Here is a 60,948-nt window from a genome sequence, read left to right as displayed (position 1 = left end):
AGGATTACTTTTTCATATTGTTACGATGGCTTGGGAAAAACAATCGTCATAGCTTTTTAAGGTTGTCATACCTCTTGACGATTTCTTGATTTTTTTAAGCAGATTGTTGTATTATTCAGGTGAAAAAAATATTCTTATACATATTTTAGTTTTACTTAGGGAAAATTCAAACAATTACATTTTTTTTAATCTCTCCATACGTTATACAGTTTCATTTTGAACAATAAAACAATTTTTTTTCTTTCGATTCATGCATTCAAGATTAGTATTTCAATAAGATTGATAGAACAATTCCCTAATTTGTAATTTTAATTACATTCTTAACAAGATCTTATTTCATACAGTACGAAAAAACCACATTTTCTATTTTCGCACACTCCATAAGAGCTTTTTTTATAGGATAATTTTACTTTAATGTGATAAATATTATGATTTTATTGACAGGTTTTACACATCTGAGCTTGTAATTTATATATGTACATTTTAATACTTACTGTAGCTAAAAAAAATAAATGTAGTTTGGTTTGTTCTTAAATATCTTGTACGATTGTTTCATTACAAAAAACTTTAGATTGCAATAAATGACTAAAACTTTTAATTTGCTACTCAACATAATTTAATATTGTTAAATAAATTTCTACCTGCAGAGAAAATACTGAAACATTTAACGATAGCTTTTTAGAGTGTCAGAAAACTGAGTGGATTTTTGAAGATTTTGCACCAAAAATTTGTTTATTTAAAGTAAGGCCCGATTTTTATTCATAATTTAGGATGTGGTTCAATTTTTTTTTTTAGTCTTACAATTTCTTGAATCGCTGAATGATGTCGGTGGGTCAGCGCAAGAAATAGTCTTCAGAGTAGAAGACATGAAAGAGCTTTTTTAAATCAAGAGGAAAAAAGGGTTTCTTTGAGTAAATTTTTTTTCCTTTAACTTCAAGTTGGCAATAGAAGTATGTATGTTTATATGAAAATAATAATTAAGCATTACTTAATAACACTGTGGTCAATCTCTATGTAACATAGGTCACTTACTGGCCACGTTGTTGAATAATTAATACAACATTTATTAATAATAGAAAAGCGTATTACCACATCATACGGAGTATGTACGATCTACTATATCAATACAAATTATTGCTTTATTTATGTGATTATACGCCAGAAAGCACTCCGCTTTTACTCTGCATTTCTCAATAGCTTCCAATGACTTGTTAATCGAAAATTTTAATTTTTTTATACAAATTTCTATATTAAAAAAAAAAATCTAAGCTTATTGTTTCACATAATTTCTTTTATTAGAGGGTATAATGTTACCAATAAACAAATTTTCAGTGCAAAATTTGGGAAGAATTCACACAATTATCTAACACTTTAAATCGCTACCGAGAAACATATTACTGCTTTCTCAGCAATAAAAAAAATCGAAAAAATATTCAAATAAGCGTTTAAAAGTACATATAAATTAAAACGTTAGACTAGTTAAATTTTTTGAGGAAAGCATAGTATTTATTTTATTAAAATAAAATTATTATTTGATGAAAAAAAAAATTAAAGATCTAAACACTTTATGGAAAGAAAAAAAATAAAAATTAAGCAATTCGAGCTCTATAAAATAAAATTATTTCGAAAATTAAATTGATATTACAAATAAGGAAATTGTTGTATCAATTTTAATAATATGTAAAGTTTGCATGAATTTATCAGAGCCACTGGTGCAATTTAGATTGTAGGATTTGATATAATTTTAATATCTATGTGCTCACAGCATAAAAATATTAAGCACCCATTTTTTTGATTGAAAAAATTTTATTGTAGAAATTTACTGGTAATAATTGTTGAGGAAATTATAAAAACGAAAGAAAATTTTTTGGGCCTTTGGCTATTTTCTCTTGTAAACTGGATGTTTATAATTTTTGGGAAGTTTGAAACCATTTAAATTTTATTCATAACCTTAAAAATCATTTGTTTGGTATCATAAAATTATTGCTATCGTTAAATGTTTCAGTATTTTCTCTGCAGGTAGAAATTTATTTAACAATATTAAATTATGTTGAGTAGCAAATTAAAAGTTTTAGTCATTTATTGCAATCTAAAGTTTTTTGTAATGAAACAATCGTACAAGATATTTAAGAACAAACCAAACTACATTTATTTTTTTTAGCTACAGTAAGTATTAAAATGTACATATATAAATTACAAGCTCAGATGTGTAAAACCTGTCAATAAAATCATAATATTCATCACATTAAAGTAAAATTATCCTATAAAAAAAGCTCTTATGGAGTGTGCGAAAATAGAAAATGTGGTTTTTTCGTACTGTATGAAATAAGATCTTGTTAAGAATGTAATTAAAATTACAAATTAGGGAATTGTTCTATCAATCTTATTGAAATACTAATCTTGAATGCATGAATCGAAAGAAAAAAAATTGTTTTATTGTTCAAAATGAAACTGTATAACGTATGGAGAGATTAAAAAAAATGTAATTGTTTGAATTTTCCCTAAGTAAAACTAAAATATGTATAAGAATATTTTTTTCACCTGAATAATACAACAATCTGCTTAAAAAAATCAAGAAATCGTCAAGAGGTATGACAACCTTAAAAAGCTATGACGATTGTTTTTCCCAAGCCATCGTAACAATATGAAAAAGTAATCCTTCTGAGTCCTGAATCATTGACATCGGTCAAAAAGTCTGAGATCAAACACATGCAAGCATACGAATACGCACATAAAGATTTATATAATCTACCAAGTATTTAGTTAGTTATCAATGTAACTATCATTCAAATTATTACCTTTAAAATTATGAATTAGCCTTGCCAGCTATAACTATTAACGTAATAAATTATTTAATAGTCAGTTGTTGCGTAGGATTCTATGTACGTGACACAGTATTAAAAATAAAATTTTTTTAACGTGTCCGAAAAAAAAGTGTTGACAATATTCATAAATTAAAATGAAAGTTGTAATAAGAAATTTAAATAGAATACTGAATTATATTAAAGAAAAAAAAATCCAAAGGCAATCAGAATTGAACCCCAAATCGCCAAAATATACCGTCGAAGGCATAAGCCCTAGCCATCTCAGCTATTCAAGCTTCGGACCTTTTATAACCTAAAGTCACATATGTTCATTGATACCCTCCGGAGCTTGGCCTACAGTTCATAGCGATTATGATAAGTAAAAATAATAATTTATATTTAAGGTGCTTATAGCCATACTATCAACCTCAAAAAATATTTCAAGCTAAATATTTTTTCAACGTACTTTGATACGCAGTACTAAACGAAAATCCAAAGTATATAAGAAGAACTAAAAAATAAATGCCTTGAAAGTCTGAGCTTCCAATTGCGTAAACATTTATTTGTATGATTTAATTTTCGAAAAATAATATGGCTAGCCTCTCTTATACTTTCATATGTTATAGAGAATTGTAAATTAAAACAGGTTTTTTTATTTTACAAATATTAGATGTGAAATCTTTTTTTCTTCTCTATTTCCCCTTAATTTCTAAGACCTTATTTAAGAAGTTAGTAAGTATATAGCGAGAAAGACTCGTCGCTTTTTTTCGCTATGATTTACGCGGGTATATATAGTTATATAGCTGTAGTCGGCATTTCCATGCACCACACACCACTCCTCTCTCCGTAGGCACATATTCAGTATACCCCTTCCACGCGTCTCCAAAGTATGTGCCTACATGCCCATTTCCACGCGAATCCGTAGGCACACACTCGGTATAAGTACCCCCACGCTTCTCAAATAAAAAAAAAAATATGTGTGCCTGGTTCGACCGCTTGGCCGCGACGGGGCGCTCGAAACAGTGGCCAAAAGTGAACTCGCGCCGTAGCATTGCAGTCAGCAATCTCTGGTGCCGTGCGAAAAGCACTGTTGGGATTATGCCTTTACCACGTGACCTCAGTATATATATGACTAATGTAGAGGGAAAATAACACAGGTCTTATGGGTGGAATCTTGTTTTAATTTTTTTTCGCACTTAATAAGATATTGAGCTTAAAAAGGTTGTTAATTCCATGTTACTCACATTACAAGAGTTACGTAGTTATTTTTTTCGTTTGGTGAATTCGTTCATGAAGGTTGAAACAGCGTTTTGAACGTATACGGAGTGCCGTTTAACCCTACTTTGAGCTGTTTGTTTACCTCTGAGCATCAGCAGCAGTAGCAACAGCTGAAACAGCTGAAACTAACAGCTCAAAGTAGGGTTAAACGGCACTCCGTATACGTTCTAAACGCTGTTTCAACCTTCATAAACATTTTTCCCAAAGGAAAAAAATAACTACGTAACTCTCATTATGTCAGTAACATGGAATTAACAACCTTTTTAAGCTCAATATCTTTTTAAGTGCGAAAAAAAAATAAAAACAAGATTCATCCCATTAGACCTGTGTTATTTCTCCTCTATATTAGTCATATATATACTGAGGTCACGTGGTAGAGGCATAATGCCAATAGGGCTCGACAGTGTCGATACGTCGCCCGCTTTCAAATCTAGTACGATTGTACACCGACCATTTCACTTGTTCTTGACGTCCCTAATGTTATTAGTTTGAACAATCACCCTGTATGTACCATTGGATTGTCATTATAATTTATAATAATCCAATAGCAACAGCTTAATAATATAATCTGAAAGGAAAAAAATTTTCATTCTGTAAGTTTTTGCTCGTCTCAATTAATACATAAATTACGTTAAATGTTAATAAATAGGTAATTTTACGAAAACCGAAATATTTCAAAGGCTAAAACAAAAATTTCGAAGGGCTTTTATATTTTATCTAACATTTTAGGGAATTGATTGCGACCATAACGTATTGCAATTTCTTGGGCCCCATTGGAAACAAATTTTCTTATAGTAGGTAATGTTGTGGGTACAGCGTTGGGGGCTCTTATAGAATCGAGATTGTGACGCGCCAAGTAAAATTAAACTTAGCCCTTGCACTTAGAGCATAGAGGTATAGTCTTAAGCGTTACGGACTTTTTTTTTTTTTTTTTTTATGTATTATTTAGCTGCATATTAGTAACAAAAAAAAATTAATGGTATTGACTAACATTTTAAACTTGGTGTTAAGACCAATAAATTGTAATGGACAAATTTATTATTGATACAGATTGATTTAATGCTTGAAAATTTTTGTATGAATAAATTACAATTTTGTAGCACATTTTTAAAACTATGCAACTAAAATTTGAGTTCAATTTTTCTCATGTCCTAAAAATACTATCAACGTCAATTTGTGATTGATCCTTTCGAGGCTCACCAATAATACTCGAAAAAACTTTTGGATATTTAGAAAAATCGATACATAATGGGATTTAAATTATAAAGGTTTTATCGCAAATAACTTAAACTCATAATTCTTGTAAAATAATTTATTCGTAGAAAAATAGTTTTTATTCTTATACATACTACAAGACATTGAACTCAACGAATTTGTGATTTAACAAAAGTTTTTACAGTATAACGTCGCCTCTTATACGAAGTTTCGAACGAATGGTAAATATATTCGTCACATCGCCGTGTTTGAGACAGTAGTCGTGCAATTTCATAAAGTAAGTCACAGCGTTTGATCCAGTATTGCTTAGTATTTTACATGTATTGCTTAAATTAATGACTTTTACTTCGACAGCCCTTAGATACGTAGTTTTGTTGTCTTCATCATCGAACCAAAGATCGAACAAATCTTTAAAAGTTTTCGAGGCACTAGACTTGGCTCCTTCCAAGATGCGACATATGTCAATCAAAGGAACGCCATTTTCGTTGATAATCCTAAGGTAACGTGTTTTATTTCCTTCGTTGTCGAACCAAAGTTCGCACAATTTCTTAAATGCATTTGGAGTTTGTAGGCCAGAGCCACTTAGAATTTTTGACATATCGGATAAGTTCACTCCTTCGTTGTTCAACATTTTTAAACATAACTTTTTCTTTTTGTGTTTACTAAACCAAAGATCATACAGTTCTTCAAAGATATTCACTGTATTCGATTTTGTTCTTTTTAGAAAGTCAAAAATTGTCAGTAAACTAATATCATATTTCTCACACGTCAACAGGTAATCTGATTTATTTCCTTTTTCATCGAAAAATAGTTGTAGCACAGCTTGAAAAGTGTCGGAATTTTGTTCTGTTCTATGGAAAAAATCAAATATGTTCGTTGCACTGATTCCATGCCCTTCCATGGCTTTCAAATATTCTGTTTTTTCCCCTCTATCGTCGAACCACATCTTGTATAAAGTTAAAAAATCATGCACCATATTTTGACGAGTTTTTCTTAAAACTTTAGACAATTTAACTAAAGTTATACCATTTTTAAGAAGAGTTTCCACATAAATGGTTTTTTCCCCTTTTTCATCGAACCAAAGATCATACAAATTCTTAAAGTTTTCCACAGACTTTGTACCTTTATTAAAAACTATAGTAAAAATGTCTAATATTCTAAGACCATTTTGTTTTAATGTTTGCAAATAAACTGATTCATTTCCATATTCGTTGAACAAAAAATCGTACAAATCTTTGTACGACTTGACAACATTGGAAGACGAATGGAAAGCATAACAAAAAATTTTAAAGCTGATATTATGCTTTTGTAAAGTGGTGATGTACTTTGTAGGATTCCCTTCTTTGTCAAACAAAAGATTGTAAAAATGAGATATTGCGTTAACATTATTTGATGTGGCTTTTGTCGCTAAACTCAGGAATCTGCTCATTTGTATACCTGCGTCCGTCCATGTTTTTAGTCGCGTCGGGTTACTCGCACCGAATTCGTGTGATAGAAATTGTTGCAAATCATCAAGAATGAGCGAATGATTTTTGGTCGAATGCATTAAAATTTTAAAAATGTCTTTTAAATCGACTCCAGTTTTTTCAAAAACTCTTAAATTTTCTTTCTTATTACCTTTTGCATCGAAAAACATTTTACACAATGTTGTTACTACTTTGAGGTAATGCGGAACTTTGCCATATGAAACCTTGACAAGATCTGCCAGTGGAACGTTATTTTTTTCTAAAATTGTTACATAACGAGATTTGTCTCCCATATCATCAAATAAAAGACCATATAGTTCTACAAATTTTTTAGGAGCATCATTTCCTGATCTTCTTAAAATTTTAGATAAAATGGAAAAATTGATATCATGGCTTTCTAGTGTAGTCCAACGAAATGTCTTATTTCCCTCTTCATCAAATAGGAGGTAAAAAAATTTTTTGAACGTTTGAGCCGAGTGATGTCGTGTACCAAACAAAATCATAGATAATGTTAATAATTCTATATTATGTTTTTCTAAAGTCTTCAAATAAATTGTTTTGTTCCCCTCTTCATCCAAAAACAGTTCATATAATTTTTTAAAATTCTCAGCAGCTGCTCGTCCAGAATAACTCAACATATTACAAATAATGGCCATAGTAATACCGTTTTTTTGCAACATTTTCACGTACCGCGTTTTATTTCCCATTTCATTGATGATTATTTCGTAGAATTCTTTGTAAGACCTGACAGCTTTACATCCACTGCTTTGCACAATGTCAAGAAAATATTTTAATTCAATACCGCATAAAACATTTAAATATTTCGTTTTGCGACCTTCTTCGTCAAACCATAAATCATAAAGTGCTTTATAACTTTTTGCTGCATGGACTCCTGATCCCTTTATAATTTGATTCACAGTTGTTAAATCAATTTTACTTTCTGCCAAAGAATTTAAATACTTCGTTTTATTCCCGTACTCATCAAACCAAAGATTGTACAAGTTTAAAAAAGCTTGTCTGGACTTATAGCTACTACCTGATATACAAACCGAAACTGTCCCCAATGATATTCCTTCCTTTTTTAAGGTTTTGAAAATTATTGTTTCGTCTCCATTCTCGTCAAACCATAAATTAAATAAGCTTATAAAACTTTCTTTGATATGTTTTTTTGATTCAAATAAAATATTTGACATTGTACCAAGTTTGACTGAATGTTTTTTTAATGTTTTTAAGTAAAAAGATGCGTCTCCGTTTTCGTCAAATAAAATATCGCACAAATCGATGAAACCATTTTTCTCATATCCTGATAAAATTTTACTAATATTAGACAACTGAATTCCATGTGATTCAAGAGATTTGAGTTGTTTTGATTTATTTCCATTTTCATCAAACCAAACATTATATAAGCCTATAAATTTGTCTTTAATGTTACGAAAGTTAATATTGTGTAACGGAGTACTTAACATAGACAAGTCAATATCATGTTTTTGTAGAGTTAACAAATATTTTGTTTTGTTGCCTTCCTCGTCAAAAAACATATAGTATAAATTTTTAAAAGCTTCCACACAATGAGTACCTGCTTGATATAAAATAGAATTAAACATGCTTATGCTTATTCTTTCACGTTTCAAATTTTCTAAATATTTGGTCACATTTCCACTTGCATCAAAAAATAGATGGTAAAATTGTTTAAAAGAAGTATCTATATTTATTTTAGAACCTGCTAACAAAATGCTCATTTGATGTAAGTTGATTGAATTTTTTTCAAACGCCTGTAGAAAAATGGTTTTATTACCTTCTTTGTCAAAGCAACTGTCGTATAAACGTTTTAAAGCAATTACAGCATTGGAATTCGACTTCTTTAGCATGTTTGATATGGTACGCAGTTTAATTCCTTCTTTTTTATAAACATATAAATAATGTTTACCTTCTCCATAAGTTATGTATTTAAGGAGTTTATTGAATGCATATACGTTTTGAAATTTTTGATTTTCTACTAAAACTTTGGTAAATCTAGTTAATTCTTCAATATTCTGATGGTCGTTGTATGAGCAAGTTGATCTACCCGAATTAATGTCATCAAGAATTTGGCACATCGTTTTTTTTGTGATCGAACCAAATTTGTGAGACTCTAACCATCTTAATACTAGCTCCTCCAACTCTTCATAATTGTAAGGAACGTCGGATTTATTGACACTTCTTTTTACCATTTTGCATAATTTTTTATTTTCTAATTGGTCACTTGCAAATACCAATTTATTCAAAAACTCATCTTTTATTTTTTTATCTTTAAAGGACATTTTTTTCAGCTCTGGAGTAAATTCTAATAAATCTATTAATTTATTTTTGGATGTTAATCGGTGAAGATGGGACATTGAAAAAGACGAACAATAGTTCAAAAAATTAGAATCTTCGAGACTTTGTATTTTCTCTAGTTTAAAAGGAAATGTTTTTGTTGCTGTACCATGGAACTTGTTTCTTTCGCTGATAGTAAAACTATGATTTGTAAATGCAATAAAATTATTTATCTTAACATCATCATGTTCTTTTTTTTCAGCCGCGAAAATATTGAATAGTCTGTTTGGAATAGAGTCAGTCTTTTGTCGTTTGCTAGGAAACAAACCCTCAGTACAATTACTATCATCGATTGCTTTTATATAAGTAATTGCATTGTCACAACAAATAGCAATTACACTAGATTCTCTGTTACTTTGGTAATTAACAAATGATATTTTTTCATGCAAAAACATATCATGTACAATAGAAGTGAGTAAATGATATTCGTAAAGAAGCTTACTTTCAAAATTTCTCACATCCATGGAGCTGCATAAAATATTTTTCTGTAATTCTGCACAAGGAAATTGAACTTGCTTTATTTCATTATTAACAACACTTTTTAACTTCTCTCTGTTGGGTTGTCTAACTACAAGAATAAATTTTTTCACAAACAATTTTTTCATCTTGTCTTCAAATTTTTCTGGAAAGTTACTTTCTTTAATAACTTTTTGCATAGCTGATGTCAACTCTAAGTATTCTAGAATATGATTTTTTATTTCCTTTTCTTTTGAAAGGTGATAAAATTCATGGTTATTTGTATCATTGTATACAAGTAAAAAGTCCTTTAAGATATCACATTTTTCGAAAATATTTTTTGATTTTACCATAAAAGGCATGTCTACTGATTTTGGTGCAAGTGTTTTATGATTAGTCAGATCCAAGTCAAGATTTGTATAAATTATCAAATATTTTAGATGATCCAATGAATCATTTTTAGCCTTTGCCACTGAATATTGGACAAAACTGTTAAAGTATTGGTTGGTAGAAAATATTGTGTTTTTTGTAGAAAACAAGTTGACATGATTAATTTTTTTATCCATAAAGTAATTGTCTTCATAAATGACTTTTATGCAAATAGATTCATTTTCATAGCGAATGGCGATATCGTTAAACTTATTAATAATACAATGATTATATAATACTGACAATGAAGGATATTTGTCTTCATGTATGACTTTTCTGATGCAACACAAAGTCGTCAAGTCTAATTTGTATTTTAAGTTCATCAAGTGATTACAAAAGTGATCTGTGTATCTTTTAATTAGACAAGAATCGCCCTTTGAGTTACCTTTTTTTCCTGTGACTTCATTGTGTAAATCGTCAAGATCTTCAACAGCTGATTTTGACTCTGTACCATCAGTGGAATCAAATTTTTTTGACCAACCTTCATTTATCTGATAATTTGACTCAGGCAACTCCGTACACAATTTTTTTGATGTTTTGTTTTCATTGAAGTAAGAGCGTTTTCTTTTTTTGCCTGAATTCATCGTTTTTTAAAGTGTTGATGAATTAACGAAAATGTTTCAATTTTTTCTATTTCTTGAATACAACATTTTATGTTACTCCTGTCATTGTTGTTAATGAATCAAAACCCTGTAAAAAACTGGTAATTAGTTAATGAACACGAGAAACTTTGCTGTTTAAAAATATACTATCCTCAAAACAGATTTTATGGGTTTGTCACAGCATTCGAAAATTTGAAATACGAATAAATTTATAGAACATGCCAACATCATCAAAGTACTTAGCTGTGAGTTCTTACTTTTATTCTTACTATACTTTTTGCACGAATAAGCAAGAAATATTAATTCCGCTAAACACAGCACAATACGTACGTTTTTGTTTAGGTGCATTAGGGGCATGGAACACGCATAGGACGCGGCCCAAGCTTGGCTGCCACGCCGCCCACCTTGGCCGCAGCTTGACACCTGACTTGAGATTCGTTCACCTTACAATCCAGGGACGGTCGGGGACAGTGTGGGCGAGTCGGAGACGAAAGTGAACAAGTGCTCTTCTCCGATCGTCCCCGATCGTCCCTGACCGTACGCGATGCGCAGTTGTACACGTTAGGTTAGGTTAATGCTGTATGTAAACAATAGTTTGTAAATAAAGAAGTGCAAATGCAAACAAGTTTGTTTACTTTTTGCATTAACCTAACCTAACGTGTACAACTCCGCATCGCGTACGGTCAGGGACGATCGCGGACGATCGGAGAAGAGCACTTGTTCACTTTCGTCTCCGACTCGCCCACACTGTCCCTGACCGTCCCTGGATTGTAAGGTGAACAAATCTTTGGCCTCCAGCCCTCCAGTGGGGTTGTAATACGGCGCTAACTTGGGTGCAGCTTAGCCTGACTTGGCATGACTTTCCATCAGTAATCGCCCACTTCCGTCTGCAGATCAGTATGATATACAGAGCCGTCTATATATAAGTATACGAATAAAAGTATATGCGCGCGTGCAGCACACACATGACTATATGCAAACTGATTTGCTTGTGTATATCCAATACCAGTGCAGACAAAAGTGGGCGATTACTGGGCGAAAGTCGTGCCAAGTCAGGCCAAGCTGCGCCTAAGTCAGCGCCGTATTACAAACCCACCTGCGGCCAGGCTTGGTTGCTTGATTTAGACCATGCGTTTAAGCTCGGCTGCCCACTTTCAATTCTACTCGAGATGTGCTCCGGTCATGCATTTTTTTTTATCGTGTTAACACTTCCACCCGATCGGAAATTTAACTAGGCTGCCTCGGTAGTTAGAGGGGGCCTAGGTAGGCCCAAGGTATAGGTTTTGTAACGGTGGAACTGGTAGGGACTAGGTAGGAAGCCTATAGCTAGGTATCTTCCATGTTCCATCTCACGCTTTCTTATGCTGTAGCTGTAGCTACAATATATAGATACAACTGATGCGAATGACAGCATGACAGCCATTTCGGAGCAGTGTGTGTGTGATAATTAACTGACATGTTAAGGGTTCTTTGCATTTTTATTGAAAAGTTTTTTTAATTTTCTGTTGTAAAATAAATGAGACTGTGAAACGATCGTAGTCATTAAGTAAGAAAAGGGTCTTAACATATAGTGCTTTAAAACGTGCAATTGCAAAGGAGGAAGAAAAAGATATACATGGCTCCAATATTCGTGCAAATTATGATGGGTTATTAAGTTATTGGGTCAAAATCAAAATGCTGAGGACTAAAACATTTAAAATATTCTCACAGTTCTATTAAATTAACACTATTTTTTCCCTAGTGTATTTTTTCACTTTGCAAAAATAATTTTTCTAATAAAAAAGTTATCATTGTTGTGAGACATTATACTATTTATAATTCTCCTAGTCTAAGAATTCATTTCATGAAGTACAGTATGGGTACGTTTTTTTAGTAGTCGGTCGGTCGATCAGTCGGTCCACTTTCTTAAGAAAGTACACCTATATTTACTATGTATACAGATATAGAGGGTACGTTTTTTTTGTAGTCGGTCGGTCCAATTTCTCTAGAATGTACATCTGTATACGTAGTAAATATAGGTATACTTTCATGAGAAAATGGACCGACCGACCGACCGACTAAAAAAATATACCCTATATCCTATATTACGCACACCTAGTGAGCGAGGTTAAGGAACAGAGCAGAACATATACTTAAAGCATTTTCAGTGGGGGTATGCTAAAAATATGAGGCTCTTTTACCGTCAAGCTTGAATCAGATGGCGCCAGGGTACGTCGCGGCTGTCATGGCCGTCTCACTCACACAACATTACTTTTCAGTATTGTATGTATACAGGAAATTAAAGTGTAGTGGTAAAGCGCAATATTTGAAATTTTGAAATGAATAAGGAAGACAAGAAAGAATATTATGGGAGCTTAAAAGTTTCAGAATTGAAGAAGCTTTTAAAAGGGAAAGGAGCAAGAGTCAGTGCAAGAAAAGCAGAACTCGTGGACAGGTAAGTGTACATTTTAGTTTATATTTAAAAGGCTATTTATGTATTTGTTTACTAATGATTAGTCTCCCAATTGCTTCGAGCCACTTTTTTTTATCACACTATCAGAAGGAAATTTAAATTTCACTTTCTTATCGCAGGATATTACACTGCACTTCATTTTTCCTACTATCTTTAAACGTAAATGCAAACAAAAATTGTCTGCAAACAACAGCAATCATTTACAAAGGTTGTGTCTTCTGCTTTGCTCATCACACAGATAGGCTCACGGACACAATACACAACTGTAAATTTGACGGTGTGTAAGTGCAACGGCCATGACAGCCGCGACGTGCCCTGGCGCCATCTGATTCAAGCTTGACGGTAAAAGAGCCTCATACTCTAGAGAGGTCGCTCCGAGCATGACACGCAGCGCCGCCCTCGGTGTCAGAATCGCGCAATATCGTACCCCCGTATGATTAAATCGTAACACTGTCGCTTATAGGAGAAAGTATTATTTATTGAATAAGACGTACATACTGCTATCGCGTTAACATCAGCACCCTAAAAAATGGATATGATTATCCAAACAGGCTTTAGAAGTATAAGTTGCAACATAGTTTTTAATAATGAAACGCTGAAAAAAGCTAAAAAATTAGTAGAGAGTGGGCACGTTGCCTACGTACAGGAATATGTAAATAAAGGAGTCGGTCATCTGATCAATTGCTATGTTGTGAGACAAACATCTGTCAGCTTAAGGTGGTTCTTCACCTAACCCATTTACTTAAACTTACAGGGAAATTTGGAGGGATTGTTATTAAAGTTATAAGGCATCTTTCTTTAAAATTTCAAGTCCCTTTATCAGGCAAATTTTTGAAAACAAGTCAGTCAAAAAATGCACTTTTAACATGTGTTCTTATGTAGGTTACTTTTCCATACTACGATATCATGTAATATCTCGTAAAGTAGACTTAAGATCGTAATAGAAAAAGTTTATAGTGAAAGAAGAACTTTTCAGCTTTCTAATAATATAACAAAAGTTTGGGCTAATCAGGGAAATAGTATACGATATTTAATCGTAAACGAAATGTTTGCCGTGTAAACTGCGGCAACGTCTGCTTGAGTAGGAGCGTACATGCCATTTTCAGAACCTTGCGTCAAAAAAAAATTTTTTTACAACTATTACTCTGACTTTATTAGCTTGTTTATTTGTATGTAAATGCAATGATATTATAGTCAAGTGCCAGTACAACATATTTTATGTTGCAAATAATACGCTAATCGAAAATTAGAAAATCACAGGGTCCCGTGTCGCTTTGATACGGCACCATCGTGAAGAACCACCTTAAATCCATACAAAGTAGAATTACCTGTAAGTACATTATTGCCTATGCTTGACAAATGTAGGTTATGGTAACATATACACAAACTGCCATCAGGACTGTAAAATTTTCATGATAATTTTACTTATAATCAATAATAATAATAAAAAAAATTCCGTAGGTTAGGTACGAACTTTTGTCTCCTAACTGCCCTAATCCACAGCTCCTTCTGTTTTGTTTCATGGGGTCTACTTGGGAATTTATACAGCACCACCCCCTGCTTTTCTTTCTTGTTGCAATTAACAACGCAACACTGTCTCGTACGCATTTCGTTACTTTGTAAACGTAAACACTGATTCAGATTATACAGCTAGCGGCAGCCTAAGTCGACTGCTTGGAGTTCTTGCTCTCACGTATACAACATTACAGATAAGTATGTGTGTTGTGTACTATATGACAGATAATATTTAATAACCCATTATTTAAAATTTCGGGCGATTTGAAGTGCCTAGAAAAATTATTTATCCGTATTATAGACCCGGTTTGGCTAAATAACATTTTTTTTCCGCCTTCGATTTCTCAACTAATTACTTTAAATGAAATAATATCTTTTCTCATATAAGACAACGCTTACTGTACGATTCATGGGGGTACGGGTTCGCCAACTTTGCTCACCTACAGCGCTGCAGTCGTTTTTTTTATCCCCTCCAACCTGATGCACGGAGCGAAAAGCGCCAAGCTAAGCCGCGTTACATCACGCCATCTGCCTCTATACTTTTGCCTCGCTACGCAGCAGACGAGAAAATAATTGTAACGTAAAAGGTGCACCAAAGTGTAAATACAAACTCTAACATTTCTCAAAATATAGTTCACGATAAGTTGTATTACTTATTACGTCACTGGATTCATTTGTCGAAAACTACGAAAAAAATTTGAAAAATGCACATGTCAAATTACTTTAAATAGTAATCCCGGAAACTCTGTTAAACCAGAAGCATTATTAATTAACTTAAAAAATAGGGGAGGACTCATCCATGCAAATACTCTTTTTTACAAACTCTTTGATAAAATAGAAAAATATTTTAGAGAAGCCATAAATAATCAGCTTGTCAATGTTTACGAATATGTTGTTGAAAATCTTTTGCGCAATTATAAGTTACAGTTTCCTTGTAAACTACACAAAGAGGATGCAATATCCAAATCTATCTATTATTACACTAGCATAAGAATGAGACAGTACATTAACATTCAAAATAAGGATGTTTTAAAAGAAAGTAGAGAGAAAAAAAATTATCGAAATTGGTTTCAACCTAGTTTTTAATTCATTAATTTATTGCCTCCATTGTATCTTATTCTACGTATTAGTAGTAGATTGTAAAATTTGTAAATAAATAGAGTTACGATTATATGGTATAGTTTTTATATCTATATATATTGTGCCTTTCTTACTCATACGCCATCTGACGAGTGTGATCGGTACTGCCACAAAACTACAACCGGTTGGAGGTGGTACAGCTTAAACGCATGGTCTCAATCAAGCAACCAAGCCTGGCCGCAGGATCCGTACCATATAACTATTTTTCTGTACATCGGCCTATGTTATAACATAGGCCTGTGAAGCAAAAAAAAGTTATATGGTACGGCCCCAGGTGGGTTTGTAATACGGCGCTGACTTAAGCGCAGCTTGGCCTGACTTGGCACGACTTTCGCCCAGTAATCGCCCACTTTTGTCTGCACTGGTATTGGATATACACAAGCAAATCAGTTTGTATATAGTCATGTGTGTGCTGCACGCGCGCATATACTTTATTTGTATACTTATATATAGACGGCTCTGTATATTATACTGATCTGCAGACGGAAGTGGGCGATTACTGGGGGAAAGTCATGCCAAGTCAGGCCAAGCTGCACCCAAGTTAGCGCCGTATTACAACCCCACTGGAGGGCTGGAGGCCAAGTCAGGTGTCAAGCTGCGGCCAAGGTGGGCGGCATGGCAGCCAAGCTTGGGCCCAGTCTTCGCCCACTTTCAATTTCTACTTGGTATTTACCATAAGGTTAGGTTAGGCTACAGAAGAGAGCTGTCAGATGTAGCTAGGGCTTCCTATGCGTGTTCCATGCCCCTAATGCACCTAAACAAAAACATACTTATTGTGCTGTGTTTAGCGGAATTAATATTTCTTGCTTATTCGTGCAAAAAGTATAGTAAGAATAAAAGTAAGAACTCACAGCTAAGTACTTTGATGATGTTGGCATGTTCTATAAATTTATTCGTATTTCAAATTTTCGAATGCTGTGACAAACCCATAAAATCTGTATTGAGAATAGTATATTTTTAAACAGCAAAGTTTCTCGTGTTCATTAACTAATTACCAGTTTTTTACAGGGTTTTGATTCATCAACAAAAATGACGGGAGTAACATAAAATGTTGTATTCAAGAAATAGAAAAAATTGAAACATTTTCGTTAATTCATCAACACTTTAAAAAACGATGAATTCAAGCAAAAAAAGAAAACGCTCTCACTTCAATGAAAACAAAACATCAAAAAAATTGTGTACGGAGTTGCCTGAGTCAAATTATCAGATAAATGAAGGTTGGTCAAAAAAATTTGATTCCACTGATGGTATAGAGTCAAAATCAGCTGTTGAAGATCTTGACGATTTACACAATGAAGTCACAGGAAAAAAAGGTAACTCAAAGGGCGATTCTTGTCTAATTAAAAGATACACAGATCACTTTTGTAATCACTTGATAAACTTAAAATACAAATTAGACTTGACGACGTTGTGTTGCATCAGAAAAGTCATACATGAAGACAAATATCCTTCATTGTCAGTATTATATAATCATTGTATTATTAATAAGTTTAACGATATCGCCATTCGCTATGAAAATGAATCTATTTGTATAAAAGTCATTTATGAAGACAATTACTTTATGGATAGAAAAATTAATCATGTCAACTTGTTTTCTACAAAAAACACAATATTTTCTATCAACCAATACTTTAACAGTTTTGTCCAATATTCAGTGGCAAAGGCTAAAAATGATTCATTGGATCATCTAAAATATTTGATAATTCACACAAATCTTGACTTGGATCTGACTAATCATAAAACACTTGCACCAAAATCAGTAGACATGCCTTTTATGGTAAAATCAAAAAATATTTTCGAAAAATGTGATATCTTAAAGGACTTTTTACTTGTATACAATGATACAAGTAACCATGAATTTTATCACCTTTCAAAAGAAAAGGAAATAAAAAATCATATTCTAGAATACTTGGAGTTGACATCAGCTATGCGAAAAGTTATTAAAGAAAGTAACTTTCCAGAAAAATTTGAAGACAAGATGAAAAAACTGTTTGTGAAAAAATTTATTCTTGTAGTTAGACAACCCAACAGAGAGAAGTTAAAAAGTGTTGTTAATAATGAAATAAAGCAAGTTCAATTTACTTGTGCAGAATTACAGAAAAATATTTTATGCAGCTCCATGGATGTGAGAAATTTTGAAAGTAATCTTCTTTACGAATATCATTTACTCACTTCTATTGTACATGATATGTTTTTGCATGAAAAAATATCATTTGTTAATTACCAAAGTAACAGAGAATCTAGTGTAATTGCTATTTGTTGTGACAATGCAATAACTTATATAAAAGCAATCGATGATAGTAATTGTACTGAGGGTTTGTTTCCTAGTAAACGACAAAAGAGTGACTCTATCACAAATAGGCTATTAAATATTTTTGCGGCTGAAAAAAGAGAACATGATGATGTAAAGATAAATAATTTCATTGCGTTTACAAATCATAGTCTCAATATTGATGGAAGAAACAAGTTACATGATACTACAACAAAAACTTATCCTTTCAAACTGGAAAAAATTCAAAATTTCGAAAATTGGAATTCTTTCAACTATCTTTCAAAGCACAGTCTCTACCGATTAACATCCGAAAGCAATGTAAAATTAATAGGCTCACTAGATTTTACTCCGAAGTTTAAAAAAATGTCCTTTGAAGATAAAAAAATAAAAGAAGAGTTTTTGAATAAATTGGTATATGCAAGTGACCAATTGGAAAATAAAAAATTATGCAAAATGGTAAAAAAAAGTGTCAATAAATCCGACGTTCCTTACAATTATGAAGAGTTGGAGGAGCTAGTATTGAGATGGTTAGAGTCTCACAAATTTGGTTCGATCACAAAAAAAACTATGTGCCAAATTCTTGATGACATTAAATCGGGTGGATCAACTTACTCATACAACGACCATCAAAATATTGAAGAATTAACTAGATTTACCAAAGTTTTAGTAGAAAATCAAAAATTTCAAAACGTATACGCATTCAATAAACTCCTTAAATACATAACTTATGGAGAAGGTAAATATATATTAGACGTCTTTAGAAAGGAAGGAATTAAACTTACTACAGTATCGCACATGATAAGGAAATCAAATTCCAATGCTGTTATTGCTTTGAAACGTTTGTACAACATTTGCTTTGACAAAGAAGGCAATAAAACCATTTTTTTGGATGCATTTGAAAAAAATTCAATTGGTTTACATAAAATAAGCATTATCCTAGCAGATGCTAAAGAAAATATAGATACTGCTTTCAAAAATTTTTACCATCTCTTGTTTGATGCAAGTGGAAATGTAACTAAATACTTAAAAACCTTGAAACGCGAAAGAATAAGCATACGTATGTTTAATTCTATTTTGTTTAGAACGGGCAACAATTGTGTGGAAGCCTTTAAAACTTTATACCATATGTTTTTTGACGAGGAAGGCAATAAAACAAAATATTTGTTAACTCTACAAAAACATGACATTGACTTGTCTATTTTAAGCACTACGTTACACAATATTAACTTTCGCAACATTAAAGACAAATTTATAGGCTTATATAATGTTTGGTTTGATGAAAATGGAAATAAAACAAAGCAGCTAAAAGCTTTTGAATCACACGGAGTTGAGCTGTGCAATATCAGTAGTATGATATCAGAAAATGGAAAAAATGGTTTTAACGACTTGTACGATATTTTATTTGACGAAAATGGAGACGCATCTATTTACTTAAAAACATTAAAAAAACACTCAGTTCAATTAGGTACAATGTCAAGTATTTTATTTGGATCAAAAAAACATATCAAAGAAAGTTTTATAAGCTTATTTAATCTGTGGTTTGACAAGAATGGGGACGAAACAATGATTCTCAAAACCTTAAAAAAAGAAGGAATATCATTAGGGACATTATCAGTATTTATAGTCGGCAGTAGCCATAAGTCAAAACAAGCTTTTTTAAACTTGTACAATCTTTGTTTTGATGAGTACGGGAATAAAACGAAGTATTTAAATTCTTTGGCAGAAAGTAAAATTGATTTGAAAACTGTGAATCAAATTATAAAGGGATCAGGAGTCCATGCAGCAAAAAGTTATAAAGCACTTTATGATTTATGGTTTGACGAAGAAGGTCGCAAAACGAAATATTTAAATGTTTTATGCGGCATTAAATTAGAATATTTTCTTGACATTGTGCAAGGCAGTGGATGTAAAGCTGCCAGATCTTACAAAGAATTTTATGAAATAATCATCAATGAAATGGGAAATAAAACGCGGTACGTGAAAATGTTGCAAAAAAACGGTATTAGTATGGTCATTATTCGTAATATGTTGTATTCATCTGGACCTCTAGCTGCTGAGAATTTTAAAAAATTATATGAACTGTTTTTGGATGACGAGGGAAACAAAACAATTTATTTGAATACTTTAGAAAAACATAATATAGAATTATTAACATTATCTACGATTTTGTTTGGTACACGACATCACTCGGCTCAAACGTTCAAAAAAATTTTTTACCTCCTATTTGATGAAGAGGGAAATAAGACATTTCGTTGGACTACACTAGAAAGCCATGATATCAATTTTTCCATTTTATCTAAAATTTTAAGAAGATCAGGAAATGATGCTCCTAAAAAATTTGTAGAACTTTATAGTCTCTTATTTGATGATCAGGGAAACAAATCTCGTTATGTGACAATTTTGGAGAAAAACAATGTTTCACTTGCAAATCTTGTTAAAGTTTCATATGGAAAATTTTCGCATTACCTCAAAGTAGTAACAACATTGTGTAAAATGTTTTTCGATGATAAAGGTAATAAGAAAGAAAATTTAAGAATTTTTGAAAAAACTGGAGTCGATTTAAAAGACATTTTTAAAATTTTAATGCATTCGACCAAAAATCATTCGCTCATTCTTGATGATTTGCAACAATTTCTATCACACGAATTCGGTGCGAGTAACCCGACGCGACTAAAAACATGGACGGACGCAGGTATACAAATGAGCAGATTCCTGAGTTTAGCGACGAAAGCTGCAGCAAAGAATGTTAACGCAATATCTCATTTTTACAATCTTTTGTTTGACAAAGAAGGGAATCCTACAAAGTACATCACCACTTTACAAAAGCATAATATCAGCTTTAAAATTTTTTGTAATGCTTTCCATTCGTCTTCCAATGTTGTCAAGTCGTACAAAGATTTGTACGATTTTTTGTTCAACGAATATGGAAATGAATCAGTTTATTTGCAAACATTAAAACAAAATGGTCTTAGAATATTAGACATTTTTATTATAGTTTTTAATAAAGGTACAAAGTCTGTGGAAAACTTTAAGAATTTGTATGATCTTTGGTTCGATGAAAAAGGGGAAAAAACCATTTATGTGGAAACTCTTCTTAAAAATGGTATAACTTTAGTTAAATTGTCTAAAGTTTTAAGAAAAACTCGTCAAAATATGGTGCATGATTTTTTAACTTTATACAAGATGTGGTTCGACGATAGAGGGGAAAAAACAGAATATTTGAAAGCCATGGAAGGGCATGGAATCAGTGCAACGAACATATTTGATTTTTTCCATAGAACAGAACAAAATTCCGACACTTTTCAAGCTGTGCTACAACTATTTTTCGATGAAAAAGGAAATAAATCAGATTACCTGTTGACGTGTGAGAAATATGATATTAGTTTACTAACAATTTTTGACTTTCTAAAAAGGACACAATCGAGTACAGTGAATATCTTTGAAGAACTGTATGATTTTTGGTTTAGTAAACACAAAAAGAAAAAGTTATGTTTAAAAATGTTGAACAACGAAGGAGTGAACTTATCCGATATGTCAAAAATTCTAAGTGGCTCTGGCCTACAAACTCCAAATGCATTTAAGAAATTGTGCGAACTTTGGTTCGACAACGAAGGAAATAAAACACGTTACCTTAGGATTATCAACGAAAATGGCGTTCCTTTGATTGACATATGTCGCATCTTGGAAGGAGCCAAGTCTAGTGCCTCGAAAACTTTTAAAGATTTGTTCGATCTTTGGTTCGATGATGAAGACAACAAAACTACGTATCTAAGGGCTGTCGAAGAAAAAGTCATTAATTTAAGCAATACATGTAAAATACTAAGCAATACTGGATCAAACGCTGTGACTTACTTTATGAAATTGCACGACTACTGTCTCAAACACGGCGATGTGACGAATATATTTACCATTCGTTCGAAACTTCGTATAAGAGGCGACGTTATACTGTAAAAACTTTTGTTAAATCACAAATTCATTGAGTTCAATGTCTTGTAGTATGTATAAGAATAAAAACTATTTTTCTACGAATAAATTATTTTACAAGAATTATGAGTTTAAGTTATTTGCGATAAAACCTTTATAATTTAAATCCCATTATGTATCGATTTATCTAAATATCCAAAAGTTTGTTGAGTATTATTGGTGAGCCTCGAAAGCATTAACCACAAATTAACGTTGATAGCATTTCAGGAGATGAGAAAAATTAACAAATTAAAAATTTTTAAAAGTTAAAAAGTATTTCTGAAATTTTTCTTGCGTTCCTATATGGCCTACGGTAATAGAACCATTGATTTATAAAGGAAAGACCTCATTCGAAGCAGGGGCAATTCGGGCAGTAAAGCTCACGCTCACGTAGAAAGAGCGGTAATTAAGTCGATGTCCAATAGATATTGGGTACTTATTTTGTTTGTAGTCGGTCGGTTGATTCATCGGTCCGATTTCTCTAGAATGTATATCTGTATCCGTAGTGAGTATATAGTTATACTTTCTTGGAGAGTTGGACTGACCAATCGACTACAAAAAAAAAACCGTACCCATTATATACAATAAGAGTAAACTACTGAATTATTGTACGTCCCAATCAAGCTTTTAAACAGCGTATAGTTGTAGAGATACCCTAAAAGTACAATAAAATTTACAATTTTTTGAATGTACCGTTAGTAAAAATTTTAATAAATAGAGGATATAGCAAAAAATGATTAATTTTTGATTTATCAACTTTCTAAGTATGAAGGTGATTATGAAAAAATTAATAAAAATAATTGAAAAAATGTATTGTCGTAAGATTTGCTACTTACTTTTGACACTAAACGTCGAAGTCGCTGAATTTTGGAGATATGAAGGAATGAAGTATAAGTATACTGTTACGCGTGAACGTCGCCATTTTCACTAAGGCACGGTCGCGCTTTCTGACGAATGAGATTCATGCGACGTACCCTTATACCTAAAAAACTGATTTTAAGAACTAGTGAAATATAATTATCTTGACTATAAAGGAATGAAAAAACCTTTTTTCCGATGTAGATACTGACATATTCACACAAAATTAAATTTGTATGCGTTAATTGAGGAAAGAAAAATGAAATAATAAAAATCGGAAGATGTTTAGAATATTGTAGTTTATTTACAAAATGTATCAGTCATAATTAACACGGTTTGTTCTTTCTTACTGCAAAACATAACCTTGTCCCCTTTTTTAAGTACAAGGATCAGTTAAATGAGTTGTGACCAGAGAATATAAATATATACTCTTCTCGCAATAAGAGTATGGTATATTTTGTCTGCTGTGACTTTGGAGCCACCATTTTTTTTTTTTTTTTTTTTTTTTCGATAACAATTTTCTCATCATAAATATTTTGATGTTCATTCAAACAAACGTTATGGGCTCGTTGAATATAATAAAATAAAGTAAGAATTATAATAATTAATGTAAACAATGTAATTTTTCTTCTTAAGTCGATAAATCAACTATTTAAAAAATTGTTAATAACTAACAATTTTTTTCAATGCCAAGAACTTAATAACCCTACAATCTCATTTAAAACAGTCCTAGAAACTTTAATAAAAAATCAGTTCCATACATTTTTCACTCAGGTTGTGATAGAATCACGAGCTAGAAATGACAAGCTTCGATTAAATTGATTAATTTTTCGTACAGAATAAATATTGATGAAAGAAATATCGGAGTTCTTGATTAAACTACATTTTTAGGTATGTGTAAATGTGTGCACGCGTTTTAAAAATGTTTGCATGTATAAGCAACCATACGAAATCAAGTTCATAAAGACAAAAAAGTTTACGTTTCCGTTAATATCTTTTAGTTAAATTTGATGACATGTTCATCTGATGAAAATTTTCCCAGCTTTTTGAACTTAGTTTTTAGTTATTTCTGACAAGGGAATTTTTTTTTTTCCGTAAAGTGTGCCGAAAAATATACTGCTTTAAAACAAGAGGAAGTGGAAAAGAGAGATTATGTCAAGCAAAAGTCATTTTTTCGGTGCCTAATTTTTCTTCTCAACGTGGCTTGATGAATTTTGCAAAATAAGATAACCATAGAAGAGCGCTCTATTCTTAGTTTTGGAAAAAAAAACAAAAAAAAAAAACCGGAACATAACCTCACCTTCTCACATTCTCTTAAGATTCAAGCCTAGAGTTTTTTGGTCTCTTGATTTACGCAGAAATGAAGTTTAAAAAAAAAAAATTATAAATACTTGGATATGGTTTGTCCAGCAAATTTAATTTCGGCCAAAGAACGTGACAAACCTAAAATTCAACTCTTTTGAAACTATGTATTTCGTATAGTCAAGAACTCCAACGTTCTGTGTAATAATCTTCAATATCATAATTCATACGTATGTTCGAATGACAGTATGTTAATCAATACTGATTTAGACTCGACCATTTTTTTTACGATCGAATTTTATTAAGCTTCTGAAAAGGAAGCTGTGCAATCTTAACGATTGAATTGCATGTGGGTTAAACATTTATGCGTAAAAAAATAAAGTTACTCCGAGAAATATTCTCTTTTCTTCTCATATTTTTGGAGTCAAGTAGAAAATAGTCCCCTCCCTGCTCAGTTGCAGTAAGCTACAGCATCTGTTCGAAACTTACAATTGTATTTACACTTTTAAAACTTTCGTATTTTTTTTTTTTTTGTTTTTTTTTTTGTTTTTTTTTTTTGTTTTTTTCATTAATAACAAGGGAAGAAACACTTTTGTCAAAATAAAAGAAAAAAGTATACATATTTGTCACTCGATTAATTTTCATCGATAAAAAAAATATTGTAAATATATTCATATGGAAAGGGTCGAAGCATACACGCCCTTCACTATTTATACGTGTACAATAAAATTGCGAGGTTAAACCGTAAAGATATATTACAAAGTATTCAACGCTTTGCGTACTCTTGTTTGATAACAAAAATTTTCTTTCATAACCTCGCCACTTTGGTTCAACAATATCGGGCGAATCTCAACATGATGAATTGAATGCACGGGGTTAATCTCGCTTTTCTGATTTATTCACAAATAACTGTCATAAACGCCATTACCACGATACCCATGAGCAAAGCTCCAAACTGCTTCAGAGACTCCCACGGATTAGTTTCACTCAACAGTTCTGGTAGAACCGAGACCAACCCTATGTGAAGAAAACTGCCTGCCGTGAAGGGAAGAATCCAACTTGTTTTTGACTCTAAAACATGGAAAAAAAAATGTTCTTGATTATTTTTACGCAAAAAAAAAGGAAATGATAACTTTTATGAATTTTAGCTATAATTGAATTTTTTAGCTGATTACATTTATTATTTTTAATTAATAACCATACAATTTTCAAGTGATTAAGGTAAATGTCCTTTATTTATGATTAAAAATTTTATCACACTTGCTTATTTCATTTTTTTCTCTTAATTGTGAGCTTTAATGGTTTTAATTTATGCCAGTGCATTATGAACTTATTATTATTATTCTAATTTTTAAATTAATTCTTAATTGTTGAATTACCTTCTTTTATAAAAGTGTTACAAGATCAAAATGTACATAACTACGAAAACATTACACCTATTGCTTCGAACCATAATTATGTTCCTACTTATGAAACTTTTTAAAAACATAATTTTAGTATTCAGTTTCAAAACAATTAGTTTGTACACTTTTATAACATTATTGTATTAAACAGAAATGGTTACAACGTTTATTTGTTCATTAGAATCATTTTGATTATTCGTTGAAGTTCGGTACCATAATATGTACAGTTAAGATAGGTTATGTTCAATTTTGTTACTATTTATACATGGAATCATCTTTAGAATTTGTCGTTTATTATATATGTTATTTAATTAAAAATCATAAAACTTAAATATGTCAATTATTTCATGATTTTGCGCGTATGATCAAATTGGGGAAGCTTTGTCCTCTTTAATCAAACAAAATTCTGCAATAATACTAAAGCTTTATTTGTCTCTAGTTTTTCAAACACAATATCGTATGCTCAATTTGTTGGCGATTCCACTTGAATTATTTTTAAATATAAAAAAGAAATATGTTGTATGACTGAGATCTTTTGTTATTAAGGTCCATTTAAGTCGGTTAATAAAGATTGATAAAAAATTGACTCAAATAAATTGCAAGGCCAAATCGACTTGATCTCAGTCTTGGACAGAAGTTGCGATTTAGCAATGAAAATTGTGATGATATCGCAAATAAGTTACAGATTTGATTCTTACCAACTTCATCGCCGGAGAATATAACCGCAACAAAAGCACCGCACATGCCACCAGTGGCAGTAAGCAGCTGTGCTTTAGCTGCGTCCCACCTACTGAATCCACTTCTAAGGAGGATGGCAAAGTCACCAATTTCATGAGGTATCTCATGGATGAGGATAGCAAAGGTGGTCAGGGCACCTATGCGAAATGAAACCAAAAACGAGCCACCAACGGCGAGACCGTGGGTGAAGTTGTCCACGCAATTAGCCATCAAATTTAGATAGCCGGCGATATGTTTTGGCCGATCTTTAGTTTGTTCATTGTCAAGCTTGTGCTCGTATATCTGTTTATCTGTATAAATTATGAAAATTAGGTATTTAATTAAATGTATTAATGATGAAGAGGTTTTTTTGTTTTGGTGAAAGGAGGGTTCTAGACTTGCAAAGTTGGCGCTCGCACGGACAAAATATTTTAGATTTTTCAAGCCTCCTCAATAAAAAATTATTAGCTATTATTTCACGTATATAATACAGCTATATTAAGGTGGTTCTTCACGATGGTGCCGTATCAAAGCGACACGGGACCCTGTGGTTTTCTAATTTTCGATTAGCGTATTATTTGCAACATAACATATGTTGTACTGGCACTTGACTATAATATCATTGCATTTACATACAAATAAACATGCTAATAAAGTCAGAGTAAGAGTTATGAAAAAAATTTTTTTTGACGCAAGGTTCTGAAAATGGCATGTACGCTCCTACTCAAGCAGATGTTGCCGCCGATTTCTGCATGATCGATAACTGATTACGTTTACGATTAAATATCGTATACTATTTTCCTGATTAGCCCATACTTTTGTTATATTATTAGAAAGTTGAAAAGTTCTTCTTTCACTAAAAACTTTTTCTATTACGATCTTAAGTCTACTTTACGAGATATTACATGATATCGTAGTATGCAAAAGTAACCTACATAAGAATACATGTTAAACGTGCATTTTTTGACTGACTTGTTTTCAAAAATTTGCCTGATAAAGGGACTTGAAATTTTAAGAGAAGATGCCTTATAACTTTAATAACAATCCCTCCAAGTTTCCCTGTAAGTTTAAGTAAATGGGTTAGGTGAAGAACCACCTTAACAGCTACAACCAGCTACAATAATAGTTATGATTGACTGCAAAGTAGCTATAATCATGTACAAATAATAAATATAAAAAGTAGTTGTTTACAGCTATAAATTTTGTGCAAATTTTAAACAAAAAAATTTATTTAATAATCTTTTTTTTTGTCAGATACATTAGCCATGGAAGGTGCTATTATCCATAAAATAACACTAAAACTGGGGGGTTCACGTAGTTTAGAAAAATAATAATAATAATAATAAAGAAAAGAATTTCACAGTTTACTTTTTTTTGTTTATTGTTAAAAAATCCTTGAACTCCCGAATTTTGGTATTATTATACGGATTATAGCATCTACTAAGGGCTAATATACCTGATAAAAAGAGTGTTAGATAAATTTTATTGTTTAAAATTCACATAAAATTCATAGCTGTGAATAGCTACTTTTTATAGTTATTATTTGTACATGATTAAAGCTACTTTATGGTCAATTATAGCTATTATTGTAGCTGATGATAACTGTAAATATAGCTGTAATTCATAGGTCAAATAATAGCTAATAATTTTTTACCGAGTCAAACTATTTTTATTAATTTGTAAAATTATTATCTGGCTTATGTGTCGATCAAGAATTTACGAGATATTATATCATCGTTTCCCAAGCAAACATTAAAATAAACTAATCCTTAGCCATGCAAATAAAGCTCATAATCTCGTTGTTGTTTATAATAAAACATTCATGACATCTTATTGATACACACTAAAAAATGGTCAATAATTTTAGCGAAATTTATTGCTGCCTACCATAAAATTCGGCTGAATCCTTGAGGGCACAAAAACCATTGCTCGTAGGTTTAACACCGTTGGATTGGACGATTCCGTTCACGTGACCGTTGACAAAACCATTGGACAACTTCCGCAAACATTTGGTGGCTCGTTCTATCTCAGCTTCATTGCAAATCGCACCATTGGTTTTTTGCACAACATTGTTAGCAAAGCCATTCTTAAAGACCTCGACGCGCTCATAGTTGTTGTTCTCGAGCGTGTCGACGAGCTTCTTTTCGTTTTTATTTTCCGTGGGAGTCTCGATATCCTTTTTTTCCGGCCCGCTGAAGATCATCTCAGCGATGACGAAGACCAGAAAACCCATGAGCACCCAAAGACCGCAGCCCATGGTCGCGTGATTGTGGACCCTGCCGTTGATTTGCTCTGCAAGAAAAATTAAAAAGTTTTTGTTGGTGTAGCTCGGCTGGCAATAAAACCCATATAAACTGGTTGTGCAGGTGCTCTGACAGTAAAAATAACCACGTTTATTTTTACTCCCAATTATGTCACCTTTGAGCTATTTTTGCCCGTTAAATCCAAACGCTTGGATCACTAATATTAGACTACACAATTTTCCATAATTTTTATAGTTGGCTAAAAATATTATTTCTGAAGAAAATCGTTGAACAAAGAGCTACGTTAAATTCTATGTTATTTATGATAACACTAGTATAGTACAATTGTGTATAACGCAAGACATAGAACTGCATCGAGAAGCAAGTGCATACTTATGATTACACAACCGTATAAGATTTTAAAAAACACCTGAAAATAGTGATTTTTTTTTTCTCTAAGCTTTTCAGGATATAAGAAAATTTATGAATATTTTGTGAACTAAACTTGATTTTTTTTTATTTAAATAAAACGTCCAATGACAGTTGGTAAATAATTAAAAACAACGTCCAATGGTGGTACTGTCAAATTTTGAATTTATTAAAAAACAAAACGACGTTTCGGCCGTTTGGACAACGTCCCGGCCCTCATCAGGTACAAAAATCTATGAGTAATAAAATTCTTTGCAATACAAATTTAAGTAAAATATAATAAACGCAAATTAAGTTACATGTATAACATACCTCTGACTCTTACGAAAGGGATGTAAAATCGTAATGTAGTCAGAGTTTCAAGCTAAGTTGCTTTTATACCCTGCACATACACAAATGACATAGTACACGCACGTAATACAATCGAATAAGAATCGCAAGCAGTTCCTTGAGACGCACATAAACAGTTCATGTTTTCTTAATACTATAAATGAAAGGGGTCCTCGAATCATGTATATAAAGTTAGTCACCTTTCTTAATTGACATAACGAGAGACCTATAACAATCTTTCAATTTTTCTGTATCTTGTTGTCTGTTAATATTATTATTAAAGTAATGTATATTTAGCATTTCGGAAAAAAGGCGCTTTTTGTAATTTTGTTCTATGTCTAAAATTTTAATATTATCAAAATTAAAATTATGTGTGAATTCAATGCTGTGTTGTGATAGTACCGATGTATTCTTTTTTTTCTCGATGTCTCTTTTGTGTTCTGTCATTCTTAACTTTACAGCTCTCGATGTTTGACCAACATAACAGCGGTTGCAATTCGCACATGGTATGTGGTAAACAACATTTTTTTTATCGAGTGGCTCAGTTACATCTTTTCCAAGTGAAAAGATCGATTTTAATTTATTGTTTAAACTGTATATAAGACCAATGTGAAGCTTCTTACAATAGTATTTAATATGACTATGCAAGTGGGGAATATACGGTAATGATAAGATTAATTTATAATTATTTTTATTTCTGTTGTTGTTGTCAATCATATTCATGTTTTTCAAGGTATTTAATCTTTTATTCACAAATTTGTCAATAAATCTTTGAGGATAGTTGTTAGCTAATAAAAATTTATTAATCAATTTTAAATTATAATTATGAAATTGTGTGTCTGCTAATTTAATAGAAAAGTCTACAAGTGTGTAAATGATACCTATTTTATGTTGTATTGGATGGTGGGAAAGAAAATTCAAGTATCGGCCTGAGTGTGTGGGTTTTTGGTACCAATTAGTTAGTACTGTGTTATTTTTTTTGATTTATATATATATTATTGTGTATGTGCAGGGTATAAAAGCAACTTAGCTTGAAACTCTGACTACATTACGATTTTACATCCCTTTCGTAAGAGTCAGAGGTATGTTATACATGTAACTTAATTTGCGTTTATTATATTTTACTTAAATTTGTATTGCAAAGAATTTCATTACTCATAGATTTTTGTACCTGATGAGGGCCGGGACGTTGTCCAAACGGCCGAAACGTCGTTTTGTTTTTTAATAAATTCAAAATTTGACAGTACCACCATTGGACGTTGTTTTTAATTGATTTTTTTTTTTTTACTCTTAGATTATCTTTGTTTAAGTAATTCTTCTAACTTTTTGACAAAAAAATTTGTGAGGGGTTTCTACTTATTAGAAAACGTTTTTAGCTATTTTATCGTACCGTTTACGATTTTTTTTTTTTAAATTGTTTTTTATTTTTTATTTTAGTATCAAATTTAACTCAAGGCTCAAAAAGTACATTTTATCTAGTTTATTCCGTACGCACGAGTTTTATCATTTAAAGTCTTAACGTTACACAAAAGTCGTAAACAACAGCGTCTTAAAAAAGCTATTTGTAAATCTCTGAGAGGATGCTTTGTCAAATTACTCATAACTTAAAAAATATTTCTTTGACAATAAAAGATTATGAATAGTAAAGTTTGGCATAATTTTTGATGTGATATAATTATTACACATATTATATTATTATATATGAAAAAATAATTCAACCAGATAAAAATATAAATTTGTTTATACAAGACAAAAATTATGGTTCATTTTATTTCAAAAATGAACAAAAAATTCTTCTCAGCTTTTACTAACAAATATAATTTTACCTGAGGCTGTCTACCTACTGTACTATTAAAAGCAAGATTAAAAGTAACGATACTCATAATTTACGATTTGTGAGTCGCAAAATGTCAAAATTAAAATAATTTTTTTCGTACGCCATATAATTTTTTAACATTTTTTAAAGAGTACGATTCGAACTCTTAAAGTATTTGAATAATGCCTAAAAGTGCTTACATTGTGAGTCACTGTTGCAAGAGAATACCTACTTGAGGTATTTTTTTTCAACTTATTTATGCAGCTTTGATAAATATTTTTCACGAAGTAATTAATAATGCCCTTTTTTTCTAAAATTTACGGTTGCTATACTATTTTATCGTGATCGATTTAACTTCGATTAATTATTGTGTAAAAAACGATTAAGCTATTTTGTATGCAATGTCTACGTTCACAAAGATATATTTAATAAAGTATTAGTTTTTGATGCAAACTGTAAAAATATTTTTGATGTACTAGTAAAAATATAACTTAATCAGAAGCTTTCCCTATACCTTACCATATTAAAAGGTCAAACTTTTAACAAAAAATTCTGAATACCGTCTCACTGGGACTTTTAAAATTTTTAACTACACATAGATGATAGAAGAAAATATTCTCAAAGTTTTAATAAAACCGTAGTAAAAGAATTTTTCGTGTACTATTACCACAATGTTTTATTATATGCTCTGTGTCAAATGAAATAATAGAACAATGATGAATGCTTACCATTGTTGGCTTCGATGTGATTCGCCCAAGCTTCCGGTAAGATATGAAGAAAAACATCGCCTAACAAGCCTCCAACAGCAAAGCTCAGTAGAAGTTTCAACGTTTTTGAACCAGCTGTAATGTAAACAAAGCTTCATAAAATATATCATTGATACAAACGGGAAATTTATTTTCAAATGTTAACAGATTGAAAAAATATTTTATGTAAACAACACACAAGACGAAAACGAACCTGATAAAATTAAGTTGAACTTTCTGTAATCCAAATTAATCTTATCAACTCCTCAAACAAAGTCCCTAGAAGCAGAGATGCTTATGATAAGACCATCAGGCGTTAATGGTCAAGGATTATAAACAAATTTAACATAGCTTATGCAATATTTTTACTTGTTTTAAGTTTAAATTTTTCAAAGAATATTGATCCACTTAGATTAAAACTACATATTTCAACTAATAATGACTTACAATTAGTCAATTTATTTTAGAACTATTTTCTTTATAGCAGTGATGAAGCATGAGCTAATAAAACTTGATATTTTCGTCATTCGCTATAAATTAATTCCATTATATTGAATGTAAAAAATGTTTGATCAAACAGAAAAAAATATTTTTTATCGCTGTTTACACTGTGCAAACGAAGATGCAGTCCTTGATCTCTTTTTGTATTATTATGGATGTACTAGTGGTTATTCTGTGACTGGTAAGATTTTAATTCCGACAAATTTTTTTCAGACATAAAAATCGTTAATAAAGCTTTAAGCCAGAATATTCGAGTATTTAAGATTTACAAAATTCTTAGTGAATTAATTGATAAAAAAATCAAAGATATTGTTTAAAAAGTCTTATTTTCCAAAAAATTTGTAAAAGATTAAAAAAACATTTGTCTTTACACCAAAAAGTGTAATCTTAAGGTAATAGTTATATTTGTTATCAGCCACAGGCAGTTACCAATAGTATTTATTTCATGGAACTAAGGCTATATAAGAATCATATTAAAACTTGAATTATGAACTTTGAGTAGTGGAATTTTGGGTAAGAGTAAATAAAATTGTATATTAGTATATGTGCCTATATATTTGTGTACGTAATCTTCAAGATTTTTATTTAAGATACGAGAAATATTAGATCCTCCTAACTATGTGTGGATAAAAGCTACAAACTCTTACGTAGAGGTGAAACTAAATTTATACGTAATCGGAGTTTTCATGAAAAATTGATGGATATGTAATAGCAGGAAACAAAAAAGATTTACATTAGAAGTACGTGTTTCACATAGATTCTGAACTTGATTCCGACTTCTAAAACTTTATAATAATAGCTTTGTATTACCAAAAAAACTATTTCCATCTAGCTAGAGCTTTTTCATATCTATGATCATGCACGTATTAAATGCATGTATGATTATTTTAATGATGGTAAGACTAGTTTTTAGAACAATAAAGTGTTTTATTTAAAACAAATTCTAAAGTCTTTTTCATTTTTCGACAGAAGGAAACACATTTCTAAGTTTTATCTGAATCAGAAATTTTTAATCTTCTCTCCTGAGGAGTTGTTGGATCAATGTTATTTTAATTCAAAGAAAAGAATGTACCTTGCTTGATTGAGTACAAAATAAATAATAGATAGAAGTGCGATAAAAAAATCCTTTTTATATTTTTAATGTATTGAAAAGTATAGACTGTGACCAATAAAATAATAAATTATATTTAGTAACGATAACGATCTTCAAGATAAATACATCAAATATTTATTTTATGCGTTGTACACACACTTCTATCTCCATGCAAATATTGCCATACAACTTTGAACAAGAGTGTAAAAAGACAATCAAAAAAAGAACAAGAAAATATGAACTACGATAAGTACGAGGATAAGTATGTGATGTGGAAAAAAGCTATGATAAACTACGTACCAAATTAAGTAGAAATACGTATAAGTAATTCATATAATGTCATATGAAAAAGAAAATAGAACTTGAAACGGAAAAAAATGTAACAACCATTATAAACTATTTTAGACAGTATTAGTTTAGCTATAAAATAAAATTCGTGAGTGTGTTTATTATAATTTCATACTTAAAGTCTTTCTGTTCAATATAAATAAATTCGTAAGGTCAAAACATACTTAATTGACCTAAAACACTCGGTCATATGCATACATTTGTAATGTCATTTACAATAGACTATAAGTCAAAGTAGCTGAAAGTCAAAGTAGTTTTCAAAGGCTTGCCAACTTTGCAAATTCATATTAAAAAAGTGTCAACATCAAAAGTATCATATATAAATGAGCAAAAAAGCGTCAGCACATGTTTTATGTATCACTTACGGATATGCGACGTATCTGTACACAAATAAAATTGCAAAAAAAAAAGAATTGCCTTGCATATCGTGCTCTATCTCTTGTATTCCTCACCACGTTCGCAGATTAAAAATTCATGCTACTCATGTAAGTGCTTATCGACATTTTTTTTTATTCAGAAGCGCAATATACGATGCACAAGCAGAGCTGTATTGTAATGATTCTCCGAAACGTTATCGTTAAGGCTTTTTTTTTTATCGCAAGTTTGAGGAAAGCGAATTAATATCCATGCGCCTATACGCATGATTATATCAAATGGAGCACGAGACGATTCATTATTATGATTATTGCGCGTCCCATTGTATTATATACATTGTACAAAAATATGCGAGCCAGATGAATCATCGCGGGCGTGCATAGCTGCATCGCCGATACAGCGAGTCTTTTATCGTTGCTGGGAGAACACATCCTTTCTCTTTTTGTGCACTGCGCTCGCTTTCGCTCGGATGGTAATTATGTTGTCGAGTACAGAACCCGGGTGTCAATAGCTGCTGCGCAATTCAAGAGGATGTCTTTTCACGCAACTGCGTATATAGAGTATTATAAACACTGAGAGAAAAAAATAATAAAAATTACTATGTTGGAATGGTCATCTGGTACTGTTCGGTCGTCTAGAGACTTTTTACTATTTGAACAATTATTTTAAGTGTTTAGAACAGTAGTTTTTGTTGCAAGTATATAGTGATTTTTACTGTTTGTACAATAGATATTACTGTCTGGAATGGTAAAAATTGGGTTGGCCAAAGTAAAAAGTCCCTAGACGGCAGAATAGCACCAGATTACCATTCCAACACTGTAATTTTTTTTCTCTTTCTTTCAGTGAATTGATGAAAATTCATGAATGAATATTAATTGCAATTTTTGTGTAGAAAAAAAAAGTCACAGCTTATTTAATTATTCGCTCAAAATGGCTTGTCTCGGTGGTATTTCACAAAGAAAGCGTACTATTTGCAGCCGAGTGAATCATTTGTTTTGTTGTACAAATGAAATCATTCTTAAAATACCATAGTTGTGTTTTTAAAGAAGGAGTACAAAATTGCGCTTTTATTTTTTTTTGTTCGCTTAAAGAAATATAAAATTGTCCAAGGAATTTTAAATGCTTATGCAAAACGATAAAAATTACTGAACAAAGAGAAGAAGAAATTCTCTTGTTTGTGGTTTTCCAGCAATTTTATTTTGATTTATTTTTCTCTTTTGGCACAAGCTAAAAAGAAAAAATTATATATATAACCGTTCAAAATAAAGAAAAGTTAATACAATAATTCAGAATACAGACGCGCGTATTTTTGCAATCAATTTATTGATAAAGCACCGAAAAATTAAAAAAAAACGAGTAAAGGCTTGACATCAAAGACAACATTCCAGGAAGAATAGCAGTTACGTCAAGAGCGCAAAATTAAGAGCGAGTACAGAAGCTGCGCAAAAGAGAGGCAAGTAAGTAAACACAGCTTCCTTGTTGCGGTTTTTCCATCGCGCAATTAATAACCGACTTGAGCAACTCGACGGAGAGAGAGAGCGAGAGAGGAAAAGACGAAGGAAAAATGGCCCCGCGCCACTTTGTCAGCTGAAGACGCAAGCTTGAACTTTGAGCTGTCCATCTGCCAAGTTCGAACGCAAGTTGGACAATAAAAAAAGAGTCGCTCTCGATTCGAGATTCAAAAGTGAAACAAGCGCTTGATCGGCAGATCGATCGAGGCGGAGTCACAACATTGTGTTGCTCATTTTGTATACCAGCGGTGTTGCAGGGGAAGCACAAAGCTTCCTCGTTTTCCCGCTGCATACAAATATATTATGTACAACGTACCGCGCCGATGCTCTCTTCGGTTGACCTCGTGCTTGATTGACGTAAATGACGGAGAGAACCGTCCGCAGAGATGTGTATCTGCAACGCTTACGCACAATATGTAGGTATGTGTGCGGAGTGTGCTCAGTCCGTTGACACAGGATTTGGTGTATTGTTGTGAGAGCTAGTGACTTTTCGAAAATCTACAGAGTATCTTAATAGTAGTGTTGCATTGTGATCCTTATTTTGCCGCGAAAAAACTTTTTGGCAAGGATTGATATGAAGTTCTATCAATACGTAGGGCATATGGCCCTGTTTTTAAAAGTCTGGATGCTTTTCTAAAGTTTGTTATAATATATGATGTATGTTGCACTATTATTATCGATTATTTATTATTACTTTATTTCTATTACTAACTGTACTGAATCTGCCAATAAATTAATTATTGAAACTAAAGTTATACATTTTGAATGTGCGAAGGCAGATGCTAATTAAAACTTTGTAAATTTCTTAGGGTATTCCTATTATTACATAATAATAATAAAAAAAAAAAACTTAAAGTATGAAACTCAACAGATAAATTATAACATCATAGTTATTAATGTATTTATGACGTTTGACCCTTGATAATAATGGGGTCGTTTACCCCATACTAGATATGTACTTTCTAAGAGAAGAAATAAACAATTTTTAACTTTAATTTAACAGTAGATGATTCATTAGTGGTAAGAGTAAACTGCAACCAATAAAAACAAAACAAAAGTACCAATTATTCGATACTAAGTATATTAAAAGACTTCAATTTCGATTAAAAATACGGTCGTGTAACAATCAGTCAAGTACATCAAGTTTATAATTGGATACGCGCAAATGATTGATGCTTAAGAGATGTGCGTCGTATTTTATGATTTTAAACCTGAAATTTAAATACAATTTTAAATTTAAAGTTAACCAGTTACAAGAAATCACAAGCGACATCGCGGCAGATATTAGTTTATTGTACTTTTTGTAGTTAAAAAAAACACAAGTAAGTAACTTAAGTTGATACTAAAAACATTTTTTCAAGCGATCCTACAAAAAAATCTGATGTTAACGAGAAGAGAAGGCAGATAAATGCTGTATCAGCTGATTATAAGTTACGAGTATTTTCAAGCGAGATATAATTATGTTATTGCAGAAAACACGCCACCGCACTGCCACGATAGGTTTCTGATAGTTCATCGTCGCGATGACCGTACAAGCCTTCAATCAAACCAAACTATTTTTACATGAAACTTTTTTTTTTCACCGCATACTTATATTTTCTTTGACAGAAAAAAATCATCATGCACAATAGTTTGTATGGAATATATTTGATTACCGATATTTTAAAATGTTGATGACTAATCTGATCTGTCCGAGAAGTCGTACAATCTAAAAAATACTGGAATAAAAAAATCGAGAGGGCTGACCGTAAATAACACTTGATAAGATGAAATTAAAAAAACTTTTACAATCATAACAGTTTTTATCTTGTGATTCGTTAACGTGCAAAAAATGGTTATAACTTCTACAGTATATTCTTATAGCAAAAAATAATCTTAAATTTTCTCTGCCAAAATAGCAAGGCAGCACACAACTGTGGCGTTAGTACCACTGAAACTGCATTGTTTTCAGTCGAAATGCCAGTAGAAGAAGATTTTATTCAGTTTACACCAAAGTATAAGTAACACTTTTACAATTTTTGATTTATGTTGACAGTATAAAGGTCAAATATATTTTGGTATTGGGTGCGTTACATGTTGACCGGGACGCAATTCACCCCCAATATTTTGTGGGGACGTTCGAAGCGGTATGTACACTTACATACAGTTACATCTGTCCTTTCGGGCGATAAGGCGGACTATAACCGAAAGGACAAACATAACTGTGTAGGTAAGTGTACATTCTAATGCAAAGTGTGTAGGCACCATTTCGACTTAGTCCGGGTCGCAATCTGGATTTCATAGGAAAAAATATTTAAAATCGAATCGAATTTGCATGTTGCCAGGTCTAAAAGTTAGTCTAAAATTAATCAAACAATTTTTTTTAAGCAAATTTTGTAAATTGTTTATTTTGTCCCGGAAATTTTTTTTTAGGATCTTTGGACTATGAACAAAAGGCATCTCTTACAACTTTTCTCTAAAGTTAATACTTTCTGAAATATTAATTATTAAGTTCGAAAAAATGCAAAAATAGTTATTCTCATCTATGAAAAACAATATGAAAAACCAACAATTTTGATGTTGCCAAAGTTCTTAAATATTCTATAAACATATTCCCAAAACGTTTTCAACTCTGTTTTGGGCTCTCTCAAGCTACGAAAAATACATCTATATATATCGAATGCCAGATTACGACCTGGACTTGGGAAGTGTGAGTGTGTCCGAGCATTATCTTAAATAGTTAAAATAAATTAATTGCCTACAGTAATTGCCTACAGCAGCAATGAGTAATGTACCTCAGATATCTATTTTAATGTCTTTAAAAGTTTCTACAAGAGCATTAAAAATGGTGATAGGTAGTTTTAATTTAAAATGGACTAATTCCTTTTGTTATCATTGCAATCACTTCTATGAGAAAATCCACACAAAATATCCTGTTTTCGTCCCCGATTTTTAAGTAAAATTTTTTTTTTAGGCACACTTTCGAGATGGGGCTCATTTTTCTCGCAATGTCATATAATATGAAGGAAAAATTATGAACACGAGTTTCAATCAGGGTGACACCCTTTTTCCATAATTAACATGCTAAAATTATACCCATATAAATATATATTATATGTACAGATGTAAAAATTGTACGCAAATGGCGGAAAAACGGTGTCACCTTGACTGATATCCGTGTACATAATTTTTACTAATGTTAAAGTTTGTTCTCTTTATAAAGAACTTGCATATTTTCTAAGCTAATGTTTTTTCGATAGTAAATGATGCACTGAACAAAAATAGAAGACGTATGTTTTTATATGGTGTAAAACATGTATAATATTTAATTAAAATTTCAAGTCTTATTCAAACCAATATCACGTGGTACGATGTCAGTTTCTTGGCTCGATTTATACAAGTGTGCAAACGAACAAATCTTATTATCCACTTGAGGTTACAGTAAACCGCACTAAAATATAGTACAATGACGTCCTGGTTCAAAATTTTATGTAGCAACACTGTAAGGCAATGAACTTTTAAATATTCAAAAGATCTGACATCATTATCACGTGATATCGATTTTTAATAAGAGCTTGGTTATCACACTTGAAAAACATTTTATTTCATGATTCATACTCGTTAATTACTAAAAAATGATTTACCAATTCTTTTCTCATTAAAAACGTATGCACCATGTATCAGGAACGGAATAAAATTACAAAACATAATAATATACATCTAAATCAATTTCACATTTACTTTATAATTTCATGCAATTTTTTAGTTTCATCATTTTTTCACTTTAAAAGAACGGACTTTTTAGTTTAATTTTTAAAAGGACGGACAAATAGAATAATGTTACTATAGATCATTTTAATTCTGTGAACTTATCTTATCAATGTTACTACAATTAAAATCGAGCGATTTTCTTAAATACTCGTCAAACAAGTCACGAGATCTGTATCAACCAATCACACAAAGAATGAAAATACCACAGCCAAATTATAATTATTTATTTAATGGGAAAATTTTAATTAGCTACTTTTTAACTCAAAAATAAAATTTTTCTTAACTTTCTTTCCTTCACGTAGGAGTTATTTGGACAAAACTGTAGTCAACAGTAAATTAACATCTGCCTTTTTAATATGTAAAACAATCACTTCGATTAGGTCCTTTTAAAAATAATTATTAATGAATAATCTGGAGCGTAAATCAAACTCAATATTAAATTACGGGACATGCGCACGCGTTTCTAACCTAAAAAGGTACAAAGTCGGACCTCTCTCTTGCACTCCCTTCTACAGGTAGTCAACCTCCTTAAAAGCCTGTTTTAGTCAAATGCAAGCAGATCAAACGAAAATGTTTTACTCGTTCTCTCCCATCGCGACAACTCTACTGTAGTTTCTACACCAAAGAGGTTCGATCTTTGGTGTCGAGAGATCTACCTGCAGCGGATTTCCCCTTTCATTTTTCCAATCAATACTCTTACACCAATGCAACCGTCTATAGGATGGAGCCGTGTAATGATCGATTCATCGACAACATGCAACTATACAATCTTCATTCAAGGACCATAACATAAGTAGCCTCGCAGTGCTGCTAGTGACATCGTCGTATAGCTGCAACTATACAGGCACAACACATCACTATACATATACTGATGCGGGGGGCCACGGCGGCAGGTTATAAGTATGTGTAAGTACACCCTTTCTCGAACGTTCGATTTAGTCGCAGAAGTATATTTTTGTCTTACCGAGTTCACACTTCGTTTTTACGAGTATGTATTGAATAAATGATAATTTTTCATACAAAGCAAAAGAAGGTTCTTTTTGTATTGAAATGGGTTGAGTAATTCCTTTAAAATGCGTAAATGTTTCTCAATGATCGATATTAAATTTCGATTTATAAAATTACATACAAAACAGAGGATGAAGGGTTATTATTGATGTTATGTATTTTTAAGGACATTTTTGTTGAAAAAGTTACATGCTATGTGATTGGCCCATGATTTATTAATCAGGCACGTTGAACTCTCTTCTAAAATGTAATTTATGACTTTCGACGGCTCTTTTGTTAACGTTATTAGCTTAGGCATGTAAAAAAATGTTTTTTGCTTACTGAACATATTGTTTAAAAAAAAAATGAATAGGAAATTTGTTTGGTTATAGGATAAACCAAAAAGTATTAGTTTTTTAGGAAGTTGATTATGAAACATTTTGTTATCTATTAAAAAAATTTCAATGAAACGAACGTATTGGAATTAAATTTTTTTTCAAGCGAAACGTTAATTGGGTATGTACTTGGTGATAGTTGTCGCTAGATAACTTAATAAACCTTAACTATGTTTCATACGAAGTTCCGTCATCAATCAGTAAGACCACGAGGTGAGAGGTGAGACGTCAGCAGTAACTTTATAGTTATAGAGCGCAGAAAAAAATTCCACATCCATTTTGGATTACTCGGAAAGACGAATGTTTGTGAAGTGTACAGAATATAATATATGTATAAAAAGAAAAAAACGTTCTTCATAACGGTCTTTGGCGCGCAATTAAAAAAGACTAGACTTAAAAAAAAAAACAAAAAAAAACTTATTTTAAGCGTTGCATAAGTGTAGGTGTATGTTGTTGGCGATGCACGTGATAATAAGGTACATTGATCAATCACGATTTATTTTCTGCGATCGTCATCAACGGCGTAATTCGAGAGCCGGCCAAGCTCGATTGTGCGGTGATAAAACAATGAGCGCGAAAACAATGGGATAGTACGTTATGCACATGCAAAGACGCCAAGTGCGGACGTTGCGATTGTTAAAGGAAAAAAAAATATCAGCAGTGTTGGAAAAAAAAGAAAAGAAAAAACACGCTATCATGTACCCTTTTGGAGTAGCTTTTTAAAAATGGCAGCGAAAGCAAACTTTCGTGACTGTGTACACGCGGTTCTTTGAAATGAATTTGCTTTGCTGAAAGGATGAACTTTTGATAATATTAATGGTGTCTTGTTTTAGTCAACTAATAAGAAAAGAACAATGAGCTTATAAAGTTTTGATGGGTACACTTGACTTATGTTTCGAAAAGATATTTGAAGTAAAAGTATTGTTGTTAATTTACAATATACCTTTGCTATACTCGATAATTGTGAGACTATACTTTCAATTTGTTTGATAATCACACTAGACTGATGAATACCCTATATATGATGAATATACTATACAGTTGACTTGGACATCGGGGTCACTATTGTTATCGCGCGTTGTACAACCTTTCAAACTTATACCAGCAAGAGTTAATAACATGATACACATGCGGTTACATTTATAAACATCTTATTATGCTTCGTAACTTGTAACGTTTCGAGTTTGATTAAACAATTTTCCTAATGTAGCACATAGGTTACTTAAATAATTTTTTATTAATTCTTATAGCAACATCACATAAATAAGACGATCATTCTTAAATAACAAAAGAACTATTAAATGGATGAATTTTGTTTGAAAAACATAAGAATAAAAAGGAAGGTTTCGTATATCTAATAAATTCTTATTTCCAACAATGTGTAGTATTGAATGTTCAAAAGATAATGTTTAAGCATGAAAAGTATAACGAAAAATCACTTGTTGCTTTCTTCGATGAATAAAATTTTATTTTGTATTGATAAATTTACTGTCTAGATAATGTAAAATATCAAGTAATTGTAATCATTTCAAATTTCATTTGTGCGAGTCAGATGCTAGAAAGAAATAGGTATTTTCCAGTGAGTGATAGTTATGAGTCTGTATCTGTACTTAATCAATTGTATGTGTAACTTGGGACAGTGTAATGAGTATACTATCGTTCGTCATCATTTTCAGAGTTTTTCTTTTGGATTCCAGCTACAACATTTGTCGCTCAAGTTATCAGCAGTTGATTTATTTTATTTAAATAACCAATCAGTACATAATCTATATCTTTATGCATTGGTAGTTTTAATGTTTTTTTTTTTTTTTTTTTTTTTTTTTTTTTTTTTTTTTTTTTTTTTTTTTTTTTTTTTAACTGAAGTTTGTGATACTTGCAAAAGTATTTCTTAGAACTTATAAGCGTAATTCACTGTCGTATAAGGCTATCAAAATGATTTCACTACATCGCACTTTTTTCTACCTCAGCTCACTGATTTTATTGGATTCGATTTTTGCTCGATAAAATTGACAATTCATTTCTCTTTACTCCCAACAGTTTCAACTCATATTTTGAAAAATGACGCTTCACTACCGCCAAACTACGAAGTGACTGATGTAAAAGTACGAAGTGAATACGTTCAAATCGTTTGTGAGCACATAAATTTCGTTATAAAGCTACTTATAAACCGATATCATCCACTTAGGTAAATAACAGGTGGCAAAATTCGTATGCATTTGTACATCTTAATATATATTTACCAGAACTGAGTCAAAAGCTACGTATTACCATTTTTCACTTCCCAAGTGGTTTTATGCTGTATTTATATTGTTATATACAAGTTCAAGACTCTTTCATTGGGTATACACATGGATAATAAATCTAGTGAAGTCTAAAACCTCTGGTAATAATTAATACTACATGACTTTAGTATAGTAAGAATATAGTGCGTAAGTAAGGCTGTAGTGACGTTGTACTGACAGCTTTTGTAATTACTACCATAAAGTCTAGTTCATTTAACGACTGTTACCGGTAAAATTTCTGCCGCAATGTTCACTAAATAAAGTATAGAATTAGGATTGGATTATAAATGAAACGAATCTTTTCTTTACAAAAAAATTACATTTAAAAGGTAATTCATTGCAAACAGTGTTGCAAAATGCTTTTTCTCAAAAGTCTCCCGAGAGATCTTCTATTTCCTACTTTGAGGTTATACTCAAGGCGAGTAATTCAATGCATTAGATCATTGATAGAAAAAAATAATGTACTGATGAATTACAACACAACATATTGCAACTACTGACATGTATTTATATTTTAATGAAGTATACAAATGATGAATGAGCTGCTTGATAGTTTTGATTTGATTTCGTGATATAGTAACGACATTTTTAGGATTGTTCAGTTTTGTTTCATGTACATTTTTAAATAACCATGATTTATTGAGGTGGTTTTTAATTTTTTTTTAAATAACAGATGTATACTTTTTTTTGTATATTAAATATCAACAGTTTTTTTCGCTTATTATTTTTCATCTGATTTTGTTTAATCAAATGGATGCGTTTTTAATATATTTAATCCAGGTTAATTCTTAAATAATGAGCGTACTTGAATTCACGTACTTTTTTTATCAATGCTAACTTTGATTATTCAAACTTTTCATGATTTCATCCTGAAAAATAACTGTTTCAGAGTTCCACGTTATTACTATGCTAAATTTTTAATTGATCAAGTATTAATTCTATACGTAGTACTTCATAAAAGTTAAGGGAAATTTTTTTGTGCTATCAATTGACAGTTATCAAATTAAATGTCCATGAAACGAAAGTATTGATACATTATCAGTATAATATATCTAAATCGTGTAACAATGTTCACTGATACAAAGTTAACTAGAGATTGGAATTTTTAGTGCACTAAGTTTTTACCTACATAAAACCCTATATTAGCGTATCCACACGAAGTTTTTAACTTTATAATCAATTTTAATTTTTTGCAAGGAACGTTTCTTAGTTCCAGGAATAATTATCGTCCATATTATCCACATTTCACAGAAAACATGGCCCAATGTGTCTATCAGCGGTTTAATAGTATATTACGCACCAAGGGAAAAAAATTACGGCATTTCCTCCTGGGAATTTCTTTTCTTTCACCGAAAATACGACTTTTTCTCGTGATTTCAGGGAGAAAAATGCAACATAACCTCTCCAACAAAAATTGCATTTACTGCTTACTAGGAAAAGTATTTTGACTATCATCTGCGAGGAAATTGGAAACTTGAGGTGCCAACCTTGTAGAAAATGTCGAAGTACTTTTTCTGCGAGCAGTACACGATATTTTTTACATGAGAGGAATGTATCATTTTGCTCCCTAAAAACAGGAGACAAAGTCGTATTTTTGGCGGGGTTATGAGAAAATAAAAATATGGTTGCAACTTATATCCACGTGTATCTCGTCTTGACGAGGTTTTTTCACCTGAATGATGCACTGTAACACAAATAATACAAAGGCCATTCGGCGAAAATAGGCTTGACCCGGCATCTCAGAAGAACAAGCACGTAATATAAAGCGTATCTCCCCCTTCCTCTCCTTTTCACTGACCACTTCATCACTTATCGCGTCGAACCACGGCTTATCAGCGCGCGCAAGCACGAGATTTAAATTATCAGATTGCTGGTTATTCTTGATAACGTTTGAGAGAGCAAAAAAAGTACATGTACAATCAGTTTTCCATGACAATCGTAATATGACCACTAGTTGCTAAGGAAAAGAAGTGTAATAGACGAAGAAAAGTATGAAAATCGGTACCTCCTTGCTTAAGGGTGTCAGTCTCGTCGATGCGTATGACGAGAAGGGGGAAGATACCGGACAACCCGACGATGACACTGCCGAGCATCGAGAACAGCCAAGGATGGTACTCGAAGTAGAGACCAGCCGAGTCCCAGGATTGCCACAGCTCCCTCGCCGTCCAGGCGCTCTCTAGGTAGCTTCCGGCCGATCTTGCCATCATCGAAGTCGCGCTCGCGGTTGTGCAGTTACTCAGGCACGCCGACGCCATATCACAGCGACGTCGCGTTCCGAGCCCCGAAATTCCTTGGAAACGCACCGCGCGCGCGCGTGCGTGTCTTCTGTCCCTGATAAGCCAGGTATCGTTAATAATGTATACTTTGCTTTCCTATTTCAACGCGATAAGCTTGACCGTCGGACCCCGATAGCCGGCAATTCGCCGCTTTTGTTTTTTCTCGCTCTTCTTTTACCTCCTTCCTTCGTCCCCTCTCCTTTGCGATCTCTAGATTACAGGGGCTGCTCTCTGAAACTCTCTCTCTCGTTGGATTATCACGAATTGGTCGAAGTATTTTATTATATTTGATTTCTTTTTTCTTTCGTGGAAATTTACTTTGCTTATCTGTCAAGCGTCGTCGTTTCCTGTGCTACACCTGTTAGCTGTCAATATTTTGTATACAGCCACTCGTTTTCGTGAAATTCAATCGAGCTCCAAGAGCAGCGTCGAGCCGGTTGCGGCGATGATCTTCCTTACATCAGCTGATTGTTGCGCGACGCGCGTAATAGTCACTCATTGACGGTCTTGAGTAACTTTTTTTTTAATTTGCCTCTATTGTAACATCAATTTTTAACGACACTTTTCTTTCCTCCTAGTTTTTTAAAATCTCTATTACAACAACAAAGGAGTCACGGAATACTTTGTAATAATAAATTTTTCTTCTTTTTGTACTGTCGGGTGCTGGACTCCTTTGTTTTTCTGCTAGAAAACCAAAACAAAGCAACAAACCGCACTTCTGAGAACTCCAATGATTCGAACAAAAAGAGAATGACAACACGTTGCAATTGTCGATTGCTGAACAGTAACAGTCAGGAAGACGTGCGCGGGGTGCGACGACTCGTTGCGACCGACTAGCCTACACTGAGGACTGAGTGCGGACGCCTCGGGTCTTCGACGACGATGAGGACAGACAAGAGGTAGGTATAGGCGACAGCTAGCTCTTTCGAACCACTGATTGAGCACGAGGCACTAACGTTTATTATTTCATCTCGTCGTCGGCTCGGTTGTACTGTTGGCCACTTTTCCACTACCTTCCGCCTGCCCTTCTACCCTCATGTGTACGACCTCGAGGTATACGTGTAGTGCGTATGTATGAACTACCAGCAGAGCGTCCTGAGAGCTTTACGTTGTCTCTTTCGCTTTAACGATATCGCACTTCAAACACGCGAATTCAATTGTACCTACTTAGCGGCTAAAATGATGAAATGACTCAGGTGATGTTGTTGTTGTTCCAATGATAACACCGTGAACTTGCGGAGAACAATCCTAACCTCACTTTTGACGGAACAGACGATCTCGGTACACCGTAAGTATGACACTGCGGGAGCAACTACGCAGTTGGACTGGTCCTCTGCGCGCGCACTGGATTTTGTTATGCCCTTTCTTAGTTATCCTCCGAGATGACTCGCAGCAATTTCATTGACAAAGTCAAATAAACACTGCGTGCTACGAACAACGATGACTTGGCCTTGAAAGAGCGTTGCTCGATGAGATAAAACCAACGTGGGCGCAAAAATATAAAATATCTATACGACACTGTGGCTTCGGCCGATCGGACAACGACTAACTAAGAAGTTATAAGTACGCACTACTGTACGGTCGCTCGGCGATCTTTTATATATACCTTTGGTTCTGCCGCTGCTGCGCGGAGTGGAAAAGAGGGAGATACTTGGAGGGGAAAATGATACAGCGCGTGCATCGCGCAGTAGAGCGAGGAATGCGAGGATGTGCATCATGTGCAGCACCAAACAAACATTCATTAAATGAATATATTAACTATATAAGTAGTTGTTAGGTTAGGTACCTTTTTTTACACATGTATAAGAGGAAAATATATACTAGGGCAGATCGGCAGATGGGATGACCATTTTTTTCCACATATATTTACGCTCAATGAAAGAGTTTCTTGGAAATGAATATTTATACGTTATACGAATATGAGATACTTTATTTACATGCACAAATGTGCGCGTGCTCGTGCAGCACAATCGATAAGGGTATAATGTATGTACCTATTTAATATATACTATGTGCATGACAGCGGTGTGCACGCGGTTGTCGCCTGAACCTATAGCTATTGCGATCGGTAATATTGTTTTATAAAGATCGCTTGGACTTTTTATTCGTACTATCGTTTTAGAAAAGTATTTTCCACATAGATCCTACATACATGTATACATACATTTGATTAATTTACTCGCGGCTCTGAGACTGTGTCACTATTGCATTTCCTCTGAATTGAAGAGTTGGTGATGTAATAATAGACGCAGCCGTGAATTAGAACAATGGATTCCGGTTTAGTTCATTATGGACGCTCTCACGACGACAATCGTTTGGTGTTCTTAACCATTTTAAATCTAAGTGTTAATTATCTTAGAGAACAACTATATAATACGATATAAGAGATGATTAACCGATGATAAAAATAAATAAAGTCCAGGTTCGAGACTGAGAATAAATTTAATAACTGTTAATATTATTGGTTATTATTCATCTTATATTCGTTATTAACGACATGTTTAAATGTAAAAAAAAATAATTGATAAAAATTATTTATTGTAGCTGTTTAATGACAGATTGAACCATATACGCAACTTAGACAATAAAAAAAAATTAATTGATAATAACTATTGTAAAGTTTTACTAACACCATACTATACATAATAATAAATAATGAATGTTATTTAAGACTTTATTGTCATTATTAGTTTTTATTTATTAATTTTTTTTTATAAAAAACGAATAATAATTAAATCAATGAGATTATTTTTTCTGAGGAATATATCATATTCAACCGTGTGATGCAATCGGTGATAATGTAAACAATTCGAGGAATTAGGACGTCGGATGTCTAGGATTGGCAAAATTGTTACTAAAATATTCTGTTGTATTATTTTTGATACTGATTATTTGCGTACGGTGAGAAATGCCAAGTGATTGTATTTTTTCGCGATTGCTAATGAGGTTGCAATAATAAATGACGACAATGTTGTTTTTGGTTTGATGATGAGAGTATAGTAGAAGTTGCGTTATTTCAAAGCTGCGAGCATAGAATTTTAAAATAAGTTCACGCGTATTATGTTGAAAAAATCTGAAAAATACTATAAAATAATTTTTTTTCCGATAATTTCTGTATATAACGTTGATAATGACTTGAGAATGAGAAAAATCACGACCCGAAGATAATTTGCACATACGCTATTATTACTGATTCAATGAAAATTCATGATTTTTTAAGATCCACAAACTTATCGGCATAGTATATATTGTTTTAACATACGTTACTCATATCTTATGTAAGATCTTATGAACATACGATAAGTTCTAAGTTATACTTATATCAGCGGCAGTGATAAAAATGCAAGAGAGATTTCACAAAAATGCGTCGCACCGCGTACTCATTAACAAACAGCGCATGTTTGCTTTTTACAAAAAGATGGCATAGGGTGATCGCGAGTTTAACTTGTTTACGATTACTTCAATATCTTTTGATTATTACTTTTCAGGTGCTTATCTCTTCAGAGCTGAATAATATCCATCAGTACATACGGACTATTGATGAGCACCTAAAAATAACACATAAATACTTGACGTTTAATTTTTCTAAAATACCTAGACTTTATAAAAGTAAAGTATGATCAAAAATATTAACTCAGGGTTCCCACAAATTTTTACATTTGAAATTCCACGTTTTCCAGGAGTTCCAAAAGTTAATACCATAACGAATTATTTTATTATTCTACGATAATAACTAATTCTGGATGAATAATCATATACAAATACAAATTTACGGGAATGTGATTTTTTTTTTGAAAACCTTTTCCCAAGTGCTCATGTAGAGAACGTGGTCACAAACAACTAGATTAGCGCGGATGAGTGTGTATACCATCACCTTAGTCTATAATATAGACATTGATAACACTCACAATGAGTTTCCCTGCGTTCGTCCAGAAGACCATGTGCCCGTAAAGAAAATCTCGAAAGCAATAAATTTCCAGAGTCAATGTGAAATTCCATGAGATTTCCATTATTCTGGGAGGTTGTACTTTATGAAATTTTCCAGGTTTCCCAGGTTTTCCATTTTCTCGAGGGAACCCTGTGACTAATCACTTTCATCAATGTAGGACAAGAAATAACTTAATACTTCTGTAATAATCTTTAAGACGTCATGAGTATAGTGGAACCGTAAACTCAACTTTTTAGTAGTGGAAACGTAATATAGTATCACGTTTTATAGTTCTAGCCCTTGAATATTCCAATTCGGTGCTCATGATATGACAAATGTAAAAAAATTAATTAATAGAGTATTAAGTATACATACTGCATCACGACTTTTCTTCGCTAAATTTTTTGATATTTTTTCAATATTAACTAACAATATAAGGTAGAAAAATTTTTGGTTTTGTTACATAATTTTTTTAATGAAAATTTTCTTTGGTATATTTGAAGTAGTACAAACTGTAAGTAATTAAATACAATGCAAATTAGCTATTAGATTTTTTATATTTTTTCATTGATAATCATTCAAACATTGGCAGTTTTAGTAATACTCTTATCTTCAAGCGAAATTATAGTTCAAATGATTATGAATATTGCTACAAGGATGGCAAGTTTGTGCTGTTAAGTAATCCTCATTTATATATCTGTTGTCGATTAAGACGTGGAACTTATTTTCCAATACAAGCGATACACGATTATCTGATTATAGATTAAAAAATTTTTCTTTGAAATCTTGGTCAATACTTCCTATTTATGTGACGAAACTAATTTGATTACATTTTTTAATGTAACATGATAATTACGTTATTTCCTGAATTATCGATAAGGTTTGACCATAAACATGCACCTCTCAGTTTCTAGTCTTTTATTCCTCTACAATATGTTTCTGTTACATTCTGCTTTACATTCAAGTAGATTGTTTCATTTTGCTTGCTATCATTGTAACAAAGTTAAAGCTGATGCAATAATACCACTTATTTACGTACTGATCTATTTCAGTATAATGAGTGAATAAATTAAGTGCAACAATAAAAATACACTTTACAAATTCATTATTCACGCTATCACAATATTTATACAATTCGGTCTTGGAAGCTAAATAATATTTAGAAATGTTTAAATTTTTGTTGTTCTCTATACCAATCTTTCATGTGGTTAAAGTAAGCATTGTTTTATGCTTGAAGAGTATTTTTGTTATAAGTCATGAACATTTCTACTTTATTTTACAAATTTTATAATATTTTATCACACTGGGGATAAATATTTTTCCACAAATCAATGAAATTTTTTATGTAAGTGGAAAAATTTTGTATTACCACTAAAAAATAAACTATTTTAATCCAAGCTTTTCAGAAGCGAAATGCAACGGTATTTAAATAATTTTCTATATGTTTTATGCGCGTGTAGATATGCATATTATAAGAGACATAATATATGAGCATTACATAAGCATTTTATCTTAATTTTTGTAATAAACTAGTATCTGCTTTCAAAGTCCTGTGTTCGTTCATAATTCGTTACAAGTCACGAACTAGTGAGTCAGGCGAAATCGAGAGGAGTACATTCTTTGAAGTAATTGAACACGTGTCAATAAGTAAAGCAAATTGGCTCAAAATCATTTGTACAGCTGTCAATATTTTTACTAATTTCATGTAAAAATTTTTAAACTTGCATTTTAATCGTGACATAAAATATTCATAGTTATAATGGCGAACGCATTTTTTAATAATTACTTCTTTAACTATCTTCATACATAAAAAAAAAATAAAAGAAGATATTGCTAAGAGTTTATTTGGACTGGGGGACTAGGGCTCATATGGCTATTTACCGTAATACATTTGAAGATAAACTTTATTAATATGAGAATTGTGACAAACTGACTAGTAAAAAGAAATAAAAATAAAAATGACAGAGCTAGGTTTATAAAACTTAAACTTGAATAAGCCAACTTACTTTACCTTACCTGCTGAATTAATTTCATAAATATTATTGTAGTTACTTACGACAAAAATTTGAATTCATTATTAGTGAATACATATTTTGGGATTAAAAAACTGAAAAAGTCAGTCTATGTATGTATATACTAGAACAGTTATATATTTTCATTTTGTTAGTAACGGACAGCAATTTCAATGTAAAGTCCAAAAAAGACATTTTTTAAACGAGAAAATAAAAGTATAAAATTTTAAGTATTCATTTTTAATCGTCAAGAAATTATTATCTAATAACAATTTTTTCAGAAATAAATGAAAAAAGACGTTACACATGAAATGTAAGAAATCGAATATTGTTTAAGTTAAATTTCTCTTTCTTTATTTTATTTATTTATTTTTTTTTTTTTCTTCATTTTGGAGTAATCTTTTTCTTTCACTTGTATTTTTCGCGTGGAGATGATAACATACTAACTTTTGACATCAATTTTTAACTTACTTATAATTTGTTTAAAGGTGTTTTAATCAATTCAGTCACACCATAAATTAGTTTTTGATGATTGAACAATTCATTATTTCTGTTTGATTTTTAATAACGCAGTCTTTATTACCAGAACCCTCTTTCATGCTCAGAGTTATTCCGAGACAAAAATCATAGTAATACTTATCAAGCCAAATAAATTACTGTATACTTGTTAGCGTCATATATATGCATATTAATGAAGAGATCTACAAAAAATATACCGTTTTTGTCTCCCATTTTATTAAAAAAAAAAAAGTGTTTTGAGCCACATCCTTGAAACCGGGCTCATTTTACTTGTAATATCATGTATTATGAGAAAAAAATTTCAAACATGGGTTTCAGTGAGGATGACACTTTTTTTCGCGATTTACATGATAAAATTATGTATATACGTATCATTTATGAAGATAATACATGATATAGTACACGATGTTACGAGTAAAATAAGCCTGATTTCAAGGGTGTGACTCAAACAGTTTTTTTAATTAAAATAGAAAACAAAAATGGAGTATTTTTTATGGATTTCCTCATACATAAAAATTATTTCTACCAAGAACTCGTAAAGTTTTCAGTATCTCTTAAAAGTTCTTAAAAATTCTATGGCAGTGTCACACAAAAGAATTTCTTTAAATTGATTATTTATTTTTTCATCTCTAACATCAAGTACAATATTAGAAGTGAATAGTTTTTTTTTCAGACTACTGAAAAACGTTTTTAAATAATATTCCTATTTATAAATAGAAAGATAAATAAAGAAGGTAGATCTCAAACAAATAGATATTTTAAAGTATAATTGAAAACGTTTTTCCAACAAAAAAATTTGGGAAATTGAAGTATCATTCAAAAATTTTTAAATATCTAGCTCAAAAAATATTTTTGTTTTAAATTTTTTAATGCAATTTTTGTTGTATGAACAGTTTATATTTTGTTTGCGGTTAAAAAAATATATTCATCGAATGGATTTTATTAAATGATGTTTTTGAGTTTATATACTCTGTTATCTACTGTATAGGTTACCGATATGTTTATATTGACACTGAATTCAATAAATGTGTACTTAAATACAATGTAAGTATTAACACACGTGGAGAATCAGTATAGATTAGTATAGATTTTCAATGTATTCTGTATTGAAAAAAAATAAATTAAAAATTTTAGACATCTTCTTAAATCCCCTGAGATTTCTGGATACAGATAAAATAAATTATCTCAGACTTCCAGGTTTTTCAGGTTTTACAGATGTGGCGGATACCTATTAAATTATTTGTACGACAAAACACAGCATTTAAAATCATCTCGATAGATAATATTAATTTTTTTTCTAAATTTTTAATTTTTTTTTAGATTGTTTTGCAATCATAGATCAAATTATTGATTATGCTCTCCATTATTCATTAGTAATAAATTTTATGAATAGGCACACGATCTGTTGAGAGCTGGTCAGAATCGACTATAAGAAAAATTCCAACATGTGCCAACTTCGTGAGAATCACTTTATTAAAATAAAAACAACAACAAAAATGAAAATAATGAATACTTACAAGACCTGTTAAACCGATTGTACATATAAATGTATATAAAAAATACAAAATACAAAATAATACTAATAACAAATTTTAAATTGACAATTTATCGCCTCGACGATATACTGTCGACTGACAAATATATAAATAATAAAAAAAAAAAAAAATTCAGCGCCAAAAATGGACACAAACACAACGAATAAATTAATTATAATGGAACTAGTTATATCAACTCAAACATGAGAGGTTCGTAAATATTTTTTCGCAATAGTGTGCGGAAAATGGATGTTTTCCGCACTGGTATTAGTGTGGAAAATCGATTTTCCCACATAGTGTGCGACAAAGGTGTGCGGCAAAGGTTTTTGTCACACAGTGTGCGGAAAAGGTGTGTTGAAAAGGTTTTGCCACACACCGGAAAAAATTTTGCTACACACTGGAAATCAAAATTCAAACCTATTTTGTACCTATTTTCCTCACACATTGCGAAAAAACTTGTACGCAACTCGTGCGGGACGATTTCCCGCACTCGTGTGATAGACTCGCACTCGTGGCCGGTGACGGTAACTCGTACCTTGCGATCACACTCGAGCTACGCACTCGTGTGCTCAACTGGTACTCGTTCCCGTCAACTCCGGCACTCGTGTGAATCAATCACTACTCGTGCGGGAAATTGTCTTTTCCGCACTTGTTACGTAAATTACTATTTCGCAATAATGTGTGGAAAAGATTTACGGAAAAATTTTTTCTACATACCAGAAATCTCGTGGATAACGAATTAAGATACCGTGTGTGTACAATTATTATAACCCTACCTGGTGTAAGTTTTAACTTTCAACTAAAATTCTTTCTTAATGACTTTTTATTGTTAATTCCATTAAACTATATGGTATTAAAATTTTATAAAATTTCATTGGGAACCACAATCCCATTGTGTTGGTGTGGGGTCCTTTAACGAAATTTGTTACATAGTTGTAAAATTCTTTGAAAATGTTTTTGTTTAAGTAATTCAAAGTTTATTTTTTAAAATAAAATTTCAATTTAATCTAATTTCTGTTTATGTATTTGAGGCATAAAATTACTTTTTTTTTTGAACGATCATTTGATATTTTGCAGTCGGGGGGGGGGGGGCCCGTCCGAAACTCAAGTCAACAAAGTATCCAATGAATTCGGTCTAGACAATGTTGTCAAAAAAGACTTTAAGATATTATTCAAGTGCTCAGAAAACGATGTAGAGTGTGGCAGTCAAATTTCATCGAGTAAGCCTTGAGTAAAAACTTGAATAAAAATAAAGTGGCTGGTGTGTTTAACTCCGTCACTTCTAAAATGGGTGTCATTGTTGCTTCACACGTATCGTATTGCAACAAAACTGATCCTAACGTACGTCCGTCGACTACGTTAATACCTACACTGTTTACTAGCAGATAACACGGAGGAAGTCGCGTTTTTGATTCATGCCAAACATTGGACTTAGTGATTATACAAATAGTATAAGTACAGAGGAGAAAAAACAGAGTACGACTACCGAATAATTCATCGAGCGATGCCCCAACAAAAGTATTAAAGAGAGAAAGATCTTCGTTGTTGTACGAAACATGGGCAGATCTGAAACAAATGCTAATCTTTAAATATTTCAAGCCACCACATTTGTGCATAAGTATAATGAGATAAATTGTATTAATTCTTTAAGTCTTGCGTGTACGATGGGTTGGTCATGTGTTTCTTGTATGCAAAAACCCTACCTAGATATCTCGCATAAAATTATCCGCTTGTTTTATCAATCAAATGAGTAAAAGTAATTTATTTTGAGTTGCGAATCAGCGTACAGTTAATGCAATACGTCAAAATCACCTCAGTCGAAAGCTGTGAAAAGACGAGAATTCGTCAATGTCCGACAGCAGTGAAACATGGGCATCTTTTCATCTACATATATATATATACACGATAATGAATGTCCTCAAATAGAGAAAAAGATCTATATGCTTGGTATTGTATACCCCAATTGTCTGAACGAACCCCTGAAGCCTAGAGTCTCCATCTCTGCGCGAATACTTGAATCTCTCGTGCAAAACGAGTCACTGCACCGTCCGGTGCCAAACACAACACAAGGAATATATGTATACACTAATACATACAACCCGATGTTACGCGACATTGAAAATACCAATGCGGGCTACTTGCCAACGTTACGCTTAATCAACTCTCTTTTTCTCTTTTTCTCCCTTTACTGTCACTTAATTGCGCGGAATTTTCTCTTCATCCTCCCAACCCCTTGTCGCATTAAATCAATCCTTTTTAGAATTTTTTGTATCAAACAGTCAATCTTCTTATCTATACCATTTCTCTCACCTCCTGCCTCTCACCCTTGAGAGGTATGCTTATAAGGGGCCACGATGCAAGATGCACATTAGAATGCTGCTGGTACTTTAATGAGGCAAGGTAACGCGTCATATGAAACTGTTATGCAAAACTCAGAAATGCTATAGAATCTAACTGGTTAGTGTTAGTTTCGATGTATTTTTTTTTAAACTTGTTCTTTTTTTTTTATACTTGGGTTTTCTGTTTTTGTGGAAAAAGTCAGTGTTTATGACAAATAGAATGATTACCGGTGACAGTGAAAATCAAGTTTTTCAAACACTTTACGAGTATATGGTTTTAATATTGTAACACAACTTTAACGCTGAAATAGCTCAACAGTATATTTCATTGACTACCTGTGCTGTGTCAGAACAGAAGTTTCATTGTTATTTACAATGGTGATATTTTTACAGTGTTGAAAAACGTGCAGATTATGATAAGTGCGACATTTGTTTAACAATTACAGAGGGAGAACCAAAAATAACTTAAGACTACTCTGTGTTTTTCTTCGTCGCTGAAAATATAAAAAAAGGAGGATGTTTGTTCAATTTTTGTGAGTAAAAGAAAATCAAAAACCTCATCATGTGTTGGATCCTACAGTTTATCTTAGAATGTTTGGTTCCTCCTTTTTTTCTGTATCCTAAGACGTTAAGATGAATTTCAATCGAATAAACGAAATTCTTTCGTGAAATATTTGTTGGTTTGTGCATGCAAAAAACTATTATTGCGTCAATTTAGGACAAAAAACCCTGTACCTATATGATTTTTGATAAAAATCACTCCAAAAACTTTTTCGACGAACAAGATTAGATCTTGAAATTTCCTGACTCAAAATTTTACCTTTTAAAACTCTTGAACAAAAAACAAGTTTCAAAATTGACATTTTAAAAGAGTTCCTTCTCAATTTTTACGGGTGATTAATGTAAACAATAAAATTTTGGCTCAAATAAAAAAATGTTCTTTGAGTTCTACTATCACCGATAAATACAATTTTTTATAGTTCTATGGAGTAATGAAACGCAAAAACAAATTTTGTGATGAGTCATCAGAAATTTCAAAATAACGTTTTCAAGATATCGGGCAGAGTTTGTATGAAAAGTTTTTGGTAAACATACGGGATCACAATATTTTTAGTCTAAACCATAGATACAGTCTTCAACAGCAATAACAATCATGAGTTTTACATCAAGAACTCGAACAGTAAAATGTGTTATTTTCTAGAGAAAACTAAAAACTTATAAGTCGTATTTTTTTGGTATACGACAACAAGTGTTTTATTTTCCCAAAGAGACTAAAGATTCGGTTTCATCATATACTAGACGTTGATTTGTGTTTGTACGTTCCTCCATGGAAATAAAGAATTTGTGGGTCTAACCAAAAAAATAAAGTCAACAAGCGGATAAATTGATGTAAAACATTAAAGTCTTGCATGCAAGACACGACGACCAATCCACGGATTGACAGAGTAAAAGTGTAATTTTAATTAAAAGATTTTATTTTGAGACCATTTTTATAGCTTAAAATCATGTCCGAACAAGCTTTAGGTTTATATTTTTTCAGATAATGTCAAATAAAAAATAACATATTGATGAAAACCAATTTTTGTTGTTGCCTGTATTGGAACGACACTGTAGATGGAATAAACGGTAAATGCAGAAAAGTGTATTTTAATAAGATTTTCAAGTTTGTAATCGACGTTATGTCTGTAAGTAAAATGTAAAAAAGTTGTATCAAACTATTTTTCAGCTATTTTGAAACAATTTCTTTTGTGTATAAAGTGTTAAGACGGTATTATGGATAAAAATGGTCAATAAAAAAAAATTAATTTTTGTAAGATCTACAACTCTTGTAACAAACATTTTGGCCATAAATGTAATGTAGAAAAGTTAGATAATATAAAACGACTTTTTTAGTTTATTTGAAACTATTTAAACGGTGATAAGTACAGAGAAAAATTTACTGAAGAAAAAAGTTCTATCTTAAAGAGGTTTGGGAATATTGTTCAGAGAGGCGAGGAACGGGGAGTCCCCGTGGCCCGCGCAGATGTACCCCCTTTACCGCGCACTTCCTCATGTACTCACAAACTTGTAACTGTACGACTATAACTGATTATATTTTTGAAAAATACCTAGCAAGTCGTGATTTTTTTTGTTGAGTATCTTCCTTTTGGACTAAGGTATCTATAAAAACGATTTTTTTTTTATTTTTTTTTTATTCCAACATATTTAAAATATATCCTAATTTTTATAAAAAGATAACCTCTCTCATAAAAGACTGTGTGAAACTGTCAATATTTAATAATTATTTTCTCGAAAATTTCCTTGGTGATAAATCTGAAAAAATTCATGTGCACTCCTGGTATGCTCAAATATAGCTAACATTTTTTTGGCACGATTCTACATGTTAAACTTTTCTCCCAAACCTCCTTAATGAGCTCTACAACTTTTGTGTTAAAAATTGTGTTATACAGTTTGAATTTATTTCTCTCTTGCTTTTGCGGCTATTTTACCACTTATTTTTCAACTAAAAGCATCTGCATTGTACGCAGCTTTATCTACAAACGCGAGTATGTAAAATGTAAGTGAAAAAAGTAAACACAGAAGTCTGTTTTTTTTTCTTCTTGAAGCGCAGTAAAAATTACCATCCTGGAACACTAAACCTTTAAAGGATCGGTTAATAAATTTTATTTTTCCGCATAGATAATTTAACTTTTTTAAACTATTTTTCTTACTAGATGAATTATTTGGACTTTGTTGATCTTATAGGGCGAAATTGAATCCTTATCCGTTTGATCCGCGCTTGGGGAGGATTTTTTCTCGTTTTTACTTGACGTCAAGATTTTATTTCGCCCTATAAGATCAACAAAGTCCAAACAATTCATTTATTCGAAATTCGGAGCAAAAAGATTATACTATTATCATTCTATGATTTGTTAGTATATATCAGTGCCCTCCGGTGAATTTGGAAATTCAAAGTGATCAGAGATCCGTTGGGGGCGAAATGTGAGAAACGGGTCACTATATATTATTATTATATATAATTCTTAATTATTATAATATATAATATTATCATTATATATAATTCTTACTGTTACAACAATAATCTTAACAGTTAAAAATAATAATAACTTTCTTTTTTTTTTGTCAGCTTAAATTAGATTTACTGTGTACAATAGTAATTTTTACTGGAATTTCTCCATGATTTTCATCATTTTTATCTCACAGCGTACACTGACAAAATTTTTCTTTCTAATGAATACTGTCCAAATGTAAACCGCAAACCATCAGGTTCGACATTAAACCGTAAGCTACCTAAAATTTTTAAGCCTATTCTTTGAAGAAATTAAATTTTTCGTCATAATTTGTATAAAATAATTATTTTTACAAGTTTTACTTGCAAAAAATTGTTTCAAATGCTTAACTAACTACTCGAAATTTCCTTCTAAGACCCTATTTACACACTTAACTAGGGAAAAATTGGTGTTTTTAAATTTTATTTTGCTACAATATGGTAATAAACAACATATTAGCAGAATGTAAGTTGCACCGAGAGAACGACTTTGACAACGGTAGGAAAGATATTTTACCTATTCTTTATACGAAAATTTTTACGTTAATTAGTCCGGAAAATGAAAATACGTCCAGTGTTTTTACAAAAATCGATATTATTTTACTTTATACTTATGAAAGTAAAGATTAATCAAAAAACTTATCAATCAAATTTTTGTGAGACATGGGTAATTAACATGAAATAAAGTGAAAAACAAAGTTTATTTATGTAAAAAATACGAAAATATAATTTTATTTGACAATAAATTCAAGTACATAATTTGCGTTAAGTGACATTAGTATTTACAAACTTTAACGACGTAAGAAATACATCCAATATGGACTTAGACTTAAGAAATTAATTTAACATTATTTGCAAGTTCTGTTGACTATGATACAATCTACTCATAAACTAAATCACATTTAAAGACTATAATGCTATAATACAAGTTGTATAATTTTTTTTTCTTTTTTCGTTTAAACGCTGTACACTCTTACTATAAAATCACAATAAACTTAAAATTAACATCGCATGAAAAAGCTATATATTTGTTCACTTAAACATGTACGTCACTCAATAAAGCTTAATATAAAATGTCTGACGACATCTTTCGGTCAAAAGAGAAGGAACAAAAACGAAGTAAGTCCATAAAAACAAATCAAATAGTTTTATTGATTTTTCGCATTAATGCTTCCTTTGGCCTGAGAGTTTATTCGTTCGACTAATCACTCATTGGCAAGTAATTCAACAGTCGGTTCAATTATTGGCTGAAAGTTGACTTTTTATCATAATTATTCTCGCACTCGTGACTGTTTTTCTTTCTTGACCTCAACTCGATTTATAACCACTTAGTCCTATGTATAAAAGCACAAGAAAAAAAAAAAAAACAGTCCTGATGCGTGTCCCTTGCTGCAGCCGCATCCAAAACCAGACGTAACTTTCTTCGTCAACGACGAATCTCAAATGTCTAGTCACGATAGGCACCTAGGGTTACGCTGTCGGACGATAAAGAGGTTGAGATGGCAGCAGTGGTCAGTTCGTGCATACCCTAAAAGTTAAGGTGGACTGGCTTCGAGTGTCGGCGTCGCGGAGGTAGGGGTGGCGGCATCTCCGGCCACATTTGCTTGTGCTCGCCATCCTTATTCTCACCGATTATACTACTGCCGCTACTACTGTTGTCGCAGCCATTGTCTCTTTTGTCAAAGTCGTGTAGCCTGTCGTCCTGCTGTGCTGACCTCTTGTAGTCCACTATGATGTCCGTGAATTTTATAATCCTCCATCGGTACAGGACCTCCTCTTTGGGGTTTTCGGCTTTTTCTTTCGCGGCCTCTTGAAGCTTGATAGCTGAGTCCTCGAAGCCCACCGGCGATTTATGGACAAAGATTTCGCAGTCAGACAACGTCAGCCCAGAATCTCTGGACAAGGACACACAATCCTTACGCGGAGGTTCCGTCAAAAGAAGGTTGTCCAGAGAAATCCCATCAACTACTGTAGAACGAGAGAAAATACGATTAAAACCAGATTTTGTAGTGTAAAGTCTTTGGTGGCTCTCAAAAAATGTTTGGTGCTCACAGTGTAGGCTGTCGGTGCTGTCCTCGGCTCTGCTGTCACTTGGGTTGGCGTCGTAAAGCAGGTCAACTTCTTCGCCGAACAGGACCTCGCAGTTCCTGATGAGCATCTCCGCGAGGGCAGGAATCGCTCGGCTCTGGTTGACTGAGGGACTCTCGGACCAGATCAGACTCGGCCCACAACACACGCCTAGGTTACTTGCGCACAT

General features: G+C 32.0%; 3 protein-coding genes across 3 annotated transcripts; 1 reads left to right on the top strand and 2 right to left on the bottom strand.

The window, feature by feature from the left end:
* Positions 1-5,454: 5,454 nt before the first annotated feature.
* On the bottom strand, positions 5,455-9,586 carry LOC149374903 (uncharacterized). Its single transcript, XM_089590719.1, has one exon. It carries the CDS (start codon positions 9,580-9,582, stop codon positions 5,476-5,478), a length of 4,107 nt encoding a protein of 1,368 aa, XP_089446845.1. The 5' UTR covers positions 9,583-9,586; the 3' UTR covers positions 5,455-5,475.
* Positions 9,587-18,988: 9,402 nt separating this feature from the next.
* On the top strand, positions 18,989-21,974 carry LOC149374902 (uncharacterized). Its single transcript, XM_089590718.1, has 2 exons — positions 18,989-19,372; positions 19,499-21,974. Exons 1-2 carry the CDS (start codon positions 19,044-19,046, stop codon positions 21,933-21,935), a joined length of 2,766 nt encoding a protein of 921 aa, XP_089446844.1. The 5' UTR covers positions 18,989-19,043; the 3' UTR covers positions 21,936-21,974.
* Positions 21,975-23,085: 1,111 nt separating this feature from the next.
* Positions 23,086-46,871, bottom strand: Zip99C (Zinc transporter Zip99C). Its single transcript, XM_014352737.2, has 5 exons — positions 45,039-46,871; positions 31,774-31,887; positions 28,115-28,519; positions 26,209-26,538; positions 23,086-25,178 (listed from the first exon to the last, which is right to left on the bottom strand). The coding sequence occupies exons 1-5, from the start codon at positions 45,286-45,288 to the stop codon at positions 25,003-25,005; spliced, it is 1,275 nt and encodes a 424-aa protein (XP_014208223.2). The 5' UTR covers positions 45,289-46,871; the 3' UTR covers positions 23,086-25,002.
* Between the last annotated feature and the right edge of the window lie 14,077 nt (positions 46,872-60,948).

Source organism: Copidosoma floridanum, unplaced genomic scaffold, assembly GCF_036245765.1.
Source record: "Copidosoma floridanum isolate Cflo_tuat_1 unplaced genomic scaffold, Cflo_Japanese_pri ptg000013l, whole genome shotgun sequence".
NCBI classification, from domain to species: Eukaryota; Metazoa; Arthropoda; class Insecta; order Hymenoptera; family Encyrtidae; genus Copidosoma; species Copidosoma floridanum.
This window is presented reverse-complemented; position numbering and strand designations above follow the sequence as displayed.

Bases quoted from the DNA above. Each gene is read 5' to 3' on its own strand.
- LOC149374903 (XM_089590719.1), bottom strand. From the start codon at position 9,582: ATGGATGTGAGAAATTTTGAAAGTAAGCTTCTTTACGAATATCATTTA.
- LOC149374902 (XM_089590718.1), top strand. From the start codon at position 19,044: ATGTTTAATTCTATTTTGTTTAGAACGGGCAACAATTGTGTGGAAGCC. The intron at 19,373-19,498 runs GTACGATATTTT...TATCAAAGAAAG, and splicing joins AAAAATGGTTTTAACGACTT to TTTTATAAGCTTATTTAATC.
- Zip99C (XM_014352737.2), bottom strand. From the start codon at position 45,288: ATGGCGTCGGCGTGCCTGAGTAACTGCACAACCGCGAGCGCGACTTCG. The intron at 28,520-31,773 runs GTAAGCATTCAT...TTTTTCTTGCAG, and splicing joins TCACATCGAAGCCAACAATG to AGCAAATCAACGGCAGGGTC. The intron at 26,539-28,114 runs GTAGGCAGCAAT...TAATTTATACAG, and splicing joins GGATTCAGCCGAATTTTATG to ATAAACAGATATACGAGCAC.